This window comes from Ursus maritimus, unplaced genomic scaffold (genome assembly GCF_017311325.1).
Source record: "Ursus maritimus isolate PB19 unplaced genomic scaffold, ASM1731132v1 scaffold_2, whole genome shotgun sequence".
In the NCBI taxonomy this organism is placed as follows: domain Eukaryota; kingdom Metazoa; phylum Chordata; class Mammalia; order Carnivora; family Ursidae; genus Ursus; species Ursus maritimus.
In genome coordinates, this window is record NW_024424452.1 from 18,307,201 (window position 1) to 18,377,686 (window position 70,486).

The following is a 70,486-nucleotide window of genomic DNA, read 5'->3' on the forward strand; positions in this document are numbered from 1 at the left end:
AGCGGAAGAGGGCCCAGAAGCCCCCGCACCCTCTCTGCCAGCAGCTCCCGGAGTCACAGGTGTGAAGGAGCCTCCCCCAAGAGCACCAGAGGCCGGGCCGGAGGACCAAGAAGATAGCAGGGTTCCCAGCCCTCTAGGCCAGGAACAGCTAAGCTGTCAGGCCCAGCTTCCAGAAGGATCTGAAGACCCCAGAGGTACCAAACGAAACTTGTCCCCTACCCCACCTGCCCATCCTCTGTCCTGGGGCCTGAGAGTCCCCCATACCCTACACCTCCCCTGAGACTGGGAACCCCAGCTTTTCCTAGCCTCAGCCTCGAGGGGGGAGAGGTCTTGCCTGTTTCCTCTCACTGTGTCCACTAGAGGGCTTCAGGGACTCCTGAGCAGGGCTGTGAATGACAAGTGTGGGACAGGAGGGGTGGTTCTGGAAAGCATTGTTGGCTGAGGTGTCCCGCATGAGGTCGCAGCGGCAGGACTGGGGGGCGGGGGGGTGTCGCGCCTCCTGTCGGGATTGGCAGACGTGTGGGGACGGAAACCTGCCGTGTTCCTCTCCTGTGGTGTAGATGCTGTCACCTGTGCTCAGCGCTAGCCTCGTCACGTGGTTTCTAAAGGCATCTTTGTTTCCTGGGGGCTGTTTTTGCCATAGGGGTTTCCACACACAGCTCTGTGGTCGGGGTTCTGGGTGGAAGATGAGGTGCCCGCCTGCCTGTCCTTGTGGGGGCTCCTCAGGGCCCTGGGAACACCCCCCCGCCCCGCCGACGCTTGCACACCGTGGCCTAGCCGGTTCGGTTCTGCATGTGCAAGCCCCTCGGGGTGGGCGAGGGCTCTGCGAGGAACGGGCTTGCTGTCCCTCTGTTCACGGCTTTATCTCCAGAGCCTGGAAGGACGTGTCGCGTGAACAGAAGAGGAAGAGATGGACTCCCACCTCTTAGGTCTCATGTCCTTCCTCTCTTCCATCAGGTTTGGCCGAGAGTTCTGTGGCCGGCAGCCTCTCCCAAGCAGCGTGGGGAAAGTGAGTGTGTGTCCAGATTCAGGCGGCCTGGCGCAGGGTGCGGGGGCAAGGGTGGGGAGTCTGTCCCTGGGGTCCCAGTAGTGATCGTCACACGGAGATCTTCCACGGTCCGGCGCGGTGGTTCTCGGCCAGGGGACCTGGAAACCTGTGGGACCTCGGTGGTCCCACTTGCTGGGGGAGCAAGGCAGGAGCTGCTGCAGGGAGCAGGCGAGGGCCGGAGGTGTAGACTTATGCAGTGTGGGTCCGTCTGGAACCCCGGGCTTCACAGGAGCCGTGCTGGAGAGGGGGCGCCTCCCAGGCGTGTGCACAGTCCCCCAGCTGGCTGGGGCCGTGAGCCCCCGGCTCAGATAACAGCCCTCCCAAGGCCCAATCAGAGCCGAGAGTCCAGCTGGTCCTGGGCCCCTCCCGTGCCTGGACCCCGTGTGGCAGACCGGTCCCTGGGGGCCGGGGGGACTGCTGTCTAAGACACAGAAGTAGAGCTTCCGCATGAAGATCTCTGTGAGCTTTAGCCTGATGTGGCGTCAGCCATGGCTTCAGAGGCCAGGATGGAGCTGGTGAATCCAGAAGTCGGCTTGTCTCCCTCCCCTGCCAGCGCGGGGTCCTGTGGGGGACATTGGCACGTCCCGGCCTCGTTAAGGCTGAGTGTGAGCGGGTCCCGTCGGCCGGCGGCCCTGGGCCCTGGGGTTGGGACGCCTCATTCCAGATGGGGGTGGTGGATAGAGGAGCAGGACCCCCAGCCCCGTGACGCGGGCCAGGCCCCAACTGCCTTGAGGCTCAGCGTCCCTCGCCCACCAAGCCTGACGCCCGCCCGCTGCCACCACAGGGACTGCGAGAACATCTCCTTCATCGCCCGCCCGTGGCGCATCGTGGACGGCCACCTGAACGTGCCGGTGTGCAAGGGCATGATGGAGGCCGTGCTCTACCACATCATGACCCGGCCCGGCATCCCCGAGAGCTGCCTGCTGCGGCACTACCAGGGCGTGCTGCAGCCCATCGCCGTGCTCGAGCTGCTGCAGGTGCGGCTCCCCCAGCTCCCTGCCCCCCCCCACCCCTGCTGACCACGCCTCCCTCCTCCTGGGCCCCTGCCTCAGCCTCCCAGTGGGGTGGACCGTCAGGAGATGTCCAGGCTTGGCCTGAGAGCCAGGCCGCTCCCATGGGTCCCTTACTTACTTTACCCCCCTGCTTGGCCCTGCCCAGAGAGGCGTACTCGCTGCCCTCCGAGGCTGCCAGGCCGGCCGATGAGCCCCTCGCCTGTCCTCCCTGGGCCCCTGCAGCCCCCACCCCTGCCCTGGGGTCCTGCGGCTCCCGGGGTGGGATAGAGGGCCCAGTCTGCAAGTGCGCCTGTCACCCTGCCTGTCCCGCTGTCTCTAGGGCCTGGAATCCCTGGGCTGCATTAAGAAGTGCTTGCTGAAAAAGCCGGCAGCCGTCTCTCTCTTCTCCAAGCCCCGGGTCGCGGAGGGCCAGGCGCCCTACAGCCCAGGCGAGAGCCCCACCGTGTTCTACGAGCCCACGCTGGACTGCACCCTGCGGTTGGGCCGCGTGTTCCCCCACGAGGTCAACTGGAACAAGTGGGTCCACTTATGAGGCGTGTCGTCAGCACGACCCCTCCCACCGGTGCACGGGGGCACCGAGGCTCTGTACCAAGCCTCCCGCCTGCCTGCTCCGCGGGTCTTCTGGACCGAGGGCCCTGCCCGGTCCCACCGGGCATTGTCAGGGGGCAGCTGCCGGGAGGCTTGGGTCCCTGCTCTTCCTCTCTTGTTCCCAGGGTGTTTTAGCCGTGGCCGCAGCACGGATCCTGCTCGCCCGTCGCTGCCTGCCTTCTCTGCGGAACTTGGGTTGTGGTGAGTTTGAGAGGCCCTGGTAGGCTTGGCCTCTGAGGGCCTCCACCGTTAGGGAGCAGAGCTGCCTCCCACGCTCCGTGTGGGCCTCAGCTTGCATTGCCCGCACCCCGTGTTGCAGATTCCAGCCCCCATGGCAGAAAGGCCAAGTGCCCCAAGTGGCAGGGCCTCGTGGGGGGCGCATCACAGAACAGGGGCTACGTGTCCTGCCACCGAGGGCCCCAGCAGGGACTGACCCCTCTCCAGGCAGCACATCGGACCCAGAGAGGAGCCTGGGGTTCCCTTATTGGCCTGGCAAGAGTGTGGGCGGGGGGGGGGGGGGGCTTTCCACGGGTGGAGCCGAGGAGCCGGGCGGGCCTGGGGTTGGTTTGTTCCTTTCACTTCTTTTCTCTTTAAAAAAATCCCTTGGCATGTATTTATTTATTTTGTAATTAAAGTGAAGTAAAATGTGTTTAGTTCCGTGTGTTTCCTAAAGAATCTGTGATCCCCTGGGGGCCTCCCTGCTTTCAGCTGCGGACCAGCCAGTACTAGACGCTCCCAGTAAAACCAAAGGGAGGGGGAGGCCCACGGCCCAGCCCGCCTGCCCCGGGCGCAGCCCACCCGCCCGCCTCTGCCCCTCAGCTGGGCCCAGGCCTGTGTCTTCCCGGAGAAGCTTGGGCAGGTGTGCCATGCAGGGCCGGCCCAGTGCCAGGCTGGCAGGTCGCAGGGGTCACAGGCCTATGGTGTGAATTTGGGCAGTGGACATTCTCTTCAGCCTTCCCGTCCCTTCTCCCCTCCCCTTCCTTCTCATTTTCTTCCCTCCCTCCCTTTCTCTCTCTCTCCGTCTTTTCTTTTCTTTTTCCTTCTCTCTTTCTTTCATATGTGTATATTAGCTGCCAACATTTTTTTTTTAATGGACATTTCACATTTTAAAAAAATCCAGACTTCTATCTTGTTGCAAACTGGAGAGTTGCAGCAACAGCACATAGGGCAGTGGGGACGGGCCCCTCAGTCAGCACTGCCCCAGCGCCAGCCTTGCACCCGCCGGCTTCTCAGCCTTACAAAAGCAGCCCATCTGGCCATGTCTGACCTGTAGCATTGGCCTGGCCCACCTCACGGCCCCATATTTCCGTCCTGGGACCAGACTCCGGGGTGATGACGGGCAGGACGGAGCATGGGGTGGGAAGTCTGAGGGTGAACGCCAGCACAGCTAAGACCTGGCCAAGGCTTAACCATCATTTTTTTTTTCCTTTTATTTTTACTCAAGTGTAAAAAAAAAGAAATCGTGTTTGGGGGGATTTTTTTGAGATCAAGTAGAATAAGGAGTGTTATTTGCTTTATGAACAGAAAATTCTGAGGCGCCTGGGTGGCGCAGTCGTTAAGTATCTGCCTTCGGCTCAGGGCGTGATCCCGGCGTTCTGGGATCGAGCCCCACATCAGGCTCCTCCGCTATGAGCCTGCTTCTTCCTCTCCCACTCCACCTGCTTGTGTTCCCTCTCTCGCTGGCTGTCTCTATCTCTTCAAATAAATAAAAATAAAATCTTAAAAAAAAAAAAAGACTCTTTACAAATGCCAGTTGTTTGGGAATGCATCGTGTGGCGGAAGACAGGAAGGGTTACAGGCACCCAGTCTCGACACTCCCATCTCAGAGCCTTGCTTCTCTCATCTGAAAAATGGGGATGGGCTACCCCCCTCATGGGAGGACCAAAGGCACTAAGGAACACCCAAGTGCAACCACATAGTAGCGCTCAGCAAAGTTCTCTCCCTTTCTGGCCCCGTGCCGGAGGGATGGTTTGGGCCTGTGTTTGGAGAGACATAGGGATGAAGGGTGGAGCCCTTTGGTGGAGAGATGGGCTTCTATGACCACGGCTCCACATTCCACAACCAGCCATCCTGTGCAAGGATGACCTGTTCTCCCCCTCTGTCTGCCCACCTGTGCATCTGTCCATGTCTGTCTGTCCGCCCATCCACCCCCATCCATCTATCCATCCACCCACACACCTATTCATCTATCCATCCATCCATCCATCCATCCATCCATCCATCCATCCATCCAAGGCAGCTCTGCCCTTCCAACCTCCGCACAGAGGACTTCAGGAACCACAGCACAGACCAGAAGGTCTGAGCACAGATGCCTTTAGGGGTCAAGCAGGTGACATAAATGAGAGGAACGGGAGCCATGTGTTTAATATAAATACTAGGGAGTGGTAGAGACTGGAAAACTGAAGTGTGTGTGAGGGTGTGAAGATTTCACATTTAGACTGACTCCCAAACATAAGGCAGGGGGGGATGAGGAGGGACACTGAGCCCAGAGGGCACAGGTCCTGTACACCCTGTCCTGCCCTTCACAGGATGCCAGAACTATAGGGCCTGGACATCCGTGGCTCTCTCCTTCATGCCCCCCGCCCAGCTCTTTTGGTTCTTACCCCTTTTAACTTACATCAGCAACATGGTAACGCATTCTCTTTAGAACACTTAAAACGGTATAGGTAATACGCAAGCCTCCAGGCTCCTTTCCCCTTAAGAACTTTTCTCTGCATTTACATACGTTTTATGCACTCTAGAAAACATGGGCCTGTGATGCTATTTACATAAACTGTCCCACTGATAAAGCTCCCTGAGCCCCCACCGTGTCCCTGGATTTATTCCCTCCTTTCTCTAAAGGTAAGCACCGCTCTTCCCGGCTTCCCCCCAGGTTTGCCTCCTCTGCCTTCTCTCAGACCGGTGTCCTGCCCGCTGCTGGTCCTCCTCCCGAGTCCCCCTGCTCCCCTCTCTGCCTCGTTTCTCACCTGGGCTGAGAGTGATCTCCGCCCTCTGACTTCCCCTGACTACCCAGCCTTCCCTTGGACGCTTGACCCACTTCTGCCAGGGATTTTCCAGTTGTGCGTGTATGTGTCCGTGGATCCGTTATAGACAAGTATGTGTGTATATGTGCTGCGCACGCGTGTGTGTACATGTGGGCGTGCGTGCACACGTGTGATCTCCCTGCTTAGTGATACTTCGCCACCCCCACCATCCAGTGCCCTGTGCACATCCAGCCACCCAACCAGAAGTCAGCCCTGGTTGAATTAAAAAGCCCGTCAGTTCACCTTGTGTCCTTATCACCATACTCCCACTGCGGAGGGTCGCTGCAACCATAGTATAGGGCCGCGCATACAAGCCATGCGACACAGTGCCTGCAGGGCGTGAGCCAGTGTAGAGAAGGGAGGGCACCGCCCGCCACTCTTCAGACAAGTTCCCGTGGCCACCAGTAGGTGGCAGCAGCAGCCCGACGGCTCTGCAGCTGGTTCCGCTTACTCTGCAGGTGTCTGCAACAATGTGTCCAGCCTCCAATGGCTGAGAACTGAGAACGGGAAAAGCGTGCTGGAGTAGTTGGGGCGGGGAGGTGGGGTGGGGGGGACTTGTCCACAAAAATGATGATAAAGCAACAACACCACTTTCTGAGCGCTTGCAGCATGCCAGACGCCAACCTCCGCACTCAACACGATTTCCCTCAGCCTCACAGCAGCCTCAGAAAGAACTCTGTCTGCTCCATATGCCCATTTCGTGTCAGAAGAAACTGAGGCACAGAAAGAGAAAATAACTTCTGCAGATCGGCATCTAGCGGGTGGATCTGCTGGCGTGCGGCTCGGGCCATGCAGTCCCAAAGCCCTCCCCCTCCACGCCGCTTGTTAGAGGCAGGGTTTGCTTTGGGGTGAGCCGCTGACATTATTCTAGGAGACCCCCTAAATTGCAGAATGAGAAGGTTTCTTCTCTGGGGCCACCAATGGCAAAAGAAAAGCCCTCAGATCTGTTACCCTAGGGATGGGGGAAAGACCCCTCACTGCTCCCTGGGGTGAGCAATGGAAGAGGGACTCTTGCCCCATTTACAGACTTCCCAGGAGGCCCCCATCTTCATCTCTGTGTCCTGTTCTGTGGCACCTCCAGGTCCCGGACAGGTGGCTCCCTCCTGCTCTCAGTCCCCTCTGTCCACTCTGCCCACTGCCTTGTCAGTCGACACTCTGCCGTTAACTGATGGATTCACACATTGATCCAGTCAGCATTTGCTGGGCACCTGCCATGTGCCAGCACTCTTCTAGGCTCTGAGACACAGCGGTGAATAAAACAGGCAGAACCCCCGTGCTAGCGGGATCGACAGTAAACACGACAAATCTGGAAAAGACGTAGGCTAGAGCGTAATAAATGTTACCGCTCGTGGGGGGGAAACAACCAAGTCAGTGGGGTGCTGCGGTTTTGAATGGGGGGCCCAGGGGAGGTCCTGCTGAGAAGGTGACGTCTGAGCAGAGACCTGACTCCTCTTGTTTTCCCTTCGTGGCTTGATGCTTCTTGACTGCGGGAGACCCCTCTACCATCTCCTCCCCGTTGAGAACCTGTATTTCTTCCTCCTGTTCTCCTGGTGCGACGGGCTCCCGGGAGGCAAGGGCATGTATGTGCTCCGTCTTTCCCATCCCTGGTTTTCCGATGGTGCGCCCGGGCGGCTGTGGTTGGGATGTGCCCCACGTGGTACCGGCCGCCCGTCCCCAGACCAAGTCCCAAGTAGGGGAGGGGAAAGAGGCTTCCCCTCCAACAGGGAGCCTAAAGGAAGACACCCAGCTCCGCTTTCTTGTGTGTGGGCCTCATCCTAGCGGAGCCGAGACGTGGAGGTCCTCCCCGAAAGCCGAGCAGCCACCAGCGCATTTATCACAGCTCACGGTGGCAGAGAGGAACAATACTCTCGAGGACATCACAATGGTCAGGTACGTGCCCTGGTCCAGAAGGAAGACTTACCACTTCTGCTTGCAACTCCCTGGCCAGTCCCGGTCATGTGGTACCATACCAGCGGGCCCAGAAGCTGAAGAGCTGGAAATATCTGGTGAACAGCATAATGACTTCCATACTGTGTACCCCAAAAGTCCATGGGGATGTGGTTTCAGGCATGGCTGGATCCCCGAGCTCAAGAGATATTACCAGGAATCAGTCTCCATTCCCAGCTCTGCTTTCTTGTGTGTTGGCCCCACCGCACAGCCCCAGGCTTCAGTCCCTCCCTCCCTCTCGGCAGTCCCAGCAGAAAGAGCACATGGACAGGTTTGGGTCATGTGTGTGTCCCAGAATCAGTAGTATGGCTGGGGGTGGGGGCGGCACATGGACGCTGTCGGCCACTCCCAAAGCTGGGGTCAGCCGCCCACAAAGATGCTGCATGGACAGAAGCAACACACACCCCTCAGTTGTTTGCTTAGAGTTTGTTCCCTCTTGACCTAAGTCCCTCCCAGAAGAGCAAGGGGAAGGACGAGCTGCATTTGGGGGTCAGGAGACCAGAGTTCAAGTTCTGACTGTGATCTTTAATTCCGTGTGTGACCTCAGGCAAGCAAGCCCTGGGCCCGCCGTGCACCTTCACGTCATTTGTCAAATGGATCGCCCTGCCCTCTCCAGCCCGCAGCTGGAGAAGGGCCGGCCCGGGAGTAGAACATGGCTTTCGTGCACGGGGTATTGCTATCAACCGTCCTGACTCTCTAAAGAGAGTCATTAGCAGCCGTGGCCTGGACTCTGGGTGCCGAGGGGCCACCTTCCCCACCTCCAGGAGCTCAGGGCTCCTTCGCACCTCCCAGCCCCTGCTCAAGCTCTTCCTTCTGCCCTGAAGAACCCATGCATCTCAGAACACCTATTCATTTTTCAAAGTCCAACAAACACCACCTCCTCCCTGAAGCCCTCTAGCCCCTCCCGATGCCCCTCGGGGCTCCCATCAGTGGTGTGCTGGGGCTGGCTTGGACCACCTAGGAGGGCTGATGACACACATCTCTTCCCAATCCTGCTTTGGGTGTCAGGTTGGTAGCTTGAAATTGGCTACGGTCAAAGCGTCTACACCGTGGAAACGAAGCACACACGACACACTACAAATCGGGCTTTTTTGAGTGCCTGTGTGCCGGGCTGGAGGTAGGGCAGTGAACAAGCTAGAGGGAGCTGTTGCCCTCGTGGAGTTATATTCGACTCACGGTCTTGGTCGGTAGCATCTGTTTCCACCTGTCCGCCAGCGCTCTTCCTTCTAGCCTTTTACCATCCCTTCATCCGTCTGTCCGCCCACCCACCAACGTAGCCACCGGTCCCTCTGTCATCCACCCACCCAGCTCCTGCTAATCCACCCTCCCAGGAGGGCCGGCTCCTGCCTCCGTTTCGCAGCCTGCTTACGAACTGAGTCCCCTTCAGAGACAGGTGGTGAGGAGCCATGCTTGGCCCAGGCCAGAGCCCCTGACCAGACCCCAGCCCTGGCCCCCTGGCCCCAGCCCAGAGCTCTGTGCACGGGAGAGCTGAGCTACCTCCCCCGGGGAGCTGGGGGCTCAGGTGGCCCCTGGAACCGCTGCCCCCAGGAGGATGTGAAAACCACAGCACACCTTGGCCTCCCCAGGGGTGATGGTGGGGGATGGTGAGGGTTGCTCACTTGTGCAGGAGCTCCCTCCCATGTCAGACTCGAGCTCCCCACTGAGCCTCCCATGGATCCCAGGTCAACAGCCCCACGGTTGAAACCATCAATGTTCTAGAACTTTCAGCACCCAGGACTCTCTCGGGGACTCCCCCGAGCCACCCCAATTTACAGATGAGCCACAGTGAGGCTTTCTGCAGGACCGACTTCCACCAAATTGTAAGCCCAGACTCATCCAAGAGGGGAGGCAAACCCAAGCTTTCTCCTTCAGGTTCTGCCCACAGCCCGGCCTCCTGGGAGAATGACAGGGCCCAGGCAGTGCCAGGCCGGGGCAGAGATGCCCCGGGGGCTCTGAGAGCTGAGTCAGACTCTCGGCCTCCCTAACCCTGCTTGGTGGTCTCAGAAAAAGACTCCTCTAAAGGTGAGCACCCCAATTGGGAAAACAGCCTATGCTCTCTCGTTGGTTGGTTATGGTTTTGTTTTCGAAAGTGGGAGCTGCCTGCGGTCTCTGGGCCAGAGCTGATGTTCGGTAAGGAGCCTTCAAAAGTGGCCAAGATGGATTTTCTTAGCTTCTCAATTCACATTTGAACAGGCTCCCTGAGAAATCCTCAGCAAGACCTTGACTACCCGATTCCCGATTCCCGGGGAGAGCAGAGGGCTGAGTCATCACGGAGGATTCCTGCCTGCCCCTCCCCCACCAGGAGGGCCAAAGGAGGTGTCCCCTCCCCCCGCCGCCCTGTACCCCAGAACCTGGCACCCGTATTTGTGCCTGATAAATATTTCTTGGGAGCATAAAGGGAATAACTAAGTGGGCAGCAGGAGCCAGCAAATCTTGGCTGGCAGGGGCTGCTTCTAAGGGACAGGCTGACTGGAAGCCTGGAAACCCCTCCCCCCAGTGCCCCTCTGCGGAGCCCAAGCTGTGTTGCCTTCTCACGCCCGCCCACCGCCAGCACAAGCCACGGTCTGGGGCCCCAGAAGGAAGGAATCTGCATTTATTGAGGGCCTGCTCTCCTGCAGCCCGTACAGTGGGTGACCTCACCGAGTTCTCCCCAAGGTGGGTCACGCTACCCGCACCTCCTTGTCCAGACAGGAAACTCCAGCCCAGAGAGGGGAAGCCGCTTGCCCAAGGTGGCACAGCCCAGGGGCATCACAGTCGGGATTCAGACCTCGGTCCACGGGCCCCCACAGACCTTCCCACACCCAGGGTCACAGTGGGCTCACTCCATCCTCTTCCCCTCCCCCTGAGAAGTGAAAAGGGACGGTAGGGACTTCTCAAGGCTCCTGGAGGCAGGACCTCCAGGGCGGGGACGGGTGCCTGTTCCAGGTCCCAGTGGGCCCTGTGGGCAACGTGGGAGTAGCCTCTCAGCACACGACCTGGGGGCCGCCCCACTTCCGGAAAGGAGGGCGGCTGTCATCGTGTGCACACAGTCTCAGACACATATGCGTCTTGCCTCCACGCCCATGGGACACACCCGTGTGCTCCTGGGCCACACATGCACAGTGTCAACCAGGCTCAGGGGCCCCATCTGGGGGCCCAGAGGTCGTAGGCCTCTTCATCCCACGGCCCAGGTGAGCGCAGCTCTGCTCCAGGCCGAATGGCTCAGCGGGCTCTGGACAGCCAGGCGGCCTCACTGGCTGGCCTGGGGCCCTGGGCCCTCAGGGGGAGGGGCCATGACCACCCACTGGCGGAGGTAGCTCCTGGGGGGCCCTTCGTCACTGGGGCTGGTGAAGTCACACTCCACGGGGCTGCCGCAGTCAGAGCCCGCGAAGCCGCTGTCAAAAGTGTCCATGTCCAGGCCGGCGGGAGGCGAGCCCGCTTCGCTGTCCGACGCCCCTCTGGGGGGCCCGCCACTCCACGGCGGCCCCGGGGTCCAACCTGCCTCATCTTCAAGGGGCAGCTTTAGTCCGTCGAGGAGGCTGCCAGGAGGGCCTCCCAGCCCGGCAAGGCCACCAGTCGAGACACAGCCACAGGAGAGGACCGTAGTCCCGGTGTCCAAGAGCGGGTCCTCGGCGCCTGAGCTGGGCTCCAGGCTGGCGTCCAAGTTCAGGGCTGGGTAGCCATCATCCCCACAGGTGCAGGACCAGGCACACGGCCCCTCTGTGTCTGCTACGGTCACCGTGTCAATGGAGAGTACGACGCCATATGGTCGGTCCCTCTCCTGGCTGTAAGCCGAGCCACCCAAGCTGCCAGCAGTGAAGGGGGCCAGGCCCCAGAAGCCCAGCTCAGGCAGCCCATCAGCTTCCACCAGGTCAGTGGACTCCAGCAGCTGCGTGGGCTGCAGCCCCTTGGTGGCGCTCCGCGGAGGGCAGCAGGTGTGTGTCTGCAGGGAAGAGAGCACCTCGGGGCTCCGGGGTCCCAGCTCCAGGCTGGAGGCAGTGAAGGGTGCACCCACCCATTTCTGTGAGAGAGAAAAGGGGGACGGTCATGACAGGAAGGGGGCAAGGAGGGTATGGACAGACAGACATAATAGAGACAAGACAGAGACACAAGAGAATAAAGAGAGTACCAGGGGTCAGAACCATGGTGCGCCCCTATCCAGGGACGCTTCCTCCTGGGGCCTCAGTTTCCCCACCTGCAGGAGGGAGCCGCTGCCCTCAGTAGCCTGCCAGACAATCAGTGCTCAGTGGCCTGGGGTCTGCATAGGGCCTGGGTAGCAGATTGCTGAGTTATAGGGACAAGGGGGCAGGAGGGCTTGAGGTCTGGGTGACGGAGCTGCCACCTGGTCCCCTGTTTCATTTCCTCAAGGACACTTGAAAACTGAAATTCTCCTGTTGGTGTCCCACTGGAGTGGACACTTGGCCAGGGCAGAAGCCTCAATTCTTCTGGTCCCATTTATATCCCCGGAGGCTCGCACAGTGCCTCGCATACAGTTGGTGCCCGATAAATGTGTATTAACTAAATGAACATGCGGAGTGAATCAGTGACAAACCACTTGGAAAGGCCTCTGTGTGCTTGGAGGGTAAGGGATGTGGGGTGTTGACAGACAAGGCAGCACCCCCAAGCTTTGAAGGACCCCCTGCCCGCCCTCGCCAGCCAGGGGTCCCACTCATGACACTGGGTCCCCATCCGAGCGGCAGTGAGAACTCCGGAGAACCAGAATCTCCCAGTTTTGAGCCTGCTGCCTCAGAAAACATCTCGGGACCTGGATGAGGCCCCCCCATCTGCCAGGAGTGCCCACGGCACAGAGCTGCAGTGAGAAGTTAATGCACTCACATCGCTGAAGCTCCTAGCACAGGGCCGGGCGCACGGTACGTGGGTATCCGGCAAGTAAACCCCAAACAGGTGTGGGATCTGAGCTTCAGGGAAGGTGCAGAGGAAGGGGGAAGGTCTCTCTCCCGTGGGGTGGGGAGTCCAGGCCGCTCCCCTGCCTCAGGAAAGCTGCTTCCCCACTCGGAGCCTCAGTCTCCCCAGGGGTGGCCGCGGACAACAGAGCACCCCCCCCCAGGGGCCGTGATCAGGATGGAAGGGGCAGAGGGCAGAGGGCGCTCAGTGCAGTGCCAGGCACACAGCAGGAGCTCAGCCGATGCTCTGGTCCACGTTTCCTGACATCCAGGCTCAGCTGGAGTGGGCGGGCTGCCCCCCCCCCACCTGTCACCACATCCTCTCTGCGGCGGGCCCTCCCACGCGGGGTGGGTGGTGAGCGGTAAATGGGCACAGACAGCTGTGGGCGCCGACGGGTGACGGGTGGTTGGGGCTTGGCAGGGGGTTGGTGTGTTTTGCAGGTGGGGCCATACCCTTCCCAGAACCCACTCCGTCTCTACCTCCAACTCAAAGGCTTCTGACAAAGGAGCAGGAGGCCAGTTTGTGATTCAAGGAACCACCTGGCTCACCCCTCCCCCAGCCTGGCTCCTGGGTTGGGAGATGCTGCCCATTCTTATACCAGTTCCGCCCCACCCGAATTACTTCCTGCGCTTTGCAGATGCGGAGACGGGGCCTGGCTGGGGCCTGGGTGCTCTGGGCCTGCAGGGTGGGGCTGGGGTCCTAGTGCGTGGGTGGAGGTAAGCTCCCAGAGGGTAAGAGGCTCTGACGGGCTTGTCTCAGGCTGGAGAGCACTCACCTTGAAGTCTCCACTGTGGCCCACGTAGAGGGGCTGGAAGAACTTCTGTGGGCTGGGCACCTGTCCCCACACCTTCTTCCACAGCCTGGGAGGGCAAAGACGAGGTGAGCCCTCACCATCCCCCGGAGGGCAGCCTGGCCTCCCGCTCAAGGGCTCCCCAGCTTTGTCCTGCAGGAGACTCAGCCCCCCTCCCAAAGCACACCCACGCACCTCCCTTCCACCCCTCTACCCGGGGCCTCATTTTCCACATCCGTAAAATGGGGGCAGCAAGTCTTGCGAAGGTGCCCAGAGTTTAAGTGCTTGGCTCCCCCTCTGAGCCTCAACTTCCTCCTCCACCACCAGGGGTGAGCAAAGAGCCGGTTCCACAGGGGTGCGAGGAGCACTTGGCGGGTGTCTGCACAGCGCCCCAGCACCCCAGCACCCAGAGAGCGCTCCGTGATAGTCATTATTACTCGCATCGCACTCTTTCCCCCTCCAGCTTCTCTGCCTCCATCTTTATCAAAGCCTCTGGATGAGGATGAACACATTGAGCCGGGTGTCAGAGCCCCCCCGCCCAAGGCTCAGCAAACCCTGGCTGCAGCTCCTGCCTCCATCGGCAGCGCTCCTGAAGGCCAGCAGAGTTCAGATTTTCATTTTAATTAGTGGCAACATTCAGCAGAAACCCAGCATATAAATGGATGAAAGCAAAAGCTCCGGGTGGAGCAGAGGGAAGGGGGCAGATTATCACACCCACCCTTCACCCCCACCTGGTGGCCCCGCATGCCCCCCCACCCGGACTCAAAGCGTCAACGTCACTGGACAAGATCATAGCCTAGGTCACGGTCACGAGCACAGGGGCAGACTCCACCTCCTCTCCTTCAGAGCTGTGCGGCTTTGGGCAAGTTCCTTGCCAGCTCTGTGCCTCCTCGCTTGCCCCTTCTGCCCAGGGGGTAAGTACCAAACGGCAAGCTCCCGAGGCAGGGGTGAAGGTGAGGCGGGTGGGAGCTGTTTCTCATCACCATCATTCTCAAGATCACTGTCACGATGACAGGTTGTGTCCCCTAACCCTGCGTGGTCATTGGGAGGCTGTAGCCCAGGCCGACCCCCTCCCCCTGCCTCCCCGAATCCTTGGCCTCACCTCCAAGGCAGGTGGATCTTCAGGCCTAAGAAGACGAGGATGGGGAGTATGATGACCAGGAGGAGATACAGCAGGTAAGTACGCCAGCCTCCCTTTATCTCTGGAAAGGAAGCAGACACTGGGTGAAGGGGAACCCACTGCTCCCAGAGGCCACGTGGGGCGGGTGTGCTGGGCAATGGGTCCGGGCAGGTGTGGAGGACGTGGGAAGGCCGCGGGGGCCTTGAAGTGAGGTGGTCTGGGCTCCTGCTCCCACCCCCACCCCAGGCAAGAGACTTCATCTCTCTGGGCCTCCGTGTTCCCATCTGCGAGATGGGGATAATAATTCCCACTGCGGGGAGTTACTAGGAGCACCGAACGCCCTGCCAGGAGCCACACCTACCTTCCGGCTGGGTGTGAAAGATGACTGGGTCACTCCACTCACTCCAGGTCCCCTGGAAGGACGAGCCGGCCTGGGGCCCTGCGCGTATCTGCAGCTCATAGCTCGAGTCGCTCTGGAACTCCAAGGGAAGGAGAGAGACGCTTCTCGAATCCACCGAGATCAGCTTTCTCCCCGGACTCTGCCGACGCAGGGAAAGGAAGCACTGGATCAGGCCCACCCAGGCCAGCCCCAGCCTCCAGCAGAAGCCCCCTTTACCAGCCACCACGGAAGGGAATGAGGGTCTCCTGCACAGTCCCTGCTCCCTCCAAAAGACCAGGCTCAGCCTGAGTCCTGGCCCCTCCGGTGCAGGTGGCACGGAGCCATGGGCACCGCCTAGAGCTTGTTTCTCTCTGACCCCAGCTCTCCCCTCACTGTCCTGCCAGGGGACCCCCCTCTGCGAGGACCAGGACCAGCCCAGGAATAGCAGTGGCCCCTCTTGGGAATCCTTAACCGGCAGCATTCCAGACAGTTGTCACTTTTGGAATTATTCCTCATGGGCCTTCTCAATAGAGGGCATTTCTGGAAGCTTTCGACCACAGGCATCTCAGCAAAGGATACCTCTGGAACTTCCATGGGGAACATTCCAACCACATGCACGAAATTCTTCAACTGGGACCGCTCTGAAGGATGGATCATTCTAGAAGATTTCAGCCGTGACTGTTCTGAATAGTTCCCTTTGGGAACTCTCTAACACTCTAAACAAGACTACTTCTAGAAGCCTTCACCTTGGAAACAATGGTCCCTCTAACACTGGACTTTCTTGGTTATTGAAACTTCTGGAGCTCTTCACCTGTGGCCATTCTAGGTCAGGTGGGAAGGCTCCAGATGGCCCCATTTCTGAACCTTCCTCGGCTGTGACTGTACTAGACTCCAGGAGGAGACCTGAGGAAGTGCCACCCCCTTCCTCTCTGGCAGGGTGGTCGAGGAACCAGGGGCAGGAAGGAAAGAATTTTGAGGGGCCTCCTACCGCAGGGAGAAATGAGGAGAGGCAGCATGGGGTGGAAGGGTGGAAGGGGCAACTTCCAGCCCTGGGGGGTCCTTGGTTCCATTCTGGGCTGTGAGTCACCCACTCACCTGTCTCTTGGACCCCCTCCCCACCACCAGCGCCCCGGATGCTCTGCAAGGCGGTGTGGCACCTCCCCTCCCCTCCTTCCCCGAGCCTCTGCAAGCCTCACCAGAGCCCAGGGGCCTCCCCACTTCCTGTATCGCAGCTCAAACTGCAGCTTGCCCTTCAGCGCGTAGGAATCGTAATTGGAGCTCCAGGAGATGTTATAATGTCCTGAGAAGTTCATGGTCACGGTCACGTTGAAAGGGGGGGACGGCTTGACTTGAAGGGAAAAGCCAGAAAGATAAGAAAGGGGTGAGATCGGGCCGCAGTGGAGAAGGATGTGGTGGCGGGAAGTTCCCCCACACCCTAGCCGGTGTTGGTGGTGGGGTCAGGATCCGTACCCCCATGTGACTCTGGGTGAGGCAGCCCCTGTCTCCGGGCCTCAGTTTGTGCATCTGAGAAATGAGAAGTTCAAACCACATTGGAGTTGCAGCCACGGGGGCGGGAGGGTAACAGAAGTGCGCGAAGCCGGTTTGGGGTCTGAGGACAAGGAAGGGGGATGCCACACGCAGGCTGGGCAGGACTGCAGGCCAGGATGGCCAGAGAAGAACAGCCTGGAATCCCAGATGGCGGAAAGCTCTCTCCAACATTGAAGTTTGCTGCTAATCCAGGTGCTGGGTGGCTCAGTCAGTTAAGTGTCTGCCTTTGGCTCAGCTCATGATCCTGCGGTCCTGGGATCAAGTCTCCTGTCTGGCTCTCTGCTCAGTAGGGAGCCTGCTTTTCCCCTGCCTCTACCTACCCCTTTCCCCCCCATCCCCGCTCGTGCCCTCTCTCTCTCAATCTCTCTTCTGCATGGACGCACCCTCAAATAAATCCATTAAAAATCTTTTTTAAAAAAATGGTTAGCTCCTAATACAAAATCTTGCATGTGGGCCAGAGGCACTGGTTCTGCGTTTCTGTTCCAAACCATGACGTCATTTTCTCTTAGCTGCAGCTTCCCAGAGAAGCCTAAAGACTCTGGTTGGCATTAATGCTAATGAGCTAGCATTAATATTCATTAATGTTAATGGTGAAAGCCAGCGCTACTGAGCTCCTGCAGGGCTGCCTGCAGAGCAGTCTGACCCTCCTCAGTGGCCCTGGGTTCCGAGACTTCTGGAAAGGGCAACACCACACCTTCCTGGGTACCTCCCAGGCAAAGGTCAAAGCCAGGCCTCCCGTTCTGCTCTACCCCAAATTTCTTTCATGAACGTGAGCAGGATACAACACGTTATATGCCTTCATTTCTTCTCTTGTAAAGGGTACCAGCTCCTCTTTCATGGGGTGACAGTTCTCGGGGACCAAACTCAGGAGCAGAAGGAGGTCCCTTGGGGGAGAGAGAAGCCATGGGCTCCTGTTTCCCGGCTCCCGCTCTCTCTTCTTCTTCCACCTTATTTGCCAACATTGGACATTTTCTGCATTTCCCTGTGGGACCCTGTTCACCGTCCACCCCTTCTCTGGGGTCTGAGCTGCTTGGGGCTGAGGTTTTGTTCTCCTGGGTCAACGCTGAGCCCACAGCTCCCAAGACAGAGCGGGTGCACCACAGACCCTGCAGAAATACTTATTAAATCAACAGATGGACCTTTCAGGGGTTGCAAAAGGAGCTCTAACGCTGCTTCCTTCTCTGCCCGAGGTGGGAGAAGGCCCACATTCCCAGGGCCCCAGCGAGGGCTTTTCTGTCTTTGAACCATGGGTCCATTTGGACTGGACTCGTTCTTAAACCTGCTTCTGTCTTCCCCAGGCCGATGGAGCTCTCCGCTTCCCTCTGTGTGGCCTGGGCTGGGTGGTGTGGACCGATTCAGGGAGGGACTCGGATGTTGGCGTAGCCCAGTGCCCAGGAGGAAGAAGGGGCCGGGAGTGGCCTGGGAGCCGAATGCCGCCTCCTGCCACATCTGGGCACAGGGGGGCCTCGGGCCCCGGCAGGGAGGGCAGGGAGGAGGGGTCAGAGGGAACCGTGACTTGGAGGCCCCTGGAAAGCAAAGCAGCTCCTTCTCCGCCCTGCACCCTGCCCCTGCTCTGTGAGCTTGCCACGCCTGGGGCCAAATGGCCAAGGGGGCACGTGTGTGCTCGCGTGTGCACGCACCGGCACGTGTCTGAGAGAGCACGTCAGCATCTCTCTGTCCAAGCTGTCCAGGCCCCGGGTTGTTGGTAAGACATCTGTGCCTCTGAGGTGTATTTATGAGTGTGTGTGTGTGTGTATGAGTCTAGGTGTGTCTGGGTATGTGTGAAGCTTTGCTCACACCCTCTGTGTGCAAAGTGGCACAAGCCTGGACCCCCCCAGCATGAATGACAGATGCCCTCTTATGTTCTTGCCCCACCACTGGGAATCGGGGGACAACCTCCCAGGACGCAGGGCTGAGCCCCACCAAGGGCAGGTTTCTCTTCGTGGTCTGCTTGTATGCCTCTGGGCACGGGCCTCTCACTCGCTCCCTGGACACTCCTCACAGCTGCCTCCTGTGCCCTTCCCTGCCCCACCCTGGCTCTGGACCCATAGAAACAACCGCTTCCCCCAGCCAGGCCTCCTTCTTTCCTGCAAGGGGGAGGGAAATTCTGGGCCTCGTTGGAGCTAATAAACGGGAGAAATCTCAGGGAAGTCTTTCTCCCGTTACACCACCTCCCCAACTTGCCTCAAAATGGAGGCAGAAGCCCAGAAGGGCCCTCACTCTACAAATAGTGAGCCAGTCCGGGGTCACAGACGGGCAGGTCCTGGGCCCCCATCCAGCTCGGTTTCAGGGCTCTGCTGCCTCCCTTCGGTTAAGGCCCAGACCTAGGTATCAACCCATCCCACCTTAGTCATGCTTCTAGAGAACAAACTGAGAAATGAGCGCCTAGGACAGGTCAGTTTGACGATGGGGGAGAGCCGGCCAGCGGGCCGTGGGAGTCAGCCCCGACCTGGGTTCTCCTCTGCTCTGGGGTCCCGGGGATACTCACTGCTGTCGGCCAGGACGAAGCTGCCACACTCCTGGGAGTAACTTCCGGACTGGTCCGTGACATTGACGCTGAAAATGTCGTCGGCCATGAATCGAAACACATCCATGTGGCATGTGTACTTGGCATGCGTGGCGTTGTGGGCGGACCGGTGGAGGCTGCAGGAGGTGACCTCGTCCTCCAGTTCTCCATATGGGTCTTGCCTTCAAGGACAGAGCAGCCAGTCATGGCTAGAGGCCAGAGGGGCTCCGTGCACACGGCCAGAAGTTCGGGGCTTGGAGGGATTTGAGGGGAGGCTGGGGAGTAGGATCACCTGGTCCACCAACGCTTTCCCAGGGAAGGTGTTGCCTCCCCCGAAGCATCCCTGATGGGTTGTGTCTAGGTTTGGCTTGTATGCCTCCAAGGAATGAGGAACTCACCACCTCACATAAGGCAGCAACTCTCAACTTTGGAAATTTGGGCCATTCTTGCCTAGCCTGAGCCTAAGTGTGTCCCTGTCAATCCCATCAGCTGCATCACAGTCCTATAGGAAGGATGCTAAGCACCTCAGGTCTCCTTCCTGCCCTCCTTCCATCCAGCATCCACGGAGTACCCAGTGAGTACCTGGGCTGAAGGCCAAGGTAAGAGCCAAATGAACCTCATCCCCTGCTCTGGCTGAAATTTCAGGGACGCTGTTGATATGGGATTGGGAGCCCTCCTCTGGCCTTTTTACTTCCACTAGGCATTAAGGGATGGGTTTTGAAGTATGTATAGGAGTTCAGCAGATATTTATTTCCCTACCTACACCTTCAGGCTCTGAACATGACTACCCTTCCCTTCAAGGCCAATACGGATGCGAAGACTCTATTCTCCACTAAATATTTGTTAAGATAGAAACTTTTGCTCAATCAAAGCAAGCCTTTTGCACAGGAGCCTGGGGAGGCTTTAAAAACTTCCTGTCACTCCCATGCCTAAAATATGGGACCTCTCGCCACCCATACAGGGAAATCTGACCTCGGCCTCCCTCTCACCTTCTTTTCTTGTTATTCTCCCTCACACTGACTCACTCTGCTCTAGCCACACCGACTTCCTCGCTATTCCTCAAACTCACCAGCTCTTCCTCCACCTCAGGGCCTTTGCACAGGCAGTGCCTCCAACTGCAATGCTCCGTCTCCAGCTCACCAGCAGCCTCCTTCTCATCCAGAGAGGCCTGCCCTGACCGCCCATCCCCACTTGGTGTTAAGCCTGATCTCTCCCCCTACTGCAAAGCCCCATGCAGTGGTCCCTGCATCTCTCACTATGATCTTGAGTGAAGTCTCCCCTCACTGTTCTTTAACAATGTGGACTAATCAGGCCGCCTGTGTTTGAATCCCAGCTCCACCATTCACTGGCCATGTGCCCTTGGTGAGTTGCATAACCTCTCTGAACCCCAGTGTGCTCATGTGTAAAATGGGAGTAATAATTGTGAGGAAGGGAAAAACAGTCGTTCATAGAGGCACAGAACAGGGAGCCTGGGATGTACTAAGCGCTAAAAAAAGTCATGTGGGAGTTTCGTCGTCCACAGGTCTCAAAACCACAGTTAGGGCTGGGGGTGCCTGGGTGGCCCAGTCGGTTGAGCGGCTGACTCTTGGTTTCAGCTCAGGTCATGAGCTCGGGGTCGTGGGCTCAAGCCCCATGCTGGGTTCCGCGCTCAGCATGGAGTCTGCTTGGGTTCTCTCCCTCTGCCCCTCCATACTCTGCTCTAAAATGAACAAATAAATCCTTTAAAAAACCCCCACAATTAGGGCTGTGTGGGCAAGAGAGTATGGCCTTTAGAGCCAGATGAAACTGCCCCATGGTCTCTCCACTGCGTGCTTCGGACAAGCACCGTGAGCCTGGGGTGCCCGTCTGTTAAATGGGCAGGGCAATTCCCCACCAACGAACCGTCTTTCTTGGGGCAAAACCAAATGCCGTTGGTGAACTTGCTGGGAGAACCCTCAGGAAGTGGACCTACTATGTTGATTGCTAAGCCATCCGTGGGTCACATAGTAGGTCCAACTTGGTCTGTGGTCCTGCGGTCCTGCTGCACGCCAGCCCTCCAGCGGCTACCCTGAGTGGCATCCCCAGGGCTGCTGAGGTCTGGCCACTTACCAGGTGAGGGTGAGCATGCCCGGGTGGAGGGTCCTTGTCTCCAGGGTGCAGGTGACTGTTTGGAAGTAATCGGTGTAGCAGACGAGGTCTCGGCACCCCCAGGCTGGAAGATTAGGGGAGAGACACTGTAGTGGTGCGGTGGGGGGCTGGCCGGAGGTTGCATGGTGACTCACCCCTTCGCCCCCTCAAGGGCTGGAGGCTGAGTGGAGGCACAGGTCCCCGGGGCCAGGACGAATGTGGCACCCCACTAAGATGCAGGCTTGGGGAAGGCGGTCCCTGCCACCTGAGAATTCCTTGTGTGACCCCCGAGCTTCAAGGCTGGCTATGGAGACAGGAGCTCTGAATGTGAAACATAACATACTAAGCATGTCCCCACCTCTCAGCACTCTCCCTGTCCCCCTCCCCGAACCCCGTGTGCAGCCACCAGCTCCCCGTCCCTCCTGGCCAGTGTCCCTCTCAATGGTGTGTCCCAAACTCCCCAGCTGCAGGCTGAATCTGCAGCGACAGGGATTCGTGAAGTCCCTGGGGGTACAGCTGAAAATGCCCCAAGCCCCGACAAGGGGGAGCCCTCTGCTTTGCAGCAGCTTTTCCGAACCAGGACACAGACCTCACGGAAGCCGGAAGTGCATCGGGGGAGAAGGAAAACATCCCCAAACCGAGAAGCTCTGGAAACTTCTGCCAAAATGTCTGTATTCGCCTACTGGCCAAACCACCACCGCCAAGTGACACAGGGACTGCTCACTCAGGCCGCTTTGTTGGGAGACTTCATGCACTCCCCCCTACATTAATTGCTCCCCTTTGTTCTAAAATTATAGGTGCCACCATAGTCTAAATTTGCCTGAAGCATAATCTGAATTTGCGACAAAATAATTGTAGTAAGTTTGACCTCGGTTTTGCTCTGCGAGATCAAACACCAACGTTGCGATTTCTCCCCCGCCTACCCTCCAACTATTTACCAGAAACGTGTTCCCCTTTTTAAGTGGATTCATTCTTAGTGGCTTTTTCCTATTTTTCCTTGACTAATGAAGCCCCAACGGGTGGTGGTATGCTCCCTTCCTGGGCCTCACTTTAGGTCAGAAGCCAGAGCCAAGAAGAACGTTGCTGGAAACTTCCTTAGCCGGCTGCCACCGCCATTTTATAGACAAGAACCCAGAGGCTCTGAGACTGGACCACACCTCCTGTCAGTCTGGGTCTGGGCTGCTGAGACTCTCACCCAGGAAAGAAAAATCTCATCTGTGCTACTTGCTGACAACCGTGCACGCAGCAGACATCACTAATCGATCATGGCACTCTCTCCCTTGCACGACCCTCAACACAGGTCTCCCTGCAGCCACGACCAAGGGATCTGAGTTGTGGCAATGAGTCCTGCGCTGGGAGGACTTCCCCTGGGGAGGAGCACAGGGCCCACCAGTGGGCACAGGAGGCCAGTGCAGACACTTGGTGGAGAAAAGAGGAACTGATTTTGGTGGAACCTAAACCCGGGGCTGCAGGAGCCGCCATGTGGCTATGTATTCTGCCAGTTGAAAGGCGGGTTGCTCTAGCTTAGGGCTCTAGAACTTGGGGGAGGAGCTGCCATTCCTAGCTAGACTCAAGGTCACCAAGGGCTTGACAAGGTTTGTCCCAATCTTGAAATGGAACATTGGGGACAGGACAGCAGCCCCTGAACTCGCATGGATGTGGCATGAGGAACCCAGTCACCTGGTCCGTAGCCCAACCCCTGGGCAGACAGCCCCAGGGCCATCCCTCACCCAGAGTTATCAGAGCATGCAGGGGGCCGTGAGAGGCTGGAACAGTGGCACGTGACTCACGATGGCTCTGAGTCCCTGGTTGTAAGCTGGGGACACTGGCCCCTTGGAGGCCGTGGGGGGTATGTAGGTGACATCATGCCAGTGCGGACCATGCGGCCTGCACTCACTCAACCAAAGCATCAGAGCAAGGTGGCTCAGCCCCCGGGGATGGGGCAGATTTGGGATTCTGGCTCTGCCACTGCTTGGCCTTGTGGCTGTGGGCCTGTCCCTTAACCTCCCTGAGCCTTGGAGGCCCCAGGTGAGAACCGGGCGTCATTGCTGCACGGACCGCACGGAGCTGTCATGGGAGCAGAGTGAGGGGATGCCCGGCACCCAGGACCCAGTAGGGGCTTGTCATTTGTGCCCATGGGGCATGGCACCCTGGTGGGTGACCCAGGACAGAGCGCTGGTCGCTCAGAAGGGGAAAATAAAAGAGCCAGACATCTGTTTCCTGGAGAAGCTATTTGAGGCTCTGGGTCTTTCAGTAAAAACCAGAGCAAAATGAAGAGTCAGCAGAGAGGCAGCTGAGGGACCCCTGCCTCCAGTCTAACGCTCATCTGAGCCCGTAGGCTCTGTCCCTGCCTCCTCTAGGCAGGCTTCCCGGATCTCTGAGCCCAAGTCTAACTCCTGGCCTTTCCCAGCTCCGGTCTCTAACTTCTCTCCCTCTGACTACAACATCCTCTGGTCTCCCGGGGGTGCCTTCCAAGGTCTGGCTACTTTTGTCTCCACCTCCCTTCCCCCTCCGCCCCGCTGGCAACCCCCCACCCCCATCCGTGCCTGCCGAGGATTCTGTGATTGTTCGATTGTTGATAAATGCCTCTTAGGAGAGTCATTGCACGAAGAGAAATTGAGGTTAGACCAAAGGCAGGACTCCCTCCCTCTGAGGGTTGGGAGGCAGCCAAGGTAGAGAGCTGTGGAAATGGAGAATCGAGCTTCTCGTCCCCGCAGTGAGATAGGAAGACCTCAGCTGGGGGTCTGGTCCACGTGGGATTCACATGAGCCACTGCTGGCTAACGGGGCTCTCTGGTGGGACGGGTTCTAGGTGACGGCGAGCGGCTAGCCCAGCCCAAGTGAACAGATGCCACAGAGCCCGGCCCTGTAGCCTCCAGCCATGCCCTGGAGCCCATGGGCCAACCGGGCCCTCCCCACCCGCAGACCTTGGGGCAGCTACTCACCCCACTGGAGCATCAGCAGGAAGAGAGAGGCCACCGAGCCACACAACATGCTGACTCTCAGGGTCCTGGAAGAGACACGCAGTGAGACGGTGGACCCGGGCCTGGGGACAGGGACCCTGAGCAGTCTCCCTCCGGTCCTCTCCCTCCCTTGGAAGACTTGCCTCAGATTCTTGGAAAAGCAAGAGTTAGAGGAGCCCGGGGATGCTCCTGAGGGTTCCTGCCCCTTAGAAGTGACTGATTCGCCCCTTGACACCCCACTTCTCCCACCTTCTTCCTGTCCCCTAACACGGTCCCAAATGAGAGGCGAATTTAAAGAGCGAGGAGCTAGCTGCTTTCCTGCCCCTGGAAGCCTATGGATGTTAGCACTATGCAGGAGATTAAACGTGGGCATTTATCCAGCTGAACAAGAGAGAGACGGGAGGCAGGGAGGGGAAGTTGGTTGGAAAGTGGTATTTGACAAGCTGAGATCTTGAGCTGAGATTTTTGTCCCACAAAATACCCATGTTGACATTAGCCCGATAGACGGGCTTCTTACTGAATAACAGACCCAAGGTTAGCCCACAAAGACCCCTACTGGATACCTAAGATAAGGTTAGCCCCATAACAAGGCTCCTTACTCAGTCACAGAGCCCAGGTTAGCAAGTGCACTAGAAAGCATCCGGGGAACCCAGGCCGGACCCCTGGGGGGGGTGTCAGCCAGAGGCTGTGTGGGGGGCGTCCACCTGCCCAGGCCCAGGAATCCCACCCAGACTGGCCCCCGATTACAGGATTGTAACTAGAACTGGAGCCTAGAGGGATGCCCCATGCAGGAACCAAGTCGCAGGCATGGATCCTTCCAGACACCATCCCTGAGCCCACAATGAGCAGACCCCCCCCCCCAATCTGGGTTTCCCCAGACCCTACTCTGGCCCCGCTGAGAGCTCCTTCTGAGTTCCCTACCAAGTCGCCAAGCAAACAGTGGCAAAGCACACTGAGAGGTCAGGTCACCAGCTGTGTTGCTCTGGGCCCGTCACTTCCCCATCTCTGAGCCCTATAGAAACAGTAAAGCCTGCTTCCCAGATTCTTGTGAGAGTTCAAGGAAGCATTTTGCAGAAAACCCTGGGCGTGGCCCCTGACACATAAACACTCAACAAACAGCTGTGACTGATAGAGAATTTAGAGCATCAGAAATAGGGGGGGCCCCACAATGATCTAGCCAAGAGGCCCCTAAATTTCTCACTTTCAAAATGTTGGCCATATTTGCAGATCATGTATGCTACCATTTATTTAATGTTTTCTAGAAATAGCTCATTTAAAAAATCCAACTCCAGCCTCACCTTAAGAAATAATATTCATAGTTGTATATTTTTCCCCAGTACACCTTAAAATGAATAAATCGCTATTAAAATAAAATAATGTTGGGGCAACAACCTTTTAAATCTGCTTTAAGGAACACTGATCTTGCCTGGCCCAAGCCCTGCAGGAGTCCTCTTATCACACTTTGAGGATTCACGCCCCATCACGGGAGGTGGGGTTCCTATCAGCCCCTCCCTGGCGGGTCCACACCTCTGACCCCAGCCCCAGTACCAGGCCTGGTATGGCTCTGTCTATGTCACTCTCCAGAGGCCCCATCTGGACCAAAAGATAAAGCACCAACTCCCTCGCCCAGACTAAAGGCTCCTCATCCCTATCAATTCCTCAGCTCTGCACATATGACACACAGGTGCCTGGGGACAGAGGGGCTTCACCTGCTGCTTCTGTCTGCCCAGCACCTCTGTCTCCCTTATGAAGAGCTTCTCAGACTGGAGCTGTCCCTGTGTGGTCTGCGTGAAGAGGACCGGAACCCCCGCTCCACAGGTGGGTACTTGACCCAGACCTGGCCAAGACAGCACCCCACCAGCCTGGCTGCATTGAATGGATCAGGGATGGACACCAACCCAAGCAAGGCGAATAAGAGCAGTCTGGGCAATTTTTCCTAGAACACTAGTAAACAGGTCCTTTTTTTGGCTGCCTGCTGGAAGCTGGTCACTTTGTCACTTCTTAGGGAGAGCCTGCCTGAAATTTTCTCAAAAGCTGACAAATACAGACCCAGAGTCCCCATGGCATTATTTAAGGACCTGGATCCAGCCGTATCTGATGTCCACACTTGGACTTTTCCTTTACATAAGCGGCTGTCCCCCCAAAAAACCCACTCACCCTATTTTGGTCCACCATGTGAATTATGTTTCTGTTGCTTACCACCAAAGATAGCTGACACAGTGGAATAAAGCAAAGGGATCCAAATTAGAAGCCAGAGCAACCTGGAGCAAAAAAATAACAAATTGTTTTTTTCCTTGTTTGTCTTCTGACCTTGTTTATCATCTCTAAAATGGGGACAATCAGGCCCACTGCACCTGGCAGTTAAGAAGGGTCCGTGGAAAGCAGATGTGACAGTGCTCTGCGAACCGGAACGTGCTATACAGGGGCGCTGGGTTCTTGCAGTTACTGGCCAGCTGCTCTGGATTACTCCCACCCCTTGCACCTGAGGCCCCGTCGTCCCTTTCTGCGTTTTCATGAGGCAAATTCTTGCGCTGAGTCTTCTCCCTGAGCACCTTTCCCGCTCCCATCCTCCTAAACTCAGTCCTCATGGCCTCCTTGCTCTACCCTTGCTTCCATGAAGCCACGTTGGAATGTTCCAGAACTCCTGCCACTTACTGCCTTGAAGGTTTTCACCAGTACTATTACCTACTGGCTATTTATCTTTACCGTGCCTCCCATGTTTACTCCAATAAACGTGTCTCAAAAGAAAATACACCCCTACAATCAACAGGGAGCTAGTATGGAACGGAGACACTGTGTGTGCTCCGGTGTTTAAAAGGCAGACTCCAGGCCAGCCTGCTTCAGCTCAGATCCCAGCACTGCCATTTCCAGGCTGTGTGACCTCGGGGAAGTTTACTTAACCTTCCTGGGCCTTGGAGTCCTCATCTGTAAAATGCGCATACTAGTAACAGTGCCCGCCTTGGGGAGGGAGGTCCTTAGGAGAAAGAAATTAGTCAGTATTTGTAAAGCATTGGGAACAGAGCCCAACATCATTGCAGATATTATGTGTTACTTAAACAAAACAATCGATGAATTGTAAAACTAAACAGGAGGCAAACAAAAGACAATCATCGAATGTGAGTGAGATGCTATCTCCTGCTTAAAACCGAGAAGTTGGGAAATCCAGTTTGCTGTCATTCAAAGGGGGACTCAGGAGTCTCAGGTGTTTCAGGCAAAGTGGCACCAAACTGCGATGCTCCTGGCCATCAGAGGATTGAGAGAAGATTGAAAAAGGTCTAACCCTCTCATTAGGGGATGCAGAGATATTGCACACTGTCTAAAATAAGCTGCTCAACTCTGGGAACCGCAGCCTGGAACGGTAAAGGCTCCGAGCTGGAAATCCCATCCCACCGCTCTCCCTGCCCCGAATCCGTCCCTTTGTGGGTCTTCACACGTCCCTTTGTGGGTCTTCACACTCAGGCTGACTCCTGAGGGCAACAGCACTTTCTCCCCAGGTGCGCACCAAACCACCAGGTGTGCTTTCTGAGCGAAGGGGAGAGGGTATCCTAAGGGCCTTCCTGCTGTGGACTCCCCTGTGGCAGCACCTATCTCTTCAGTTTCCTACAGAGGAGTGAAGAGCACCGCCTTAGAGCCTGCCAGCTCCCCGCTGTGTGTCCTTGGGCAAGTTCCTAACCCCTCTGATTCTCTCTATACAACGGGGGTCATGACTCTTTGCTGCAGGCTTGCTGGCAGCACTAAATACATCATTGCTTGTGAAGCACCCCGGCACAGTCCCGGATGGAATGGAGCTGGGGAGAGGTGTTTATCTGCCAGGCTCCAGTGCCCAGCAACGATTTCAGGGGTTGCGGTCGTCCAGACGAAAGCCGGATTTCAGGAGATTCTAGGGAAGTGAAGAAGCTTGGAGGTAGGAAGTCAGACTGAAGTGGGTTCTCCAGAGAACCCAAAGTGCTGAATTCACAGCCAACAAAGAGATGTAAATTAAAACCACAATGACATACCATTTTAATTTTACTCGATTGGCAAAAACTAAAAGTCTGACAACATCCCATGTTGCGGAGGACGTGGTGTCATGGGAACACTCATTCACAGCTCGCGGAAATGTAAATTAGTGGGCTGGAAAAGAGTTGGGCATGGTCTGCTGAATTCGAGCAGGTGCCTGCATTACGTCCCAGCCATTTGCCTCCCATGTACACTGGTGACGAAACCCCGGCACGTATGTGCCAGAAGCTTACGCAGAAATGTTTATAGCAGTGTTGATTTGAATGGTGAGCAGTGGAAACGACCTAAATATCCATCAACAAGAGAATGGAAAGATCAATTGTGTAATCAGTCCATGTGCAAATGAATCATAGTTTCACACAGCAAAGCGAATGGCTCTCAAAAACAAGATGCATAGTGAAAATAAAATAAAATAAGAACCCATGCGTAGTAAGACCATCCATGTCACACTTAACACCGTGTAAAACAGGTCTATACGTTGTTAGGTGAACGTACGTGCGCCCGGAAGTATAGAGAAATTTAAGGGGATGACAAAAAAAAATCAAAATTTTGAATAGAGTAGAAAAGGAAGGGAGGTGATTGGGGGAGTAGTCAGGGTTCTCAACAGTTTGGGGAAACTGAGCAAAGCTACCGTGGCTGTTGATTATATTATTCAATATACCTTTTTGTATGACCAAACCGTTACATTAAATTTTTTAAAAAAGATTTTATTTATTTATTTGACAGAGATAGAGACAGCCAGCGAGAGAGGGAACACAAGCAGGGGGAGTGGGAGAGGAAGAAGCAGGCTCCCAGCGGAGGAGCCTGATGTGGGGCTCGATCCCATGACGCCGGGATCACGCCCTGAGCCGAAGGCAGACGCTTAACCGCTGTGCCACCCAGGCGCCCCCGTTACATTAAATTTTTAATGTCAGTTAATCTTATGTTTCTAAAATAAAATGTGAAGGCAGACTTCCACTTCTGGCTACGGTGGAGTAGCTGGTATCAGACTGAACCCCCTGCTAGGAACTGAGAACAACTACGAAGCAGGAGAAAAAAAAAAAAAAAAGAGGACATGAGAGAATGATGAAGTTAGATGGTACTTGAGAGGCCGGGGTTCCAGAGAGAAGAAAATGTCCTGAAATTCTGCATGCAATTTCCCTTCAAGTCATGTGTCAAGTCATTGCAAATGCATTCCATACCAAGAAACCTAGCAGAAAGAATCTGGCAACAGGCTTAAAAACTAAGAAAGAGATTTTGTAGTTTCACAACAGTGAGGGAAGAATTGGAGTTCAAGCCCTGGCAAGGAAGATGGGCCCTGGCAAATACCCAGTTATTCAGGAAAGGATATACTTTGGGAATAAGGAAAACTCAGACCCAGTTAGGCATAACTGCAGCGAGATGATCTGCTTCAATGCTCTATGCCTCCTAGAAGAAAATTGGAACTTATCTGGAAAAAGTCAGCTTTGCCCAAAGCCTCTATATTTTCCATGCACAACGTCCAGCAGTCAATCAAATTGACAAGCCAAACCTGGAAATGGTACTAAATGACCAAAAACCAAGAGGATTCAGAAAGTGGCATTATCCAAGATGATTTTAAAATACTCAGATGAGTATGTTGAAGAATTCCACCAGAAATTTGCAATTTATGTAAAAGTAGAAATCCTAGTACTAAAAAATTCAATAACTGAAATTTATAAGAAATGCATGGATTTAGCAACAGATTAGTAACACTAGAAGAGAGGACTGCTGAGCTGGAATAGAGAATACTCAGACTGAAGCAAAGGAAAAAATGTTTAAAAAAAGAGCAAAAAAGATATATATTGTGAAAAGGTCCAACATATATGTATTTGGAACGTAGAGGAATGAGAACAGCTCCACTCTCATGATTTCTATTAAACATTTTACCGGAGGTTCTAGCCAAGACAATTTGGCAAAAAAAAAGAAATAAAAGTCATCCTGATTGGAAAGGAAGAAGTAAAGCGTTTCTGTTTGCAGATGACCTGGTCTTGTACACACATTCTAAAGAATCCACACCAGAAAGCCAAAATGAAACAAAACAAAAACTATGAGGCCTAATAAGTGAGTTTGGCAAGGTTGCAGGTTACAAGATTAATACGCAAAATCAATTGTATCTTTGTACAACAGGAATGAACCATCTGAACATGGATTTAAGAAAGCAATTTTGGGGCGCCTGGGTGGCTCAGTAAGTTAAGTGTCTGGCTTCAGCTCAGGACATGATCCTCAGGTCCTGGGATCGAGTCCTGCATCGGGCTCCTTGCTCAGTGGGGAGCCTACTTCTCCTGCCTGCCGCTCCCCCTGCTTGTGCATGCTCTCTCTCTCTGACAAAGAAATAAAATCTTAAAAAGAGCAGCTTTTAAAAAAAAGAAATTTCATTTACAATAATATCAAAAAGAATAAAATAGAAACTTAACAAAGGGTAAGAGGTGTGCACTGAAAACTGCTACACCTTGTTGAAGGAATGACAGAAGGCCCAAATAAATGGAAGCCAACCTCAATCCCATGTTCATGGATTGGAAGACTCAGTATTGTTAAGATGTCTTCCCCAAATGAGCTACAGATTCAAAGTGATCCCTATCAAAAGCCCAGCTGGCTCTTTTGCAGAAGTTAAAAAGCTGATCCTAAAACTCATATGGAGATGTAAGGGGCCAGAATAGACAAAATAATCTTGAAAAAGAAGAACAGAGTTGGAGGACTCAGACTTCTCCATTTCAAAGCCTACTACAAAGCCACGCCGATCAACACGGTGTATACTAACCTATATAAAGATCAATGAAGTCAAACTCAAAGTCAACATTTCTACATTTATGTTAAATTGAAATTTGACAACGGTGCTAAGATAATTTGATGGGGGGGAGGGGAAGTAGTCTTTAAAACCAGGGTTGCTGGGACAATTTGATATCCACGTGCAACAGAATGGAATTGGACTCCCATCTCGCACCATATACAAAAGTTAACTCAATGGGGTGCCTGGGTGGCGCAGTCATTAAGCATCTGCCTTCGGCTCAGGGCGTGATCCCGGCGTTCTGGGATTGAGCCCTACATCAGGCTCCACCGCTAAGAGCCTGCTTCTTCCTCTCCCACTCCCCCTGCTTGTGTTCCCTCTCTTGCTGGCTGTCTCTGTCAAATAAATAAATAAAATCTCAAAAAAAAAAAGTTAACTCAAAATGGATCAAAGACCTAGCTGTAAGAGGTAGAAATAGTAAGCTTTAAAAATAAAATACAGATCTAACTCTTTGTGACCTTGTATCACACAGCAGTTTCTTAGAAACGACATCAAAAGCACAAGTACCAAAGAAAAAATAAATACATTGGACTAAATTTAAAACTTTCATGCATCAAAAGATACTACCAAGAAAGTAAAGAGGCAATACGCAGAATGAGAAAAAATATTTTTAATTATGTATTTGTAAGAGGTCTAGTATCAGAATAATAAAGAACTCTTACAACTCAAGATTTAAAGACAATCCAATTTTTAAATGTGCAAAATATTTGAATAGAAATTTCTCCAAAGAAGATATACTCATGACCAATAAACACATGGGAAGATGCTCGTCATCTCCCCCCCCCACACTCATTAGGGAAATGCAGATAAAGACCACTTCAAACCCACTAGATGGCTATTTTAAAAACAGAAAAATAAAAAGTGGATGAAGATATAGAGTTCTGGAATCCTTATACATCGCTGATGGGAATGTCAAATGGTGCATTTGCTATGGGAAAGAGTGCTGCAGTTTCTCAAAAAATTAATATAGTGTTACTGTATGACCAAGCAATTTGACTTCTAGGTATACAGTGAAAATAATTGAAAACATATGTCCATTAAAAAAAAAAACTCTACATGAATATTTACAGCAGCATTATTCATAATAGCTCCAGACAGGAAACAGCCCCAATGTCCACCAATTGAGTGGACAAAACATAGAGCATCCGTAGAAGAGAATATCATTCAGCCATACAGATGAGTGAAGCATACCGACATATGCTTTATCACAGAAGCACCTTGAGGGGTGCCTGGGTGGCACAGCGGTTAAGTGTCTGCCTTCGGCTCAGGACGTGATCCCAGCGTTATGGGATCGAGCCCCACATCAGGCTCTTCTGCTATGAGCCTGCTTCTTCCTCTCCCACTCCCCCTGCTTGTGTTCCCTCTCTCACTGTCTCTATCTCTGTCAAATAAATAAATAAAATCTTAAAAAAAAAAAAAAAGAAGCACCTTGAAAATTTATGCTAAGGTAAAGAAGCCAGACACAAAATCTACATATTTTATGACTCCATTTATATGAAATTTCTAGAATAGGCGGATCCATAGAGACAGAGAGTAGATTAGTGGTTGTCAGGGGCTGGAGCTTTGCAAGGAGGGGGAATGGTGGATAGGACCTTTTCTTTTTTTTTTTTGAGTGATGAAAATGTTCTGCAGTTAGAGTCACACCACTTTGTGAATATACTAAAAACTAAAAACCACTTAATTGTACACTTTTAAAAGTGAATTGTATGGTATGTGAATTAGATCTTAATTACAATTTTTAAAATAGAAGCAAAATAAACATATTTTTCAGACCAAAAAAAAAAAAAAGCTAAGAGAATTTGTCACTAGCAGACTACATCAAAAGATATATTAATGAGTTTTTTGGGTGAAAGAAAACACCAGATGGGAAGCAAGGTAATATAGGAAGGAATAAAAAGCAATAGAGAATATTATAAATATAAATGAATAATAATTGCTTAAAGTAATAATAATGACAATGTCTTATGAAGTTTAAACTGTATGCAAAATTAAAATACATTATCATGATAGCCCAAAGGTAAGAAGGAATGAATAAAGTTAAAGGTCACTGTATTGTCTGGGAAGTTATAAAAGTACCAATATAAGGTAGACTCAAAAAAAAAATCAAGTATGCACGTTGTAATCTCAAGATAAGCACTAAAAGAATTATAACAGAAAATATAACAGACAGGAAACAGAATAATAATTTTTTAAACTTTCTTCTTCTTAAAAATGAAACAAAGAAGAAAAAAGGAATAAAAAATAGACAAAAGGAAAACAAAGAGCAAGATGGTAGACTTAAACCCAAACATATCAATACTTTTATCAAATGTAAGTGAACTAAACACTGGAATGAAAGATGTAACTTTGTATCAAAACTTGACATTAAAAGAAAGTAAAATTATGGGTCAATCTTTCTCATAAATATACGTACAAAAGTCCTAAACAAAATATTAACAAATTGAATGTAATGATATATACAAAAGTAGATAGACATCATTATCACATGAGGTTTATTTCAAGAATGCAGGGTTAGTTCGGCATTTGAAAATCAGTAATCTATTTCATCACATTAACAAATTAAAAAGGAAAATTTATATGATAATTTAATAGATACAGAAAACACATTTAATAAACTGGAACATCCATTCATCATTTTTAAAACACTCAGAAAACCAGGAATACAAGGAGTCTTCTTTGATCTAATAAGAAGCGCGCACACACACACACACACACACGTGCACATAATATGAACGACTAACATTATCCATAATGCTCACATACTGAACACTATATCCCTGTGGGCAGGAAAAAGACAAGAATGTCTCATACTGCAGGTCCTAGTCAATGCAATAAGGTAAGAAAAATACATAATTTATAAAAATTAGAAAATTATAAGGATTGGAATGATATAAGAATCGAGCACCTATTAGAATAATAATTGTTAAGCAAGGACACTGAATATGAGACCAATATAAAAATCTGTTGTACTTCTGAGGATCAACAAAATTGAGAAACCCTTAGCTGGAGTAAGAAAAATAAGAGAAGACTCAAATAACTAAAGTCAAAAAAGAAAAAGAAGACATTACAACTGATGCCACAGAAATAAAATGATTATAAGAGACTACTATGGATAATTATACACCAACAAACTCAAAAATGTAGAAGAAATGGATAAATGCCTAGAAACATACAACCTACTGACACTGAATTATGAAGAAATACAAAATCTGAACAGACCTATAAATAGTGAGCAGATCGATTCGGTAATCAAAACTCTCCCAAAAAAGAAAAGCCCAGGACCAGATGACTTCACCGGTGAATTCTACCAAACATTTAAAGAAGAATTAATGACAATCCTTTTCAAACTCTTCCCAAAAAATTGAAGATAAGAGAACATTTCCAAACTCATTTTATGAGGACAGCATTACCCTGATACCAAAACCAGACAAAGAAAACCCCAAACCAATATCCCTGATGAATATTGATGCAAAAATCCTTGACAAGACACTAACAAACTGAATTCAACCGCACATTAAAATAATTACACACCATGGCCAAGTGGGGATTTGTCCCGGAGATGCAACAATGGTTCAGCATCCAAAAATAGACCACATTAACAGAGTAAAGGACAAAAATCACATGATCATTTCAATTGATGCAGAAAAAGCATTTGACAAAATTAACCATCTTTTCATGATAAAGACATTTAGCAAACTAGAAATAGAAGGAAATTACCTTAACACAATAAAGGTCATATATGGAAGCCCACAGCTAACCTCTTACTCAATGGTAAACTGATAGCTTTTTCTTTAAGGTCAGGAACAAAGCAAAAATGCCCACTCTCTGGGGCGCCTGGGTGGCACAGCGGTTAAGCGTCTGCCTTCGGCTCAGGGCGTGATCCCGGCGTTGTGGGATCGAGCCCCACATCAGGCTCCTCCACTGTGAGCCTGCTTCTTCCTCTCCCACTCCCCTGCTTGTGTTCCCTCTCTCGCTGGCTGTCTCTATCTCTGTCGAATAAATAAATAAAATCTTTAAAAAAAAAAATGCCCACTCTCACCACTTCTATCTAACACAGTACTACAACTCCTAGTCAAAGCAATTAGGCAATACAAAAAATAAGTAAAAGGTAGTCAAATTGGAAAGGAAGAAGTAAGATTATCTCTGTTCATAGCTGACATGACCATATATAGAGAAAATCCTAAAGATTACACACACACACACACACACACACACACACACACACACACACACTGTTGGGCTAATAAACAGATTCAGCAAAGTAGAATGATATAAAATCAACATTCAAAAATCAGTTGCATTTCTATACAGGAACAATGAACAATTCGAAAGAGAATTAAAATAATATTTATAATAGCATCAAAAAGAATAAAATACTTAGGAATAAACTTAACCAAGGAAGTGTAAGACTTGTATTCTGAAAACTACAAAACATTGCTAAAAGAAATCAAGAGAGGGTACAAGTAAATGGAAAGACATCCCATGTTCATGGATTGGAAGATGCAATATTATTAAAATGTCCAAAGCAATCTACAGATTCAATGCAGTTTCTGTCAGGATCCCAATGACATTTTTTTTTTTGCAAGAAATAGGAAAAAAAAATCCTAAAATTCACATAGAATCTCAAAGGAATCTGAATAACCAAAGCAATCTTTGACAATGAGAAACAAAGCTACAGACCTCACACTTCTTGATTTTAAAACATATTACCAAGCTACCATAATCACAGTGGGCATTGACATAAAGACAGACATATAGCTCTTGGTGCAAAGACAGACGAAGTAGGTATTGGCATAAAAACAGGCATAGAGACCAATGGAGCAAAACAGAGAGCCCAGAAATAAATCTTTGCATACATGGTCAGTGAAGAAAGGACAGTGTTTTCAGATGGTGTTGGGAAACTTGGATGTGCACATGAAGAAGAATGAGCATGGACTCTTACATCATACAAAAAAATTAACTTGAAATGGATTAAAGACCTAAATGTAAGACTTGAAACTATAAAACTTCTAGAAGAAAACATAAGGGAAAACTTCAGAACATCAGGCTTGGCAAGACAATAAAGCAAACATAGACAAACAAGCCTACATTAAGACCCCCTGCACAGCACAGGAAACAGTCAATAGGGTGAAAGGACAACCTACAAAATGATAGAAAAGTCTTTGCCAATGGTATATTGAATATATTCAGAAGATATGAAGAACTCCTACAACCCAGCAACAAAACAGAACAAAGAGCCTGGTTGAAAAATGGGTAAAGGAGAGCCCAGATGTCCATCGACAGATGAGTGGATAAAGAAGATGTGGTATATATAGACAATAGCATATGACTCAGCCATCAAAAAGAAGGAAATCTTACCATTTGCAAAGATGTGGATGGAACTACAGAGTATCATGCTAAGCAAAATAAGAGAAAGACAATTATCATATGATTTCACGCATGTGGAATTTAAGAAACAAAACAGATGAACATAGAAGAAGAGAGGGGAAAATAAAAGAAGACAGAATCAGAGAGGGAGACAAACCACAAGAGGCCCTTAACTATAGGAAAAAACTGAGGGCTGCTGGAGGGGAGATGGGTGGGGGGATGGGGTAACTGGGTGACGGGCATTCAGGAGGGCACTTGATGCAATGAGCGCTGGGTGTTACATGCAACTGATGAATCACTGCACTCTACCCCTGAAACTAGTAATACACTTTATGTTAATTAATCAATTATATTTAAATTAAAAATAAATAAATAAAAAGAAAAATAGGTAAAGGTCTTGAATACATATTTCTCCAGAGAAGACTGAGAGAATGGCCAACCGGTGTATGAAAAGATGCTCAACATCACTAATCATCAGGGACATGCGAATCAAAACCACAATTTGTTATTACTCCACACCTGTAAGGATGGCTATTGTATTGGTGAGAATGTGGGAAACCTGTATCCCTTACACACTGTTCGTGGAATTATTCAATGGTGCAGACATGGTGGGAGACAGTATGGAGATTCTTCATAAAATTAAAAAGAGAACTACCATGTTATCCAGCAGTTTCTGGATAACACTTCTGGGTGGATATCCAAAAGAATTGGAAACAGGATCCCAAAGATATTTGCACACCGACATTCACTGCAGCTTTAGTCACATCAGTCGAGGTGTGTAAGCAACCTAAATTCACCAACCGATGAACGAAGAAAACGTGGTACATGCATACAGCGGAAGATTATTTAGCCTTAAAAAGAAAGAATGCTACAACCTGAATGATCTTCGACGACTTCATGCTATGTGAAATAAACCAAATACTACAGGGTTTCACTTACATGACATATGTGAAGTCATCAAACTCATAGAAACAGAAAGTAGAATGGTGGTTTTCAGGGGACGGAGGGAGGGGGTAATGGGGAGTGGTTCAATGGGTATGAAATTTCAGTTGTGAAAAAGTTTCAGAGATCGGCTGTACAGCAATGTGCACGCACTTAACAATACTGTACTATTGTGTATCGTCCCTGCAAAACTTGCGAAGAGGAGAAAAAAATATTTATTCCTTTCTGAAGTCCCCAGCTGGCATGCTCTGCCTGCGTTCATGAGATTAGCAGGTGAGGGGGTCCGCACACATTATAAAAGCAAAGGTAGGAAGTCCCCTAACTGGCGGTCAGTTGAAGTGAACTGGGTTTGGCAGCTATTTCTCCCTATATCTGGAACTCCAGCTTGAAAATTGTGTTAACAAAGTTAGTGCCGTGTGAAGAAAATCTACTGGATTTCTATATACCAAGAACAAACAGAAACACTTAAAAATTATACAATTTGCATTAGCATAAAAAATCAAATACTCTAATGAACTCTAATGAAAGATGCATGGGACCTCCACACGGAAACCTATAAGATTCTCGTAAGAAAAATTTTTAAAGAGACAGATAGAGGGACATGCATGTTCATGAACTAGAAATTTTCATATCTTAAAGATATCTGTTCTCCCCAGACAGAACTAAAGTTTCAATGAAGTCTCAAGTTTCAAGAAAATCCCCAGGAAATCTTCCTGGAAATTGACAAGCTAGTGAGAAAATTTATATAGAAATGCAAAGAACTGGGAAGAGTTTAGACAATCACGAAGATTAATATGGCATCATTGCAAGGAAAAATAAACTGGAAAAGAACTGAGGACAGAAATAGACTCGTGTTTATCGTCACTTGAGTTTCAACAAAGGCACTACTGCAAAGTCATGGAGAAAGCGTGATTTAAAAAAAAGTGGTGGTAGATTAATTGGATATTCATATGGGAAAAAATAAATCTTGACCCTCCACTTCACATCACACATAAAAATAAACCAGACATTTTGTAGACCTAATGTCAGAGGTAAAACAATAAAGCTTCTAGAAGAAAACAGAGGATAATATTTTCATGACCTTAGGGCAGACAACACTTCCTAAACAGCACATAGAAAGCTTGAGCTGTAAAGAAAAAGACTGATAGATTGAACCTCATTAAAATTAAGAATTTTTGTCCACCAAAAGATTAAGAAGATGGAAAAGAAACTGAAATGAGAAGAGATTATATCTGTTTCTATACATCTATAACTGTACGTTTCTTTTATATAATTGTATATAATCCCCATAGTTTATATAATTCAATTTAATATATGTAATATATATAAAATTTATAGATCTGTTATATATACATATATATATATATCTGTATCCAGCATATATAAAGAGCTCCTACAAAACAACAATAAACAACACAAAACTCAATTTTAAAAAAATGGACAAAAAGCTTAAAGAGACATTTCACCAAAGAAGACATCCAAATGGCCAATAAGCATAGTAAAATGTACTTAAAAGCATGACTCATCAAGAAAATGCAAATTTGCTCTGTGTGATATCATGACATATCAACTCAGACAGGCTAAAATGAAAAAGACAATTCAGTGCTCGTAAAGGATGCAAAGTAACCCACACTCTCAATCTCTACTCAGTGTCCTGGTGTCCATGCAATTTGATACGACTGCTTCAGAACACTTCTGCAGAATAGAATCCCACTTCCAGGCTACACATCAAAGAGAAATATGTACATCTGTACCCAAGCAGACGTGTGCCGAGGTGTTCACAGCAGCATCATTTACAACCACCCCAAACTGGAAAGAACCCAAGCTTTGGTTACCCTGTGTCTTCTTTCCCTCATGGATGATTCAGGAACAGGATTGTTGAGTGTCTCAGGTCAATCATCATTTCCAGCGGGGCTTGGGCGGGGATTGGGGCTTGAAAGTGAAAGGTAAGGCAGGAGCGCAGTAAAAGCAAAATGGCCCGTTTCCCACAGGGACCAAGATGAAATGAGGTGGGTGAAGAGGGACTCCCCAGCCATGCCAGAAACAAGAGCCGATAGATCGCCAGAAGGGGAAGTGTCAAGACTGAGGGACTTCCCAAAAGGGAACCCAGAAGAAAGGGCTCCCAGTTTATCCCTGGTCTTCTGGGACTTCTGTACCTGCCCTCCTGCTGGTCTCCTCCCTGATCTCTCCGGCGTCCAGCTGGTGCACCTCCAACCCAGTCCTCATGGCAGCTGTGTCACTCCACGGCTCCCCATTGCCCTTCAGAGAAGACCCCAAATTCCTTAGCCCAGCATTCAAGACATTTCAGGATCTGACCCCTAAGATAGCCTCTGACCTCCAGCATCCATCCTGGACTCCGGGTATACCAGATGCCCGACAGCTTCCCCAACGGACGCTCACCCCTATTCCACACCTTAGCACGCGCTCTTTCAGCCACCAGAACTCTCTACGGTCCGCGGTGGACTGTCAGCCTCCCACTCGGTCTTCAAAATCCCGTTCGAATGATGTCTCCTCTGTCAGTCTTCAACCTCCCCAAAGAGTCTGAGTCACTCTTTCCTCTGGGGTCCATCCCTCCACCAGAGCACTCTGCTCACGCTGTTTTCAGTGACATTCTGAGCAGCAGCCTGGTGGGGACCATGTGTCTCTTGGTTACTGCTGAATCGCCAGTGGTTAACCAGCACCCGACACGCAGTAGATGCTCAAAGCTTCTGTTACATGAGTGACTAAATGAAAGGGAATGCTTTCGATCTTAATGGATTTTGAAGCCTATCCTCAATGTTAAAACCCATGCAGACTCTTCACTCCAAAAGTCAAGGTTATTCTTTTTGACTCCTCTTTCTTAAATTTGGTGCACTGAGGATCTTGACACACTTGATAAGGATAAAAGCTCCAGGGCTCCATCTTTCCCCCTCCACCGCAGGGCCTTTGCGCATGCCATTCCCTCTGTCTAGAACATTTTTCCTCATGCTTCTTTGTTTTCTCATCCTCTGGTTTCAAGTTCTATGTTGCCTCCTCGAAGAGGCAATCACCACGTGTCCCCTGCAATTCTCTGGGCCACACATATCTTTGTTTCCTTCCTCGCAGTTGTGACATTAGAATTAGTTTAGTAAGTGTTTTTGTTTTCGTGTTTATGACCTTTCTCCATCACGGAACATAAGTTCCCAGAGGCTGGGAAATTTGTCTGTTTCGTTCATAAAAGAAAGCATCCCTAGTGCACGGAGTGGGGCCTAGAGTGCAGTCGGTTAAGTGTCTGCCTTCAGCTCAGGTCATGATCTCCGGGTCTTGGGATCAAGCCCTGCATCAGGCTTCCTGCTCAGCAGGGAGTCTGCTTCTCTCTTTCCTTCTGCCCCTCCCTACCACTTGTTCTCACTCTCTCTCTCAAAACAATCATAGAAGGAGCAGGCCCGTAGGCGGCCCCCTGAGAGACCTCAGTTTCCCCATCAGCTCCATCACAGTCCCCAGGAACTTCCCTCCACCCGAAGCAACACCCTCGGCTCCCAGGGTCTGAGCGATCGTAACTGCTGTCATCACATTAGTAACAAGGAACTTTCAGAGAGGGACGGTGGGTTGCCCAGGGTCACACAGAAACTTCTCAGCCAAGCAGAGCTCTCAGGCTGGGGAAGAATCAGCCAGGTTGCCCTTGATCAGAAAGGAGGCTCTGCCACTGACCCACAGTGGACCCTTAGGCATGTCTCTCCCTTTGTTTGGGGCTCAGTTTTCCTCGCCTATAGAGCGGGCAGTGCCCTGGCCTGGCCGAGGGACCGTGAGGCAGGCACACTGCAGGTATGTGGGGAACATTACTTGCTTCTCACAAGTGTTTTTTATTTTGCCAGTGGCAAGGGCTGGGTTGTGGGTGTCTGAGGCCAGGTGTGCCAGGACCCTGGGGTCACAGCTTAGTCAGTAGGAGCTGACCATGAGGAGAAGGTCCTACCCCAACCTCAGTCTGTGACACCTGTCTATCTGCCTCTCCCTTCCAGCCGGGCTGGGATCCTTGTCCACGAAGCCTCTCCTAGCCTGAGCAAGCCTTCCCTACGGGGACTTCTCCCAGCCTGTGCAACCTCTCCTAGCTGAGAAGCATGCCCCACTCCCAGTAACCGCCCCCTGCCTGTGCGGTCTCTACCTGCCCTACAATCCTCACCATGCTGGGCAACCTCGCCCAGACTGTGTGACCCCTCTCGGCTCCTGTAGCCACCCCTCCATCCAGCCCCCTCCCCCCCAGACCAGGACGGGCTGATCGGAAGGCAGAGAAAGAAGGGATGCTTGCAGCCACGAGGCGGGGGGCTGGGGCAGGGTTGGCAGTCTGCCCTCTGCCTCCCCCTGCCCAGCAGGACCCCACCAGACTGCCCTCACCCTGGCCAAAGTGGGCTGAGGGTTACAGATTCGTACTGGAGAAGCTCTGGTCCCAAAATCTACATCCTCAAGCCCTCTTGGCAGATAAGGAAAGAGAAGCCCAGAGGGGCCCAGCGGCTTGCCTGTGGTCACACAGTGAGGAAGGACACAGGCCTGAGCAAGGAGCCAGGTTGGTGTACTTGCCTGGCTTCTCTGGGGACTATTCGGGTGGCCAGACCCTTCCTGGAGGCTGGGGGGGGGGGGACCAGCAGGCTGCAGGTGTCCCAGCCACTGGGGGGCATCAGTGGGGCCCCTTCTGCACCCTGGGGAATATTCTCAGGATGTTTCAGAAGTTCCAAGTTTACTCAGATCTTGCATATGAGCTGTCATAAAAAGTCCCTTTGGCCACGCGCCAGGGCAGGGAGTGGGGGCGGTGGCACCTGTGAGCCAGGGGTGGGGGTGGGGCCCCTCTCTGCTCCCCCTGCCCCCCCCCCAGATTTCAGGGTGTACTGGAAGGCAAAGATGGGAGAAGCGGGAGAGGAAGGGGCTGTGGGGGCAGAAGACCCTCCTCCTTAATGTTCCTCCTGCCTTCACAGCTGCCTTCCCTCTGCGTGTGAAAGACTCCCTGGGTGACCCTGAAAACCCTACCCCTCTCTGAGCCTCAGTTTCCCCAGCTGTGAAAGGGAGAGTAGAATCACCATAAGAGCTATCATTTCCTGAAGGCTTAGTGTGAGCCAGACGCCATGCCATGTGTTCTAGCAAATAACAAGATGACTGTTACCAACAACACTTCACGTAAAACATAATTGCTACTATTTCTCGTGAGCCAAGGCTAAGCCCCCTTCCCCTCTGTCCGTCCGTCTGCGCCACTGAATCCCCAGGACCTGGGACAGTGCCCACTTAACAGCAGGTGTTCAAAAAAACACATGTAGAATAAAATCTCCCAACAGACCCGAAATGGATGTTACAGATGGGGAAAGGGAGGTTGCGTGGCTTTCTCAAGGTCACACAGGTACCATGGGGTGAAGCTGGGGCTCCGTCCCGTCCTGGCTGACTCCAAAGCCCCAAATCTTCATCAGCAGTGTGTTGGTACGCCGTGTCCCCCACCCGACCACTGGGACCTCCCAGCCATCACTCCTGCCTGCAGGGATACTGAAGGCCCTGGCTCTCCTGTCTGGAGTCAAGGACGCCTTCTTCCTTTCATTCATTCATTCATTCATTCATTCATTCATTTATCAGGCGCCACAGAAAGAAGTGGTGCCTCCCAAAGCCTCTGGTGCCCTTCACCCCTTCCACGTCCTGCACCGGCCCCCACCCGCCGCCCACAAGCCCTTTATGGTCACCAAGCCCCAGCCGTCACTGGGCAGGTGGGAGCCCAGGACTCAGCCTTTGTCTTGTTCACCCACCTCCCTGGCCCTGAATTTTGTTCTCCTAACATGAGGGCCCTTCGTTCCCTCCCCTGTGGGGTGGTGAAGATCCAGACACCCTGCCAGGTGTGGAGAGGGCAGGACCGTGCGGAGCCCACCACAGGGAGCAGGTAATCTGGGCTGTCCCTCTGAAGCCTGCCCTGCCCCCTCTCAGAAGGACCCTCAAGACTGTGAGTCTTGCTTTTATGCTATCCCACCCGGCAGGCGTGGTCCTGCCGTCAAGCAGACTGGAGGGTCCAAACCCAGCTCCGCATCTTGTGGCCACAGGTGACCAGATATCCTCAGTCTCATCTGTGAAATGGGCTGAATGAGGCTCCCAGCCTCACCTGATATGAGGATAGTGGGCAACTGTCAGGTGTCAACAGCGTGCTGAGCCCTGGTGCTGGGAGGACCAGAACCGTGGAGGCTGAGGGAGGCCGGGCTGCAGGTTCTTGAATGTGTCCCTGAGCCCTCTTCCGCTCTTGGAGACTGGCCCTTCTCTGCTATGGGCTCCAGGTTCCTCGTGGTTACAAGCTGCCTTCCTGGGCTGGCTTCTAGTTGGCAGCTTTCATATTTTTGTGCCCTCCAGTCCTCACAACTTGCCCCACGAGGATGGAACTGCCTTCATCCCCATTTTACAGATGAGAAAACTGAGACTCCACAAGGCTGGACGAAGCCCAGAGACTTGCCCACGTTCTCCCCAGCTAAGGAGTCGCATGGCTGGCTTTTGAACCCACCAGGTTTTCCCCACTCCACCATGTGCTTCTAAAACCCCCACGCTTTCCCCCTAGGGGAATGCAGATGTCTTCCCAGGAGCAGCCCCTGCCTTTTTAATGCCCCTGCCTGGGCCCGCTGCTTCCACTGAGCCGCACTGGCCGTTCCTTCCACAGGTCCGACGTTCCCACCAGATGCCTGTACTCACCCAGCTGCTCTGCCAGGCAAGTGCCTGCCTTCTCCTTCCTCCCCCTCCTTTCCCCCATGTTTCCAGGCTCAGCCTCCCCCGTCCCCTCGCGCCCTTCTCCTCCGTGGGCCCATCGCCTGGGCTTTCATGAGAAAGACACAGTGTGGAGGACAGGGCCGGCATCCGAGTCACCTGCCCACCCTGCTACACACTGGTGAGTCACCTTGGGAAAGTCATTCTACCTCTCAGAGCCAGCCCCCATTCTTTCTCTGTGAAATGGGTACACCAACCCGTTTTGAGGGGTTGGATGACATAAAGAACTAAAACACGGAACCTAGCACAAAATCTCTGCCCCTTCCCCCACAACTGGGCCCCCTAGAAGTGCCATACCATCTCATCGTCCCACCCATGCCCACTCTGCCCTGAGGCATCGGGTCTGGTCTGGGATCAGCCTTCCTTCCCCAACCCCTGCCTTTTGGAGGCCGGGTTCCATAGACAGCTCTTGGGGTCCTCTCGGCCATGCCCCTGCCTCCGGGCCTCCTGCAGCCCCACAGAAAGATCCTGTGGTCGTCCTGCAGGGGGCCAAACAGGAGACTGCAGCCCCAGCCCTGCTGGTCTCACTGTCCCAGCGATGATGAGGGCGCGAAACCCCTCCGTGGCCTGCCGCCTGGGGCAGAGAAAGTGCCAGGTGCCTGCAGAGAACAGTGGCTGGAGCCCAGTTACCTGCTGTTCCAGCTTGTCCCTCAGAAATCCATTCTGTGCGCTCGGGGTAATCCAGTGGGCTCCCAGGGGCTGCAGCCAGGCTCAGCGTGGGGGAGGGGGACGAGGGTTAGAAGGAACGGGCAGGGCGGGGATGGGGAGCCACAGCCTGGCCCGCGTCTCCAGCCAGACAAGCATAGGACCTGTCACCCCGATGGGTGGCAGCTGGGCTCCAGACAGGTGGGCCACACAGAGGGAGCCAGCTGGGGGCACAGGCAACCGGCGGTCACATCCCAGAGAGGTCACACACAGACAGAAGGCAGAGACTGGGGTAAGGGACCAATCGGCTGCACCAGGGAGGGGGCGCGTGGCGACAAGGGCTGTCAGGCAGGCAGACAGACAGACAGGGGAAGTCAAGCAAACCGGCAGGTGGCCAGCCAGGCAGACACCCAGAGAGACAGACAGCCAGAAGGGCAGGCAAACAGACAGACGGCCGTGTGGCTGGCAGTCACTTCCAGGGAGGAGCCGGCAAACAGTCGGACCACGAGCCTGTGGGTCACTCGGCAGAGAGGCACCAGTGGGTCTGTCAGAGTGTGGCTGCCACCCCTGCCCCGCCGGCCGCGTGTGCAGGGTGGGAGGAAGAGGAGGATGTGGTGAGCAGCTCCCCGCAGGCCCCGCCCACCAAGCCGCTGGCCCCTCCCTGGGGGAGTGAGAAAGAGGTGGGAGGGGGCCGGGCCGCAGGGCAGAGCCCTCTGATCACCAAAGGTCACCTGCTAGGAAGACATTTGGGGCCACCAGCGTGATGCTGGCCTCCTGCGGATGGCTGACATCACCCCCCAGGCCTCATGGTCATGACCTATGAGAGGCAGGCAGGGCCTGTGAGGCACCGCTTCTCACGGACGCAAAGCACAGAGGCGCGCAGGGGTGGTATAAGTGGACCCAGGGGGCCCCGGTGGTCCTCAGAGCCCACCTCTCAGCTGAGAGAGAAGAGTGAGACCCCAGGGGCAGAGACTCGCCAAGCTCCCATGCTTCACTCAGGCACACTGCTTGTCTGGCCCAGGAGGGGTCTGAGTTTGGAACCCCCTCCAGGCCTCCTCTGACCCCCTTGCCTTTGAATCTAGCTTCCTGATCCAGAGCTGCAGGGAGCAGGACCCTGTCTCCATGCCCTTGAGAAGACGGTCCCTCGGGCATGTCAGGTCACGTCTCTGAATGTCTCCTTTTGCTCATCTGTCAGGTGGGGATGCATAGCCAAGGGGAGAGGGCAGCCATTATGAGCACATGAGAAAAGAAATTCTCAAGAGAGTTTCCATCTTGCTGACAAGTCAGAGGGGCCCAGGAAAGGGTCAGATGTCTCCCTCTGGCAGATGTTTAAGAAATCAGGAGAGAAAATGCAGCAAACCCATGCCTAGCAGGAGTGCAAGAGGGAGAGCAAGAGAAGTTAATTACCACCACCACTATTGTTAGGATCTTGCATTTTTTAGGCATCTGCAGGATCTCATTTTATCCCACAAACCCTGTAAGGCTAACAAGACTGTTCCCATTTTACAGATGAAGAAAACAAGGTTCAGAGAAGTGAAACATCACTAAGAGGCTAAGAAGCTTCTCAGCTAAGAAGTGACTTCAAGCTAAGAAGTGACGTGGCAGGGATTTGATCCTGGGTGTATCTCCTTCCTACGCCTGCACCAGGCTGTGAAAATGGGTCCGAACCAGGACTAAATGTTACAGGGGGGGGGAGTGCTACTTTGTGCTGTTGGGATGATACAGGTTTGCTCAAACGCGCATGCCATCTCTCCCCAGCTGACTCATTTTTGGGAAACAATCGGCAGCTAACCCACATGACCACTCCAAAGAAAAAGAGAAAGCATCTCGCTGCTTATTTCTTCTATTTTTTTCCTCCTTTTTCTAGCTGTTTTTGAGGAACTTGGTACAAATTCCCCTGCGGCTGATTTGAAGGATGTTTGCCCTATAGAAATTCTCTCCCCCACTGTTGAAATATCTCGTGTTCTCTGGAGAACCAGTATTGGGAGGAAGCCAGCTTTTGTTTTTCTTTTCTTTCTCTTGACCTTCAGGGTGAGTTTTATGATACCGCGCAGAGGAACCTGAGAGCTTAAACGATGAAGAAAAGGAATAGTACAATGGAGCTAATATTTGCTGAGAGATTACTCTGTGTCAGGGTTGTTTTCTTTTTTTTTTTTTTAATTTTAATTTTATTTTTTAAGTAATCTCTACACCTAGCATGGGGCTCGAACCCACGACCCTGAGATCGAGAGCCTCACTCACGCTCTACTGACTGAGCCAGCTGGGCGCCCCTGTCCCAGGGTTTTTAAGGTCTTTAAAGATACATCATCTCACTTAAAACTCATCACTGGGGGCGCCTGGGTGGTGCAGTCAGTGAAGCATCTGACTTGGTTTTGGCTCAGGTGGTGATCTCAGGGTCATAGGATCGAGTCCCACATTGGGTGCTGAGCATGGAGTCTGCTTGCGATTCTCTCGCCCTCTCCCTCTGCCCAGCTAAATAAATAAATCTTTAAAAAAAAAACTCATCATCATCCCCATCCCTATTTTATGGAGAAGGAAATTGGGGCTCAGAGAGGGCAAATGACTTGTCCAAGGTCACACAGCTGGTGAGTGGCAAAGATGGGATTTGAACTCAGACTTCGGGCTCCTGAATGTATATTCTTGATCGCTCACTACAGTGCTTCTGGAGGTATGTTAACCTGAAGATATTCAATCCCTCCCGCCTCCCCACCCTTCTCTCCACCTGCTCATTCACCCACCTACCCACTCATCACCCTTCTAGCCACCCGCCCAGCCAGCCAGCCACTCTCCACTCCCTGCCTTCTGTCCACTAACACTGAGCGAGCCCTTGGCTGTGTACTGGGGGTACCCCACAGAAATATACACAAGCCCTCACGCAGCCTGGATTCTGATGGAGAGAGACAGACAAAAAGAAGTAATGGACAAACGAAGTGCAAAGGGTACTAAGTGTCACAGAAAATCGATGAGAGGTCAAGGCAGGAACATTCAGGGGCATGCCGGATGCCAGAAAGGACCCAACCATCGTGGAAACATTTTGGGCAGAAGACACTCCAAGTACAAAGGCACTAGGCAGGAAGGAACGTGGCTGGCTCCAGGAACTTGAGAACGGCATGGTGGAACAGAGCAACCAAGGTAAGGAATGCAGAGGCGGGCCAGAAGTCACACAGCACGCACACGCCGTGTGGGACCCTGCAGAACAGCAAGGAAGGTAGATTTAGTTCCAAGGGATGTTGGCAGTTATGGCTCAGGCCATAACTTAGGGAGTGAGTGGGGTGTAGCAGGAACCACTTAACCCCTTGTGTTTAAAAAGTAGATGCTTTTGGAAGTGGAAACTGAACACAGTGGCCATGTCCATGGGGGTAACCATGAGCCCCCTCAGAAACAGATCTGCGTTGAGGGAAGGGTCCCTTGAGGGGGCTCTTTGGGTCTGTGCATGGCTCACAAGGTCCCGGAAGGAGGGTGTGATAAGATCTCTCAACACCCCCCCAGCCCCCACTAGTATTCAGAGCTGGTCAATGGGGAGGAAGTGGTTAAATTTGCATTTCAGCCAAAGACCTACTGGGAAAAAAATAATTGAGAGAACCCCTCCTTCAACTCATTTCCTCTTTTTTATTTTTATTTTCACAGCTTTATTAAAGGTGTAATTTACATAGCATAAATTCCAGCCGTTGAACATGCGCAAGTCAATGATTTTTAGTGAGTTGTGCCACCATCATCGCCCGACCCAACCTTAGAACATTTCCAAAAAGATCCCTTGTGTCACGTTTGTAATCAATCCCATTTCCCCTCCTGGCCCACCCAATCTTCTTCCTGTCTGTACTGATTTCCTTTTCCTTTTCTGAGTATTTCATATACATTGAATCGTGTGTGTGGCTTTCTGTGTCTGGTGTCTTTTGTTTAGTATAATGTATTTGAGGTTCCTCCGTGTGTAGTGCGCACTTCATTCATATGTGTTGCTGATAACATTGCACTGCAACAATATTTCTGTAATGTAATGTAACAATATTGCAACAATGTATCCAATTGACAGGCCACGTTCATCGGCTGATGGGTATCTGGATTGTGTTCACTTTGTCTGTATCATAAATAATCCAGCGTTGGACATCTCCATGCAAATCTTTGTGCAGACACGCATTTTCAGATCTTTTGGGTACATACCCAGGATTGGATTGCTGGGTCTTCTGATAATTCTATGTGTAATTCACTGAGGGCTGGCGGTCTGTTTTCCAAAGCAGCTGCGCCATTTTATATTGTCACCAGCAGGGTGTGAAAATTTCCATTTCTCTACATCCTTGGTAACACTTTTCTTTTCCTTTTTTTTTTTTTTTTTTTTTTTTTTTTTTTTTTTACTATAGACATCCTGGTGGGTATGAAGTGGTATCTCATTGTGGTTTTGCTTTGCATTTCCTTAATAGCTAATGATGCTGAGCACAGTACATCTACTTGGTAGTCATTCGTGTGTTCTTTTGGGGAACTGTCAGTTCAAGTTCTTTGCCCATTTTTTTTAATTTTTATTTTTTGAGAGACAGAGAAAGAGCATAGGCAAGTGGGGGGGAGGGGCAGAGGGAGAGAGAGACTCTTAAGCAGGCTCCACGCCCAGCACGGAGCCAGATGCAGGGCTCCATCTCATGACCCTGAGATCATGACCTGAGCTGAAATCAAGAATTAGCCAACTGAGCCACCCATGCGCCCTGTCCTTTGCCCATTTTTAGATTGTGTTGTGCTATAGACTGAATATTTGGGTGACACCCCCCCAGTCATGTGTTGAAATTCTAACCCCTAATGTGATAGTAATGGAGGTGGGGCCTCTGAGAGATGATTAGGTCATAAGGGCAGAGCCCTCACAAATGGGATTAGTACTCTTAAAAAAGAGACCCCAGAGGGATAATTACCTCTTCCACCATGTGAGGATGAAGTGGTCTATGAACCAGGAAGCAGGCTCTCACCAGACATCAGATCTGCTGATCTTGGTCTTCTCAGAACGATGTGAAATCAATGTTTTTGTTGTTGTTTATAAGACCCCTAGTCAACTGTGTTATGTTGTAGCACCCTGAATGGACTAAGACAGGTTGTTTGTCGTTTTGTTGTTGAGTTCTAAGAGCTCTTTATATATTCTAGATACTGACCCTTATCAGATATATAATTTGCAAATATTTTCTCTCATTATGTGGTTCACCTTTACACTTTCTTGATAGTATCCTTTGATGCGCAAAAGTTTTTGATTTTTATGAACCACAATTTATCTCCTTTTTCTTGTGCTGCTCATGCTTCAGTGTCATACCTAGAATCCATCACTAAATTGAAGGTCATGAAGATTTACCCCTATGTCTTTTTCTAAGAGTTTTATTGTGTTAGTGCTTGTATTTAGGTCTCAGATCCATTTTATATTAATTTTTGTATATGATGTGAGATAAGGGTCCAAATTAATTCTTTTGTGTGTAGATATCTTGTTGTCCCAGTATCACTTCCTGAAGAGGCTGTTCTTTTCCCATGGAATTGTCTTGACATCTTTGTCAAAAATCATCGGCCATCTATGCATAGATTTATTTCTGGACTCTCAATTCATTTCCATTGATATCTATTTCTTTTTTTTTTTTAAAGATTTTATTTATTTATTTGACAGAGAGAGAGACAGCCAGCGAGAGAGGGAACACAGCAGGGGGAATGGGAGAGGAAGAAGCAGGCTCCCAGCAGAGGAGCCCAACGTGGGACTCTATCCCAGAACGCCAGGATCACGCCCTGAGCCGAAGGCAGACGCTTAACCGCTGTGCCACCCAGGCGCCCCTATTTCTTTTTTTTTTTTAAGTTTTATTTATTTATTTGAGAAAGAGAGAATGTGTGCAGATGCATAAGGGGGGAGAGAGGCAGAGGGAGAGGGAGAGAAAGAGGGAGAATCCTTAAGCCAACTCCTCTCTGAGCACAGAGCCTGACATGGGGCTCAATCCCAGGACCCCGAGATCATGACCTCAGCTGAAATCAAGAGTCGGCTGCTTAACCAGCTGAGCCACCCAGGCACCCCAATCTCTATTTCTACCCTATGTCAGTATCATACTGTTTTGATTACTGTATATAATCCTTTCAACATGCAATAGGATTCAGTTTGCTAATACTTTGTTTAGAATTTTGCATTTTTATTCATAAAGGATATTTGTCCATAGTGTTTGGCCTCCCTCCCTCCCCTCCTTCTGTCCTCCCTACCTCCTTCTTTTTTTCTGCCTTCCTCCCTCCCTTCTTCCTCTTTCACTTCTGTCTTTCTCTCTCTCTCTCTTTCTTTCTCTCCTATTTAAATTAATTTTATTTGTTTCATTTTTTGGTGTGATCCATAGTTTTCTTTTCTTCTGGTGCCTTTAGCTCTGGCATCACAAAATGATTTAGGAAATGTTCCTTCGTCTTCTATTTTGGGGAAGAGTTTGAAAAGGACTGGAGTTAATTCTTCTTTAAATGTTGGGTAGAACTTACCAGTGAAGCCATCTGACTCTAGACTTTTGTTGTTGTTATTAGGAGGATTTGATTACTGATTCAATTCTCTATTTCTTATATATCTGGTTTAGATTTTCTATTTCTTCTTGAGTCAGTTTTGGTAATTTTGTTTTTCTAGGTATTTGTCTATTTCATCTAGGTTATCTAATTTGTTGGCATACAATAGTTTATAGTAGTCTCTTATAATCCTTTTTATTTCTGTAAGATTGGTAGTAATGTCCCCATTATTTCCATTTCACTTAGTTGCGTTTCTTTCTTCTCTCTTTCTTTTGATTGTGCTTAGTCCAGCCAAAGGATTGCCAATTTTGTCGATTTTTTTTTCAAGAAATAACTCTTGGTTGTGTTGATCCTCTCTATTGTTTTTCTATTTTTAATTTCATTTGTCTCACTCTAATCTTTATTATTTCCTTCCTTCTGCTAGCATTGGGATTTTTTTTTTAAAAGATTTTGTTTATTTATGTGACAGAGAGACAGCCAGCGAGAGAGGGAACACAAGCAGGGGGAGTGGGAGAGGAAGAAGCAGGCTCCCAGCGGAGGAGCCCGATGTGGGACCCGATCCCGGAATGCCGGGATCACGCCCTGAGCCAAAGGCAGACGCTTAACGACTGCGCTACCCAGGCGCCCCCTAGCATTGGGTTTAATTTACTCTTCTTTTTCTAGTTCCTTAGGGTGTACAGTTAGGTTACTGATTTGTAGTCTTTCTTATTTTTTAATGAAGGCATTTACAGCTACAAATTTCCCTCTTAGCTGTTTTCACTGCATCCCATACATTTTGGTATGTTGTGTTTTCATTTTCATTCATCCTTAAATATTGTCTAATTTCCCTTGTTATTTTTTCTTTTATTCATTGGTTGAGAGCATGTTGTCTAATTTTCACGTATTTGTGAAAATTCCCAGTTTTCCTTCTGTTGTTAATATCAAGTTTCATTCCATTGTGGTCAGATAAGATAGTTAGTATAAATGCAATCTTTTAAAATTTATTGAGACTTGTTTTGTGGCCTAACATATGGTCTATCATGGAGGATGTTTCATGTGCACTCGGAGGTCACTACTGTGGTTGGATGGCATGTTCTATAAATGTCTGTGTGGTCTAGTTGGTGTGTAGTGTTGTTCAAATTCTCTGTTTCCTTATTATCCTTCTGTCTAGATGTTCTATCTACTTTTGAAAGTGGGGTATTGAAGTCTTCAACTATTACTGTAAACTGTCTGTTTTCCTCTTCAGTTCTGTGAACATTTGCTTTATTCGTTTTGGGACTCTGTTGGTTAGTGCATATATATTTATAATTATTATATCTTCTTAAATTGACACTTTAATCAACATATAATGTCCTCGTATCTCATAAAAATTTGACTTAAAGTCTATTTCACTGTATTATTATGCCCATTCCAGCTTTCTTCTGGTTACTCTTTGCATGAACTATATCTTCTTTCATCCCTTCGTTTTCATCCTATTTGTGTCTTTGGATATAAAGTGAGTCTCCTGTAGACAACATAAAGTTGCACCATGTTTTTTATCCATTCTGTCAGTCTCTGTGTTTTGATCTATGCATTTAATCCACTTACATTTAAAGTGGTTACTCATAAGGAAGGATGTACTTCTGCCATTTTGTTATTGTTTTATAAGTCATATCTTTTTTATTTCTCAATTCTTCTATTACTGTTTTCTTTTGTGTTTGATTTTTTTCCCAGTGTGCCATTTTGAGTCTCTCCTCATTTCCTTTCCTTTTCTTTTTTTTAAAAGATTTATTTATTCGACAGAGAGACAGAGAGACAGGCAGCGAGAGAGGGAACACAAGCAGGGGGAATGGGAGAGGAAGAAGCAGGCTCATAGCAGAGGAGCCTGATGTGGGGCTCAATCCCATAATGCCGGGATCACGCCCTGAGCCAAAGGCAGACGCTTAACCGCTGTGCCACCCAGGCGCCCCCTCATTTCCTTTTCTGTATATATTTTAGCTATTTTCTCAGTGGCTTCCTTGAGGATTACAATTAAAATACTAAATTTATAATAATCTACTTTGAATTGATACCAACCAGCTTCAATAGCATACAAAAGCTCTGCTCCTATACAGCTCTATCTCCTACCATTTTATGTTGTCACAAATTACATTGTTATATATTATGTGCCCATTAACATTGATTTATAATAATTGCATATGCATTTATCTTTTAAGTCTCGTGGGAAACAAAAAGAAGAGATACAAACCAAAAATATAATAATACTGGATTTTACACTTATTTGTGTATTTACCCTTACTGGTATTCTTTACTTATTCATATGGCTTTGAGTTACTTTCTAGCATCCTTTTATTTCAGCCTGAAACACTCCCATTAGCATTTATCATAGGGCAGATCTACTAGCAATAAACTCCATCAACTCTTGCTTATCTTGGAATGTTTAATTTCTTCTTCATTTTGGAAAGATAGTTTTGCCAGATGTAGAATTCTTGGTTGACAGTTTTTCTTTCAGCACTTTAATTATGGGATCCCACCACTTCCTGGCCTCTATGGCTTCTCATGAGAAATTGGCCATTAATCTTATTGAGGATCCCTTGTACAGGATGCATCACTTTTCTCTTCTGCTTTCGAGACTCTCTTTGTCTTGCAACAGTTTGATTGTAATGTGTTTTGATGTATACTTTTTTTGCATTCATCCTAGTTAAAGTTTGCTGAGCTATGTAGATGTGTAGATTCATGTTTTTCATCACATTTGGGAAGTTTTTGGCCATTATTTCTTCAATATATTTTTTTCTGGCCCTTTCTCTGCTTCTGTGACTCTCATAATGCATATGTTGATATACTTAATAGTATCCCACAAGTCCCTTAAGTTCTGTTAGTTTTTCTCCACTCTTTTTGCTTTATGCACTTCCAACTGGGTAATTCCAGTTTATTCTCTTCCAGTCATCGATTCTTTCATCTGCCTGCATTAAATCTGATGTTGAGGGGCACCTGGGTGGCACAGCAGTTAAGCGTCTGCCTTCAGCTCAGGGCGTGATCCTGGAGTTCTGGGATCGAGCCCCACATCAGGCTCCTCCACTATGAGCCTGCTTCTTCCTCTCCCACTCCCCCTGCTTGTGTTCCCTCTCTCGCTGGCTGTCTCTATCTCTGTCAAATAAATGAATAAAATCTTTAAAAAAAATAAATAAATCTGATGTTGATCTCCCATGGCAAAATTCTTACCTCAGTATTGACTTTTTAGCTGCAGAATTTCTATTTGATTCCTTTATAGAATTTCTATCTTTTAATTGATATTCTCTATTTGATCACACATCATTCTGGTCTTCCTTAGTTCTTCATCCATGGTTTTCTTCAGCTCTTTGAGTTATTTAAGACAACTGGCTTAAAATCTTTGTCTAGGGGGCCTGGGTAGCACAGTTGTTAGGCGTCTGCCTTCTGCTCAGGGCGTGATCCTGGCATTCTGGGATCGAGTCCCACATCGGGCTTCTCCACTGGGAGCCTGCTTCTTCCTCTCCCACTCCCCCTGCTTGTGTTCCCTCTCTCGCTGGCTGTCTATCTCTGTCAAGTAAATAAATTTAAAAAAAAATCTAAAAAAAAAAATGTTTGTCTAGTAAGTCCAATGTCTGGACTTCCTTAGGGACAGTTTTGTCAATTTCTTTTTTTTTTTCTTGTGAATGCACCATGCTTTCCTGTTTCTTTGTATGCCTTATATGTTTTTGTTGAAAACTGGACATTTTGAATATTATAATGTGATAACTCTGGAAATCAGATTCTCCCCTGCCCTTCTGCGCCAACAGGGATTGATTTTGTTGTTTGCTGTGAGACACAGCCATCCAATTGTTTAGCAACTTTTCCAATCTATTTTTGCAAATACTGTATTCCTTGTCATGTATGTTCACTGAAGTCTCTGTTCCATTATCTCAGCAGTCAGCCAGTGATCTGATAGTGATGTCCATAAACACCTGGAGCCAAAATGAAAACAAAACAAAAACATATTTTCTCAATCTTGATAGATTTGCTCTGAGCTGGGACATTTCTTCAATATTTAGCCAAGCTGACTACAACTCTGTCTTAGCTTTGTCCTTAGCTTTTCACCTGTTTGTGAAGAGCTCAAAGAACAGCCAGAAATATAAACTTAGGGTCCTCTTAGATTTATTTTTTCGCTGTGCATGCATTCAGCCCTGGGCATGTGCCTTGCACTCCAGAGTCCCTGGTATATGTGGAAGCCCTTCAGAGACCTTGTGTCTTTCTCCTCAGTCTCCTCCTTTCCAGGTTTTTTGATCAATCCGCTGTTTGCTCTATCATCCCATGCCCCGGTTGTGTAATATATGTCTTTAAATTATTTCTACAGATGCTATTTAGGAAGCAGCTCCAGTCCTGAGAGAATTTCGATGGGGACAAAACAAATGCCGAACTGACACCTCAGGAAACTACCAGAAAGATCAAAATGCACAACTATAATTCTTTGAAAACTAGGTCCTGCATTGCCCTTTCTGATACCAGCCAGTGGCACCAAAAATGTAGCTACTGTTCCACAGCCACCACTAATCTGGGGAGTGAGAGATGGTAGACAGATGAGCAAAAATGCCACAAGACTTTTTTTTTTTTTTTAACCAAAGATTAGCAGCCTCTTTCTTCATTAAGCACTCCCTCTGGTTGTCGTATGGCTTTGATCAGATTCCAGAATGCCAAAAAAGTTGATTCTGACTATTTTTGCCAGTTTAGTGGTTGCTTCAGTGGAAAGACTAATTGTTGGAGTTCCTTACATTTTAAGTTTTATTGAAGTCCAAGTTACCAATTTGTGTGTGTGTGTGTGTGTGTGTGTGTGTGTGTGTGAATTGCACATTTGGTGCCATATCTAAGAACACTGTGCCTCACTTGAGGTATCAAAAGTCTCTTTTATGTTTTCTTCTATAAGTTTTACTGTTTTAGCTCTTATGTTCAGAACTATGACTCATTTTGAGCTAATGTTTGTGTATGGTGTGAGATAATGATCTACATTTATCTTTTTGCTTGTAGTTACCCAATTGTCCCAGCATGATATGTTGAAAAGATTATCCTTTCCCCCACCGAATTATCTTAGCACTTATTTTGAAAATTAATTGACTTTCAATGTGTGGGTTTATTTCTGGACTCTCTGTTTTGTTTCATTGCTTTATGTCTATCCATAAGCCAGTACCACGTTGTCTTAATTATAGCTTCATAGTAAGTTTTGAAATTGGGAAATGAAAGTCATCCAACTTGGTTCTGCTTTTCTAGAATTGTTTTGGCTATTCTGGGTCTTTTGCATTTCCATAAAAATGTTAGGATTAGCTTATTAATTTCTGTGAAAATACCTGCTAAGAATTGGACAAGGATTGTGCTGAATCTACATATCAATTTGGGGAGATTTGCCATCTTAAAAATATTGTGTCTTCTGATTCCTGCACATGGACTAGCTTTCCACTTGTTTAGGTCTTTTAAAATTTCTCTCAGACCCCTCCTTCCACATCCATTCCTTTTTGAGGTCCAACAATGTATGGTTCTTCTGCTGGACCAAATGGCCTGCTGAGGGTCACAGCCAAAGCAGGGGGTGTTTCCCTAGGAGGTCACCTGAAAGGAAGGAAGCATCTAGAGGGTCATGACAGGAGGGCTGGGTTGTATGTACATGTGGCTGAGATTGGGAACCCCCTTTTCACTCAGTTATCTTGATACAGTGGGTTAATTTCAAGAGCAATGGCTGAATATGAAGGGAAAATGAATAAATAGCAGCCTCAGTTATGAATAACATAGAAGGGATATGATAATCCTACTTTAAAGACTCTGGTTTGTATCAGGCTCTGGACCAGTAGCTGTGTTATTTAAAAAGATGATAAGAATGTCTTAGGATTTTGTAAATCTATTCCCCAAATTAAGCTCCCTGGTGGGCTGATCAGATCTTCCAGCCATTGATTACGTCGATTGCTGTTTGAGGATGAGGGGTGTCTTGGTTGGCTTCCCCGGAAACAATTTACAAGATAAGGATGTAAGTGCAAGTAGTGGATTTGGAAGGTGATCTTAGGAAACACTTGTAGGGGAGTAGGGAAGTGAGGCAGGACAAGGAAGGGAGCCAATAAGGGTGCTTTAAGGAGGAGATTACTGCTGTAGGCAACTGGAGCCTAATAACCCCACCAAGGACTCTGGGAGACAGTGTAGAACATTCTTCCAAATCGTCCCACATGCAGAATAAGGAAACGGGTACCTCTTCACTAAGACCTCAGACCCCAACTGTCATGAGTAGAGGGCTGCTTCCAGATAGCCAACCATGCTACCTGCAGCCAAAAATAGACCCTCAGGGAGAGGGTTGATGATATTTGCAGTAGGAATGCCTCAGTGTGTAGAGCTGAGAGGGTAAGAATGAGGCTCCAACGCCCACTACAAAGCAAATGTAGTGACCACCAGCTGCCTGCAATCTTCCAGCCTGCCCTTCTTCCTCATATCAGACCTGAGGGGTAATTGTGGACAGCGACATGCCCAGCTAACAGACCGCTTCCCAGCCTCCCTTGCAGCTCGTGATGGGAGTGTTCAGACAGAGCTTCTGAGAGCACCCTTCGGCCCCACCCCTCTTTCCTTTCCTCCCTTCTCCTGCCTAAAATGTAGATGTGATGGTTGGAGCTCAAGCAGCTGTTTGGGGACCAAAAGGAAAGACCAAGAGAATCACAGAGAACTTGGCCCTAATCTCACGGGCCATGCACCCATGTCAGCAGCTACTTGCCTCCAGGCTTCACATTACACAGGAGAATAAACCCTGAAGTGTTTCAGCCGCCGGAGTCGGCCTCAGTGGCATCATCTGAATGTGACCTCCAACCACTCAAGGAGCTTGAATGACTCTCAAAAAGAGAAAGCAGTTTATTTGTACACCCAAATACTGACAAAGTTGAAATGAACCAGGACAAGAGGGTCGAATTAATAATTTATAAAACATCCATAAAATGGAGTACTCTGCAGATATTAAAAATGGATAATTTGTCCATAAACACTGATGACAATAGAAATAGATAGGCTTTATTATTTAAAGTCAAAAGATGTAATACTTCAAGTGAGAAAATCAGGCCATAGGAGTAGAAGTGCCATGTACAGTTTCAGAGTCATATCTTTATAGGGAGGTGCTGTATATTTTAAAATATTTTTAAGTTTAAAAACAAACAGGGGTACCTGGGTGGCTCAGTAGGTTAAGCATCTGACTCTTGATTTTGGCTCAGGTCATGATCTCAGGGTTGTGAGATCAAGCTCTGTGTTGGCCCCGTCTTGGGGGTGGAGCCTGCTTAAGATTCTCTCTCTCCCTCTCTCTCTCTCTGAACCTCTCCCCCTTTCTCAACAAACAAGCACACCAGAACACCTGCTCGGTGTCCTGAGCTGCCATATGCAAGACGTCCATGCCCTGAGGCAGCCATGCTGTGAGGAAGCCAAGCCGCTCAGAGAAATCATGGCAGGTTCCCTGGTCAGCTGTCCTGGTCTTTGAGTCGTCTCCACCCAGGTGCCAGACAAGCAGGTGAATGAACTGTCAGATGATTCCAGCCTCCAGCTATTAATTCACCCCCAGCCTTCAGATCTCCCCAGCTAAAGTCCTGGACATCATAGAGCAGAGCAAAACCATCCCTGCTGTGTCCTGTCCAAATGCCTGACCCAGAGAATCCATGACTGTGGCAAAACGGTTATTTAAAGCCACGAAATAATAATAAAATAAAATAATAAAATAAAATAATTAGATAAAATAAATTAAATAAGTAAAGCATATTTCCCTGCTGCCCGGAACATGGGCATGGTGGTGGGCATCTCGGACAATGCAGACAAAGGCAAATCCTAGGGAGGGCAGAGCAGTGAGCGTGGGTCCCTGGGTGACTCAGCCCTGGACACCTACCTCTACACTGTGATACGGGAGAAGAACTGCTGTTATTTAGGTCACTGCCACCTTGGGGCTTTGTATGTGCAACTGAACCCACATTTAAACTCATACTCGTAAATGCAGATTTAGATAGCATGCGGGTGTAGACACAGAGGTGGGTGGTGAGGTAGATATAATCCTGACCAACAGCTAGACGGCCGTCAGGGTCTGTTACCAAAGAAGAAGGATAGAACCGATCCTGGGCAGACAACTAAAAATTGCGGTCATATCCCGGAAAATAAAGTAAAACAAATATTATTACTCAGCACCCATGACTCACATGATTATTTCAGCTGCGGTCCCAGAAAACCAAATGAAGCAAGCTTAGCAAAAGTGGGAATTTACTGCAGAGAAGGAGGAGCTGCTCCGGGATGCCGTGGGGGCTCAACAGAACTCCCAGCTCACCAGCTCTGCAGCGGGAGCAGAAACCAGTGGTTCCCACGGACTCTGGCCAGAAAAATCCCAGGGGATTATTGGGTTGACTTGGATTGCCTCATGAGCCAATCTGCACGCAGGTCTGGAGTCAAAGGTGGCTCAGCATGAGTAAACTGGCAATCCCTGGACCAGTCTCTGTGGCCCGAGGGAGGGCGCCTTCGGGTAAATGCCAGCTCACCTCTGTGACTGTCACAAAAAGAAAGCAGCTCAGTGTAAAGACAATAGCCATTACATAGACTCATACTACTGCCATGGACACAACTGTGTCCCCAAAATACGTATGTTGAAGTCCTAACTCCCAGTGCTGAGACGGGGCCTTTCGGAGGTAACATTCAATATGATCGTAAAAGTAGAGGCCTGATCCAATAGGACCACGGTCTTCCAAGAACCAGAGGAGACACCAGGGTTTTCTCTCTCCATCACGTGCAGACTTACCAGGGAGGAAAAGGACCCTCACCAGCGACCGACCGTGGGAGTCTGTGATCTGAGGCTCCCAGCCTCCAGGACTGCGAGGACGTACATTTCTGCTGTGTAAGCCACTGGTCTATGGTGTTTGGTCGTGGTAGCCTGAGACAGATTTATCTGTCTTAGTCAGGATTCTCCAGAGAAACGGAGCTCTGGCGAAGACAATCATTCATAACAAAGGTAACAACATTGTTTACATTTTTAAGGAGCTTACCATCTCGCAGGCACTGTGTAAAGCTATCCTGATCACGTTTCCATATCCACGTTTTAGATCGGAGGAAACAGAGGTGCAAAAGATTAAGCAACTTGCCCACGAGCGTAGATCATAGTACTTGGAGACAGGATTGGAATGTGGACAGTCCGGCTCCAAGTGTTAACGGGGCTACTTTGAGGTCACGGGAGTTTTTATTTCTAATTTTTTTGTACTTTCCTGTATTGATTTTGTAAAGTGATATATTACTTCTAGAATCTGAGAACAATAATAAAGCTATTCGATTTTAGAAATTAACAAAAAGAAGGTCACAATGCACCTGTGTGCTGGGGGAAAGGGCGCAGCAAGGAGGGAAGGCATTAAAAATCTATGGAGACCTGAGTAGGGGTCCTTCCAAACACACTGACCTAGGAAGCGTGCCGTGGCTTTACTTTACGTCAAACGGTCAATTTTTCAGGTGAAGCAACATGTGCTTGGGGATTTTTCTCAGACTCAAGAGTGTGCCACGGCTCAAAGAAACTTCAAGCTCCCTAGGGCTGCATACCTAGAGGTGTGATGCATGGAACATAGGAGGTTATCCTCACTGCAGTGGCCATATCAGCAGCCTATGTCCAGTTCTGGGCTGCCTTCTTTTTTTTTTTTTTTTTTTGCCTTTTTTTTTTTTTTTTTTTTTTTGTAAAGATTTTTAAATTTATTTTAGAGAGAGAGAGAGGACTCAAGTGGGAGAAGTGGGAGAGGGAGAGGGAAATAACCCCAAGCAGACTCCTCTCTGAGCATGGTGCCCAGCGTGGGGCTCGATCCCATGACCCTGAGATCACGACCTGAATCAAAACCAAGAGCTGGGTGCTTAACCAATGGAGCTACCCAGGTGTCCCTGGGCCTTCGTTTTAAGGACATTGGCAAACTGGGGTATATTCAGAAGAGGGAACCAAGAAAGCAGGGGGAGGGAGCGTGGAGAGGGTCTGTCAGCCATGAGAGAGCTGAGGTCTTTAGCGTGAAGAAGAGAGGATCCAGGATGGGAGACATGAGAGCTGACCTTTAGGTTCAGACCAGTGCAGTCAGTGTTGTCTCATTGAGGGATAGTGAGCTTCCTGTCTCTGGTGGTATGCAAACCAAGGCTTGGCCACCTGTTGATGTGGGTATATGGTTGGATTGATTGGGTGTGTGGTTGGACCACAGGGCCGTGAAGGCTCCTTTCATGCTGAGTGTCTGTGTGACTCTGATTTCTGGAAAGACGTGGGAGGGTTTACCCTGGAAGGCGAGCATTATGGACTCAACGTCTGTGTCCCCCCGAAAATTCCTGCATTGAAGCCATCACCCGGGTGTAACTGTATTTGGAGATGGGGCCACTAAGGAAGTCATTAAGAATTGGATTAGTGTCCTTATTAGAAGAGACGCTGGGCAGCTTGCATCCTCTCTCCACATGCACAGAGGAAATAACCGTGTGAAGACACAGCAAGAAAGTGGCCTTCTAGAAGCGAGGGAGCAGGTTCTCACCAGGAACTGAATCAGCCAGCACCTCGCCTTGGACTTTCCTGACCACAGCACCGTGAGAAAGCAGTATGTGTTGTTGAAGCTGCCCTGTCTTTGGTGTTATGGCGGCCTGAGCTGACTAAGACAGACAGTGACAGCAGGGGTTGCACACATCAGGGCCCTCTGCTGAGCTCCCTCTGGGGGGATCCTGGGGTACCAGCCCTGGCCTTGGGGTACCAGCCTCCAAGGTCCAGAGGGTGGGCTGATGAGGGTCAAGGAGGAGTTGCCCATCCCCCCACCCCCTGTGGCCTTGGATCTTTCTCAGTAAATAGAACAGAACTTCTCTGGTCTCAAGTCCAGTGGGGAAGGGACACACAGGACTAAACATAAGGCACTTGGCATAATGGCATGTGGCACGTGTGAGAGTGACTTTTAGTTGTTGTTGTTAAGAATGGGAGCGTTGCCTTATTTTGGGCTTGCCAGCTTTGGAAATGCGAGAATTGTATCCTGGTGATTGTATCCTGATTTTTTTTCTGGGATGTCACCCCTCCTCCATGCTCAGTTTCTGTCCCCAGGCCAGCACATGACCCTGCCCAAAGCCAATCAACTATATTCTGCAGGCCATGTTAATTGATCCAGTCAGAGTGCATGACCCAGTCAGCACCAATGAGACCCCATGAAACTTTTGGTAGAATGACTGGGGCAAAGACAGAACAGGAGCAGAGAAGATATGCTATTTGAAGCTACTTTATATGTCTCATGCCACAGTGGAGGAACTTGCCTCAGAATGGAATAAGATCAACATACAGAAAGTGACTCATGACATGAATTGAATTATCAGGCATCAGGACCCCTTGATCCAGCTGTGCCTGAAAGCCAGACTTTTTAGTGAAATGAGGCAATAAGTTCCCTTTTGGTTTCACTCAGTTTGGATTAGTTTTCTTTCACTTGAAACTGAAAAGGTCTTGAGAGATACACCACTGTGTTCCCTCTTGCTGGCGGCAAGACTGGTGTAAGGGTTACAACAATGGTCTGTACAAAGGGCCATGGGAGCAGACAGGAGGCAACTACTAATTAAATGCCTAGAGTGGTGTGAAGGGAGTGTCCAGGGAAGGCTTCACGGAGGAGGGATCATTCAAACTGGACTTGGAAACGAAGAGCAGTTCTTCATGTCGGGAAGACAGAAGTGGCCATTCTAAAATTTTTCAAAAACATGACTGGGGTTGGGGCACCTGGGTGGCTCAGTTGGCTAAGCATCTTCCTTCAGCTCAGGTCATGATCTCAGGGTCCTGGGATCAAGCCCCATGTTGGGCTCTCCACTCAGCGAAGAGTCTGCTTCTCCCTCTGTGATTTCCCTCTCTCTCTCTCTTTCAAATAAATACACAAAATCTTTAAAAAAAAAAAAAACAAACGTGACTGGGGAGACCAAGAAATACACTTTTTAATAACCTAAGGGACAGTGACAGAAACCAGAGTGGAAAGGTTAGAAAAACTTTTGAACTGAACGACATAAAAAGTGCCTATCAAAACTTAAGGGTGCAGCTAAAATAATACTTAGAGGAAGATGTGTAGCCTTAGCATCTGTAAATTAGGAAAGAAGAAAAACAAAAAAAGAATGTTCTAAACACCCTTCTCAAGAAGTGAGAAAAGGAGCAGCAAGGTAAACATAGAAGAAAGTAAAAGAAAGGAAATTGTGATAAAAACAGACTGAAAGAGGAAGGAAGCATAGCCTGAGAGGACCAACAAAGCCCCAAGTCCACCGCTGGTGAGCCAGAGACTCGGGGGTGTGATCGCATGCCCTATTCTGGGAAAGAGTGACCCCCCTGGTGCGGGTGAACTGGGCAGAGGAGGCCACCAGCAAGAGGGAAGTGGTGAGGCTCTAGCCTGGAGGGGCCAGTGGTGCCCAGAGCTCGGAGGAACTCCCCTGCAGAGGAGTGGGACCAGGACCTCACCCCATGGGCAGTGGAAGCCGTGGAAGGTTCTCAGCAGGTTACTGGGCTGGAGACATGTCTGGCCCTTGGAGACCCTCTGCAGAAGAGGGGTCTTGGCTTAGATGCTTGGGCTGATTGAAAAGGAGAAGAAAAGCCACAAAGATGTCATGTTCAGTTTTCCAGGAACCAGCCTCTGTCATGGGGAAAACGGCCACCACCGCTGCCTGCTCCCACTGCCACCTTGACATAGGGTCACTTCCCTTTCCAGGAGAGGCTGCCAAGCCCTGGAGGTGGTCTCTGAGAAGGCCCTGGAAGGCCGGGGGAGCCGGGTTTCCCAATCTCAGCACCGCCGACATCGGGGCTGGGTAATTCTTTGCTGCAGGGACTGTCCCGTGTGCATGAGAGGGTGTTGAACAACATCCGGGCTCTACCCATTAGATGCCATCAGCACCTCTTCCCAGGTATGGCAGCCGACGGTGTCTCCAGACATCGCCAAGCATCCCCTGCAGGGGACCCCTGGTTTGGTGTCGTGGTGAGGGGTGCATGACCCCAACCCTTAGGGCGGCGTGACCCTGGGGGAGGCCCTTCCCCTCTAAGTCTCTACACCCCCACCTATTGAATGGGGCCGGGGAGACCCACCGCACAAGATAATGATAGGGATGCAGTGACGTCACCATGCCTGGTGGGGCAAGGGCTCAACACGCAGCAGAGGTCACCGTGACACGCGCGGTGATAACTATTTCATCTGCCCCTGGGGTCAAGCCAGAGAGGCTGGGTCCCCAGCACGGCTACAGTGCTTTCTTGCCTCCTGCTTTCTCTCATGACCCTAAACCCACCCTCAGGAAGCCTGCCCGTTCTCCCTTCAAAGCATGCTCAGAATCCACGGTGACGTGGCCCCCACCTGCACGGTGACTGCAGGCTGCCAATTCCCCGCTTCCATCTCTGGGCCTCTGAAAACATCCCGTTCTTCTCGCTGCAGTGGATCATTTTAAAACAAAACCTCCAAAGCCTCCCTGTCATTCTAGAATAAACCCGGAGTCCTTACTGTGGCCAGCAAGTCCCTCCCGTCCCCCACCCACTCAGAACTCACACTCGTACTCTCCCCTGCAGCCCACTGGCCTTCCTGTTTCTCCTCTGTCACACGGTTCCCTGGGACCTTTGCACTGGCTGTTCCGTCCTCCTTTCCCCTCACTCCTCCAGATACCTGCATGGCTCATTCTCTTTCTTCATTCAAGCCTGTGTTCAAAACGTCCTCTCCTGGGCCAGGCCGTCCCTGAGCTTCCCCTACAGCTCCTCCCCCTCCATTCCCCACCCCACCCAGTGCCATCCCACGTCACACCGTGTGCACCTCTTGGTTGGCTGTCCCCTACACGTTAGCTTCTCCAGGGCAGGGATTTGTCCGTTCTGGTCACTGCAGAACCCCTAATCCCTACAGCAGGGCCTGGCACATAGTAGGTGCTCACTAAACATCGTTTGTCTGATTGAATTGCTACTTCAAGGCCCTGCTCTTCACACCCCAGGAAGCAGAGTCAGGCTGGCCTTAGGCCAAGGCTCTTTCAATGTCAACCGCCATGTGTGGCTCACAGGACTCTGCTTTTCCCCCACGGCTTCACCCTGCACCTCACCCGCCTCACGTTATCCGCTCCAGCGAGGTTGGGCTGTTTCCTGGAAAACTAGGGCTGGGGCTTCAGATGTCAATGGACATGGCTACCTCCTCCAGGAAGCTTTCCATGATGCCCCCAATCTGGGTGAGTTGTCTCTCCTCCGGGCCCCTGCTTCCCTCGTCGTGTGCTATGGGTGCTTGTCTACTTGACCTTACACTCTACACGGGCGGGGAGCTGTCTCATTTCCCCCAGCGCCTGGAACAGTGCTGATACTCAAAAAACACGATGCGAATGAATTAACCTCGGGGTCCTTCCTGTCCTCCAGCCCCTCCCAGAGCTCCATCCTCTTGAATCCCTCGCCTTCCTAGGGACCACATTCCTTCATGCACATTACAGCTCACTTTAGACGCTTCAGAGGCACCAGACGCTTTCCGTTTTACAGGCACTTATGGGAATTTGACCGCCAAAAGGACTGACGGGGCACACATCCTGGGACTGCCTATTCTTTGAAGTGAGCTCGTCACCCATCATCTCATTTTGCCTCTCCAGACCCCAGTGGGCAGGCCTAGCAAAGACTGGCCTGTCCAGGCTGGGAGGCTGGAGTCAGGTGACCAAGGAGAGCCCAGGTCCTCCTTGGTGAGTGGGGGGGGAAGGACAGCCGAGCGGAAGGGGCTGCAATGCCCCACCCACCCCCCTCCGGTCATCTTAGCCCAGGAGCCTGCTTATTTCCCAGTAACTCACATGTGAATCTCGGGGCCCAGCAGAAAGGGTCCTTATTTCTCTAGGGCCGCATGTCGGGGACGTTGATGTGCATATACAGGCGTGTGCGACACACAAACAGAACAGCGGCAGGTGGCATGACTGTGTGCCAGGTGTGTTAGTCCCTTCCTGAGTCCCCAGACCAGCTCTAGCAGACAGGTGCTATTGGTACCCAGCCTCGCAGAGGAAGCAACAGAGGCACAAAGAATTCAAGTTTCGTGTCTGGCATTGTGCAGCTAGAAAGACATGAAACCGGAATTCCCACCTGGGTGGCTGGGCTCCAGAGCCTGAGCTGTTCACCCCCGCATGGTGATCTTTATTACAAACGTCCGCGCGCGACCCCGTATGACCGTATCTCGGATCGCAACCGTGCATCTGAAGCCACACCCTGGCTCGCGCGCTCACGTGCACACGCAACACATGCCCGGAAGCATAGACTCCCACGAGCACGGGCTTCTTCATGTGTGCTCTCGTGGGCCAGCGAGGACTTCCCCTGCTGGCTCACGCACGCTCTTCAAACACGTTCACACCCAAGCATGCACGTCCCCGCTTGCACGCCTGCGTAGAAGGCAAGCAGCACCACCGTGCGTCCACGTTCACACCCGTGCAAGCGCACGCGCATTGTCATGCGAGCACAGACACGTGTGTGTCGCTGTGCACACTTGCACCTGAGCAGATACTAGCTGAGCTCCTACTACGTGCTAGACACTGTTGGGGAGATCGCGGGAAGAGAACAGAGCTGCTACCCCCTTGGTGATGTACTAGAGGGGGCACGTGCGTGCAGAGATACGCAGGCGCCATGGTCACATCCTATAGGTCCTGGCAGTCAAGCGTTCACTATAGGTCAGGTGCAGAGCGGAGCCCGATGCACGAGGAGGCCCTGGGAGCACCAACCCCCCGATGAGCACTTGCACACTACATGCCTCCTCTCCGGCAGGAGCCACAGGGCACAACCTGGATCTTGGCAAGAGGTGACTGGAGTACAGGAGACAGTTTTCAGCACCTTCTGTGTTCTGAAGGGCCCCGAGCCCCCATCAACCCACCTGAAACCAGACCGTGACCCAAGTGACAAATGCCACGTGCATTTGCAGACCTATGCACACCCCCATGTGTGCACACATGTGTGCAAGCCCCCCATTGCCCCAGCCTTCTCAAGGCCTCCTGCCCCATCAAGAGCCTCCGCCGCAAAGTCCCGAACCTCCTCTCCTTCCCCCCTCTTGCACCCGAGGGAGCCATGCCCCAGAGCCACCCAGATCTTCCAAGAGGCTGCACACAGGGAGGAAGGGCAGCAATGACTCGGTTTCCAGGCAGCTGTGGTGAGTTTCTGCAAAGACTCCCTTCCTCAAAGAGGCTCCTCTTTACTGAAAGTTCAGGCTGCTGTGGTTTCCCCGCATTGACACAGAGGAAAGGTCAAACTCGCAAAAATGTTTACACAAAACTGTCCATCAGTCAATCAACAAGCATTTACTGACAGCTGCAGCCAGCACCCTGGGCTGGGCGTGCAAGGCAGGGAAAGAGGGAGAGGAGTAAGCACAGGGTTTGTCCTACAAAAAGGTCAAGGGCCACGCGGGAGCTGTGGTTGGCCGTGGGGGGAGGGGGAAGATGGGCCCAGGCAGAGGGAGCTCCGTGCACAAAACGGGGTGGGGGGGGGTTGGAAGGAAGGAGAAGCACGTCCTGGGCAGATCAGAACAAGCATTCTCTTGGCTGGCCAGATCGCAGCTGGCAGTGAGCTGCGAAGCCAGCCATCCAGAAACAGAACCCAGAAGCCTGGTATGTGGCGGTGCTGCTCTCTGGGGCGGGCGTATGTCCCCCGCGGCCAGTTTCAAGCTGCCCACCTGGTGTCTCCAAGCGCAGAGCTGAGAAGAGCTGCATACGCTCCACCCCCAGGACCTGGTGCGGGCCAGCCTCGGCACATGTCGCTGATCCACAACCTTCCCTTTCCAGGGACACATGGAGGACAGAGCCCGAGCCCTGGCGCCCAGGGCAGACCAAAGTCCCAGTTAGAAGGGCCAAGGACGAGAACAAAACCGCTTGCTCATTCCTTAATGGGAGTTCTGCTTTGTCCTTTCATTAGCTCAGGACCCGCCCTGTGCTGGACCCTGGGCACCCCGGGGCGTCTCAGGCCACCCTTTCCTGTGCTGATGGGGAAGCACAGGTGCTGAGAAGCCCAGAGGAGAGGGCACCTTACCAAGGTCTGGGGAGCCGGAGGACTTCCTGGAGGAGGTGGCATCTAAGCTGAAACGGAATGCAGTGAGTAAGGGGTAGAGAGGAGTTCTTTCCACGCAAAGGAAACAGCACGTGCAGTGGCTTGAGCGATCTCACGCACTCTCTTGGTTAACCCAGCGAAAGCATCCTGTTTAACAGACTTCTTACATGAGCCGGCTCCAAGTACCGTACAGGTCGTCGCTCATTGAATCCTCACATGACCCCATGACGTACTTGCTATTTTTAACCTCCTTGTACATATGGGACAACTGAGACCCACAGAAGGTAAGTCAACGTGCCGACGGTCACTGGTTCACTCTGCCTCCCCATATGCCACCTCTCAGCATCTGAAGTGGGTGCCGCTAGGGGAAATTTTGGGGGGTACCCAGACACGGCAACCACCTGTAAGTTTAGTTTTGGGTTAATTAAATGTCAGCGTGTGGGAGGTGATCTGTTCAGCTAAAGCAGAGTCTCTCCCCTCCCCCCACCCCCCCATCAGACGCAAACAAGGCCCTCCTATGGTAGAAGCGTTTACTGGAGAGGTCAAGCAGCCAGTCAGCAAACGCTGGTCAGCATCTTCGTGTCTTGGCCTGGCGTGGGTCTGGGAAGTTTAGCGTGAGTTTAGAGTTCCCTCTTTGTTGTGTTTTGTGTCTCCACTGAACATTGCATCTGGGCCAGGCCCCCGGGTGGGGGCTGGGAGATACAAGAGGAAATAGATTCGAGTCCCTGTCCTCAGTGTGTCTGGTAGGAAAGACACACCAAGAGCGACTTCCTGTATGTTCGAAATATTCCATTATCAAATACAAAAAATAAAACTGACAATTACAATAGGTGATGATAAAGGGATATGTGCTAAACGGAGAACAATTCTGCCCTGTGTTTAGGGACAGGCTCACAGGGAAATGTCCACTGAGACTGGACATTAAAAGGTGGTAATTTCATTAATTGCTGGGAGGCTGGGGGAGGGGAAATTGGGAGTGACTGCTGATGGGTTAGGGTTTTTTCGTGAGGGGGCTGGCGGGTGGTGATGGAATTAGATAGTGGTGATGGGTGTACAACATTGTGAATATACTAAAACCCACGAAGTTATATATTTTTAGAAGACTAAAATGGAGAATTTTATGTGATGTGAATTCAAACTTAATAAAAAAGTAAGCTTTTTCAACCAAGAGCCTTGTGGTTGTAAGTGACTGAAACTGCTTTTCTAAGTGGGTTTACTGGCTCATAAAAAAAATTTTTTTTGAGTTCAAGAATATGGTTTCAGGCATGGATGGATCAAGGTACTCAAATGATTCCTTTGGACTTGAAGGCCCAGCCTCTGGGATCTGCTTTCTTCTGTGTTGGCTTCCTTCTCAGACAGGCTGAGTGAGACTCAGTGGTGGGAAGAAAAAAAAAAAATCTCTCAGAAATCTAGGCTTGTAACCTACCAGCTTAGGAGCTCTAAGGAAAGAACAGATCTTTGTTCTAAGGGTCCCAAAGATCATGTCAGGAAGGGCTCCCATTGGTCAGATTGAATCACATCTGTTTCTGAACCAACCGTTTATAGATTGGGGAAAGAATATCCTGATTGGCCGAGCCCGCGTCATGTGCTCTATTGGGAAGCTGGGAGAGAGATCAGTTCCATGGACACAACGTGAACAAAGGGTAGGAAGAGATTGTCTCCAAGGAAGACCAGGTGCAATTCTCAGAAGAAGGACAAGCGGGTGCTGGGCAGACGGAATCGAGTCCCTTTGCACGAGGATGAAGTAGGGGAGGGCACACTTGGTTGAGAGAAGGGCATGAGCAAAGCCTTGGGGGTCTGCAAATGCACGGTGTGGTCTGGGAACAGTGGCCAGGCCATGGGGTCTAGGGGGTGACAGACAGGTCATGATAATTAGAGAATGCCCAGGTCATGGTGTCTGTAGGTGGTCGAGTCATGGTAGGTAGGGTCGGGCAGGTCATGTTGACTAGTGGTCCCCAGGTCTTCATGTCTAGAGGGGCCCAGGTATGATTCTGACGCTAATTCCGATGTGTTAACCAAGCAGTTAACTCAGTTCTAACACTGCCTACCTGGAGAGGCATCAGGTTGAGGGCTCGGTCCTACAAGACTGCCCCAGCCACTTCAGACCCGGATCTCGAGTCTGGGTTGTGTCCCGTGCTTCTGGCCGACCAGCATCGGATCAGAAGTTCCAGCATTCCCTCCTTGGGTTTGAGTAATTTGCTAGAGCGGCTCACAGAGCCCAGTGTAACGCTTCGCTAGAGCTCACCATCCTTGCAGCCCCTCCATGTTCACCAACCCAGAAGGCCCCCTGAACTTTGTCCTCGTTGGTTTTTATGGAGTCTTTGTGAAATAGTTGTGATTGATTAAATCATAGGCCTTTGGGGACTGAACTCAATCCCCAGCCCCTCTCCTTTCCCCAGAGGTCAAGGAGGCAGGACTGATACTTTCAGCCTAATCACAATGTTGGCTCCCGCGGGCAACCAGCCCCCATCCTTAGGTGACCTAGGGACTTCCCAAAGGTCACCTCATTATCGTAACAAAAGACACATATTGCTCTAATCACTTAGGAAATTCCAAGGGTTTTAGGAGCTCTGCGCTAGAACAAAGACCAAAGATGCATTTCTTATCATGAATCAGAGTATCACACCAGCTCAGAGATTCTAGGGTGCCCAGGTCATGGTGTCTAGGGATGACCAGGTCACGG

General features: G+C 50.5%; 2 protein-coding genes across 6 annotated transcripts in view; one reads left to right on the top strand and one right to left on the bottom strand.

The window, feature by feature from the left end:
• GTF3C1 (general transcription factor IIIC subunit 1) overlaps window positions 1–3,296 on the top strand; it is a 74,321-nt gene extending 71,025 nt beyond the window's left edge. Inside the window, 4 exon segments of the mRNA XM_040635175.1 lie at window positions 1–194; window positions 958–1,009; window positions 1,833–2,025; window positions 2,381–3,296. The exon segment at window positions 1–194 is cut by the window's left edge and continues 362 nt beyond it. Coding sequence (XP_040491109.1) covers window positions 1–194; window positions 958–1,009; window positions 1,833–2,025; window positions 2,381–2,593 — 652 coding nt within the window. The 3' untranslated portion in view covers window positions 2,594–3,296.
• A 6,902-nt stretch (window positions 3,297–10,198) lies between these two features.
• IL21R (interleukin 21 receptor) lies at window positions 10,199–45,000 on the bottom strand. Of its 5 annotated transcripts, XM_040635179.1 has the most exons (11): window positions 44,367–45,000; window positions 39,164–39,266; window positions 26,114–26,175; window positions 23,897–23,961; window positions 20,935–21,037; window positions 18,829–19,028; window positions 15,989–16,140; window positions 14,775–14,952; window positions 14,396–14,495; window positions 13,279–13,363; window positions 10,199–11,619 (listed from the first exon to the last, which is right to left on the bottom strand). In XM_040635179.1, exons 4-11 carry the CDS (start codon window positions 23,943–23,945, stop codon window positions 10,849–10,851), a joined length of 1,638 nt encoding a protein of 545 aa, XP_040491113.1. In that variant the 5' UTR covers window positions 23,946–23,961; window positions 26,114–26,175; window positions 39,164–39,266; window positions 44,367–45,000; the 3' UTR covers window positions 10,199–10,848. The 5 variants fall into 5 exon arrangements, with proteins under 5 accessions (XP_040491113.1, XP_040491114.1, XP_040491115.1 ...); XM_040635180.1 differs by lacking the exon at window positions 39,164–39,266; XM_040635181.1 differs by lacking the exon at window positions 39,164–39,266 and having other exon boundaries at window positions 26,072–26,175.
• Window positions 45,001–70,486: the final 25,486 nt, after the last annotated feature.

Coding starts and splice junctions, on each gene's coding strand:
- IL21R (XM_040635177.1), bottom strand. CDS start 23,945: ATGTTGTGTGGCTCGGTGGCCTCTCTCTTCCTGCTGATGCTCCAGTGG. Junction 14,953..15,988: donor GGGGAGGCCCCTGGGCTCTG/GTGAGGCTTGCA, acceptor CTGCGTCGGCAG/AGTCCGGGGAGAAAGCTGAT. Junction 11,620..13,278: donor GCCACAGTGGAGACTTCAAG/GTGAGTGCTCTC, acceptor TCTCTCTCACAG/AAATGGGTGGGTGCACCCTT.